Source organism: Euleptes europaea, chromosome 1, assembly GCF_029931775.1.
Source record: "Euleptes europaea isolate rEulEur1 chromosome 1, rEulEur1.hap1, whole genome shotgun sequence".
NCBI classification, from domain to species: Eukaryota; Metazoa; Chordata; class Lepidosauria; order Squamata; family Sphaerodactylidae; genus Euleptes; species Euleptes europaea.
Genome location: NC_079312.1, coordinates 125172066 through 125233013, shown reverse-complemented (window position 1 = coordinate 125233013; position 60948 = coordinate 125172066). Strand labels below are relative to the sequence as shown.

Sequence of the window (60948 nt, the reverse complement as noted above, 5' to 3'; positions counted from 1 at the left end):
TCCTTCTGTGGCCATGCATGCTGTTTTTTCTCAACAGACTGCTGCGAGAAGCCATCCAACAGGTGAAGCCCTGCATGCGACTGACAACCTTTTGCTCCACCCACAGGCTTACCCAGTGAATCAGCCTCCTTTCACAATGGCTATGGCCCTGTCAGATGCCTTCTCCTGTTGGAGATCAGCCAACGTGGAAAGCTACAGCAGGTGTGGGTGGAATGTGAGCTCCCAGCAGACCCAGAGGTGGATGACGTTGCTGGATGCCCCCGTACTCGTTTTCCCTTCCAAATAAAGAAGAAGAGTTGGTTTTTATATGCCGACTTTCTCTACAGTTTAAGGAAGAATCAAAATGGCTTGTAATCCCAGGAGATCTCCAACCACCGCCTGGAGGTTGGCTACCCTGCCTCATCCTCAGCAATGCAGGACACCTCCCAAAAGGCCTTGAGGTGCTGAAAGCTCCAGGAGGGTGAGGTCTCGCACTGAGGAAGCCCAAGCATCCAAAGACGGGGAGGGTCTGTGGCGCAGAATGAGAGGCATCCACCAATCAAGAGGGGCACCAAGTGTCAACCTGGGGGAATGGTTTCCCATGCCAGTGGGCTGCCCGTTCCCAGCCACCTGCCTCTCTCTCTGGGCCTCGGTGCCTTCTGAGCTAGGGGTACCCACCTCCCCATTGTTGGGGCCTGGGGTGCCGCCATGAGTGGCTCGGGTCCATTTTGCAGGGCGGTGCTGGTCGGTCCCTTTCCTGGCCACTGGTTTCCTGGCTGCCTAACCATCGCAGCCAGCGCCTTGACCTGTCCAGAGGGGTCGCCCTCGCTAGGGTGGGCGCCCCTCTAGCAGCGAAAGTCCCTGTTGGCATCCTGCTGATCCCCCTGCACCCTCATGGTTCTGGCCCTTCCTCTTCCCCCGCCCAGCCCGTTTGCCGTCTGACGTTTCAGGGACGACTAGGGTTTGGATGCTTGCAGCACGGGATGGGGTATCAGGACTGGCAAGTGGTGTGCAGTCGTGGGCCCATCCCCCCCAGTGGCTTCTGCTGCGTGCGGGGCTACTGGTTGGACCGCCACTGTCCCCTGGTGCATGGCTGGGGCAACCCACCCATCCCCAGCTCTCTCCCGCCCCTCTCCTGGGCTCAGCTGCACTCCTTCAGAGCTGGGTGGGGGCAGAGCCATCCTCCATCCTCCTTTGCTTAGTTCTACCCCTCTCCCACCCCTCCTTGGGCCTTCACTGCCCTCCCTCTGGCTGTGGTGGGGGTGGGGGTGTGCCCACCTTGTGAGGTGCATTGTCTAGTCCTACCTCCCCTCCCCGCCCCTCTCTGCTGCTGCCTCCCTGTGGGCCTCTGGTGGCTGCATGCCTCCATGGCAGCCCGGTCCGAAGCCTGCATCCACCTCACTATTATTTTGTTTTAAATGCCGAATTTGCAGAGCTGGTCGCGACTAGGGTTGCCAGCCTCCAGGTACTAAGTCAAAAAATAAGGGCACCTCCGTGCCTATACCGCAAGGTTTGGAAATTAGCACGGGAGAATAGGTACACAAAAGCACATAGACAGGATACAAGGTAGCAATAGTATAAGGAGTGACATTGATGAAAAAGACAAAGACAGGTGTACAACATGAAATCTAAACCACCAAGTTGCTAAATATATACAAAAATACAAGGTAAGTGTAGAACAGTTCTTTTGGTGCAAAGCAGGAGGCAAAAATCCTCTTCTGGATTTCAATAATAACCAGTCTCTTTAGGATATCCAATGGCAGGTATAAATCCAAAAAATGGGGGACGGCCGTTTCACATTCTTTTCTTCAGCCCCATAATATATCATCCATTTTGTAGTAAATAAATTACATAAACAAGTAGTCTGTTTTAATTCAATCTTCTACGGCAGCAATATAACCAGTTCCCAGTAGGATACAAGAGTCCCTCCCTTCCCCAAACCCCGGTGGCGAAGAGGGACCTGGCAACCCTAGGAGGCGGCTCCACTATGCTGTTGCTGCACTGTCCACGGCCGCAGAGCAAGGACCACCCCCCAGGATTGGGCTGCCCGTGTTTTCTGCACTATGAAATTTAATTTAATACCCAAATATGCTGATCATCCGACCTACTGTGACTTTATGAGAATGTTCCTGCCCAAATAATATATTTTCTTTTGTATCCTACAGAATTTGGTTTCTAACTTCAACGTTTATTGTTCTTGCTTGCTTCTCGGATAGCAAAAATAAAGATCCACATGCTATCGTAGCGTAGGGTGCAGCAGTTGGCAACTCTCGTTTGTTCTTCCTGGTTTCAGTAAGGGAAAGTCTAGAACTGCATTTCCCAGAATTCACAAGGGTTTTTTGGGGGGACCAGCTGACCTGGCGTGTGAATTGTTCTTTATTTCCTGTCTAGCATGAATGGAAATGGTTTGTGTATGGGAGCGTCTATCCTCGTCAGGTGATTTGATGCTTTTTGAGCAAAACTGACTCAGAAACACTGTGGGGAACCAAAGTATTCAAGAAAATCAGCTGCTGCAGAATGGTTCTCCTTTGCGAAGAAAGGTATGCACTGAATAAAGAACAATCTATAATCTGCGGTAACTCTTCTTATGAAAGGTACAGAGAATCTAGTCCTTCAGGCTCATCTGTTTCCCTTTGCCATTGTATTTTGTTACAGTGGCATGCATTCTCTTACTTTGTCAGAAAATAGTTGTTGTAGTAGTCAGTTTAAAACAGCGTCTGTTCATTGTGTTTTCTTGTTGCCTTGGCAGAATTTGTTTTAGAAAGGAAACAGAAGATCAACATTCCTCCGGTTCAGTCTGATCGCATTCCATGAAAACACAAAATGAATCCTGAATCGAAAAAGCAGTTGAACGTCGTCGTTTTAGGAGTGGCCTTTATGTTTATGTTCACTGCTTTCCAAACATGTGGAAACATTGCAGTAAGTACTACGTAATATAAGTGTATTCTTTTCTTCTTTCTCCTGCATGCATTCCTTTCCTTTCTTTTTGAGACTTCAATTTAATTTTCGTTTTTTAATTTTTTTTTTAATGGAGATAGAATGGGCTGTAAGCCCATGCAGCCCATTTTATTACTGAGAAAATCTACCACTTGAAGCAGAAGTGACATAAAACATTAGCACAGACAATGTTTAGAAAATGATCATTAAATTATTTGCTTGAAGTGCTAGATTCGAGTCCAGCAGCACCTTAGAGACTGACAAGATTTTGGGAGTATAAGCTTTCAAGAGTCAAAGCTCTCTTTGACAGCTGATGAAGGGAGCTTTGACTCTTGAAAGCTTATACCCCCAAAATCTTGTTGGTCTCTAAGATGCTACTGGATTCAAATCTTGCTGTTCTACTGCGGACCAGCACGGCTACCACCTGAAACTTTGCTTGAAGTGTCCATTTCAAAGAACTTAAATCACTTCCTTGTTTTACTTCCTGATTTATTTTGCAGAGTTTGAGAGTTGTTAGCTGCCAACTTTTACATCTTTCTCCCCCCCCCCCAGTTACAACAGGGCATCCATTTGTGAAATATTGTTACCAGCCCTCAACCATCCCCGTCCAGTACTTGGGGTTTCCTGGCTATTGGATAGGTGGGGTAGGGGGAGGGCTGCCCTCTAGCTTTTCTAGTGCTTCTAGGGAAAGATGAAGTCAGGGGCACCTCTCTTAAACCAGTGGTTCCCAAAGTGGGCAGTACCACTCCCTGGGGGGCTGTGGGATTACCTAGGGGAGCACTAAGAAGCAAGGGGGCAGTAGGGGCGGCATTAACGGTGGGCCCCTTCAACTGTGTTGTTGGATAGGGTAGGGGGTGCTGGGGTTGAGTTTGTGGAGCCGAGGGGGCGGTGGCCCGAAAAGTTTGGGAACCACTGTCCAAGACCATTGTTTCCTACAGGTGACCAGACAAAGTACAAAGTATAAAATACATAGCTGTATGGCACAAACAATATCATCTGAATAATTTATTGGAACACATTAACACCAAGGATATATATAACTGGCTGCACAGAAATCAAAAGTCCTCCTTTGTTTGGTGAACCTTCTTTGAGATAAATTGCTTACGTAGATGAATTCTTGACAAGTAATTATTACATTATTTGAATGTTGGTTATGTATGCATTGAGGCATTTTACTATGGACAATTGAGAAATATTTTGATGAAGATTTTTTTGAAATGGCACGAGAGCTGGCAGCCCGTCGAAAGATAACAAAGTTTATTGGTCATTACCAAGAATTCATCTTTGAGGAGCATTGCAGTATGGAGAAGAAAAAGATTACTGAACGAAAAACAAGGACTTTTAATTACTTGTCAAGAATTTATCTATGTAAGAAATGTATCTCAAAGAAAGTTCACAGAACAAAGGAAGACTTTTGAGAGAGAGAGAGAGAGAGATACACACACACACACACACAACAGCGTGATATGGTGGTTAAGAGCAGTGGACTCTAATCTGGAGAACTGGGTTTGATTCCCTACTCCTCCACATGAGTGGCAGACTCTAATCTGGTGAATGGGGTTGGTTTCTCCACTCCTTCACATGAAGCCTGCTGGGTGACCTTGGGCTAGTCATAGTTCTCTCAGAACTCCCTCAGCCCCTACATATGTCACAAGGTGTCTGTTGTGGGGAGGAGAAGGGAAGGTGATCGTAAGCTGGTTTGAGTCTCCTTAAAGGTAGAGAAAATCAGGGTGTAAAAACCAACTCTTCTTCTTAGTGTTAATGTGTTCCAATAAATTATTCAGATTATATTAATTGTTTGTGCCCTACAGCCACGTACTTTGTACTGTGTTCTTTGGATAATTAGTGGCTGAGCTACTGTATTTTTGTATACACCTCTTTTGGCACACAAATTGGCCCAAGTAAAATATTCAGGGAGCTCAGAGAACAATATGCAAAAGCAGTTGTGTGTATTCAAGCTTTGGTCATTCTTCTGTCTGTGTTGCAGAGTGAGATTATGATATCCTGTGTTTAAACCCTAGCAGTCCTCTGTTCTTTGAGAGGGGCATAACAATAGCACTGATGATCTAACTGCTTTGAAATTTAGTTAGCATGAACAATCTTGTTATTGAGCTGCATCTTGATTGCTGGTTGTGTTCTGCATCTGGAGTTTTTTATCTTTTAAAAATGATTTCTGAAAAATTTTCACATAATCCAATTTTTAATTTTTTCCCACACAGCAAACTGTTATCACAAACTTAAACAACACAGATTTTCATGGCAGTGGCTATACCAGGTACTTTACACTGATAATATTGGGGTTTTTTTCCCTTTTGTTGCTGTTGAGCTGCTCTGTATGGGTGAATGAAATCTGATGGGGACCCAGAATATGTCAAATGGGAAGAATGGACTGGACCCCACAAATTGTTCTGCTAATGGAGGCACTTTAATCCAGTGGAATTAGCCTTCCGCTGTTTTAAAACAACAACCCTCAAGTGCCTTGCACTAGCAAAAAGTTCCTTCCACTGGAGGAAACTATCTTCACTAGCAGAGCAGATGCATGGGATCCATTCTAGTTTTTTGTCTCACGGGGATTAGGCCTGTAAACTTCTGAAACACAAATATGTTATTACAGACTTAATATTGGTGAACTCCCATTGCCAGCCTCCATGTGGGGCCTGGAATTATTTCTGCTCTCCAGACTACAGAGATCTGTTCCCTTTCTTGGAGGAAATGCCAGGTTTGGAGGGTGGGCTGTACGGCATCACATCTCTAATATACTCCCTCCCCAACCTCTGCCCCCTTCAGGCACTGCACCCAAATCTCCCAGAATTTCCCATGCTGGAATTGGGAGCCTTACCACTGAAGTAAGTGGCTTGCAAAGCCACAAAAAAAATCCCACAGAAGTCAGTGAGACTGAGACAACCTATGACTGCTGGGAGAGTTGTAACTGTAGAATGTGTTTATACGCTGTTTTTCTGCATCCATAGGATGAACTAGCAATTATCATTAGCATTTTAAACCATTTATTTAATATGTACACTTAAAATTTAGAATTAATTCACTTTTTGTAAGATTTCAACCAGGCTTTCCCCTTCGCCCTTATTTTGAGCCCTGAAGAAGCTAGGATAAGCTGCACCAAAAGCTTAGGGTTAGGGTAAGCAGTTGCGTCTCAGAAATGCATGCTGGAGCAAGGGAATTTGGGTGCTGGGGCATCCCATTGTGTAGGCCTGGATAGGCCCGGAGGTGACGTGGTCGCATTGTGCGCAATTGTGCGTGTGTGTAAACCCTGCTCTGAGCTGGCCAATGGATTGGCAAGTAGTTCTGGTCACCACATTCAAAAAAGGATATTGCAGAGCTTGAGAAGGTGAAGAAAAGAGCAAGCAAAACGATCAGGGGGCTAAAGCAATTGCCCTATGAGGAGCAGTTAAAATGCTTCGGGCTGTTTAGCTTAGAAAGAAGGTGGTTAATGGGAGATATGATAGAGGTCTATAAAATTATGCATGGTATGGAGACAGTGGGCAGGGAGAAGCTTTTCTCCCTCCCTCATAATACCAGAACGCGGGGTCATCTGCTGAAGCTGGAGGGGGAAAGATTCAAAACAGACAAAAGGAAGTATTTCTTTACACAATGCATAGTTAAATTGTGGAACTCACTTCCCCAGGATGTGGTGATGGCTGCCAACTTGGAAGGCTTTAATAGGGGAGAGGACATATTCATGGAGGATAAGCCTATCCATGGCTTCTAAGCAAAATGAATCCTAGTCATGAATGCATACTATTCTCTCCAGTATCAGGGGAGCATGCCTATTATATTAGGTGCTGTGAAACACCAGCAGGACAATGCTGCTGCAGTTGTCTTTTTTGTGGGCTTCCTAGAGGCACCTAGTTGGTCACTGTGTGGACATAGTGCTGGACTTGATGGACCTTGGTCTGATCCAGCATGGCTTTTCTTATGTTCTTAAGCTAGCAGACCAGCCTATATGTATAAAGTAGGGTTGCCAGCTTCCATCAGAGGGCAGAGCTTCTCCTGCCCCCAGCTCCTGCTGTCCACTGCTGCTTAGCTGGGTGGCAGGAGGAAATGCCTGGGCAAAAATGGGGGAGACGTAATTGGTGTCCCCTATGTGATGACATTGCTTCTTGTGTGACCTGGAAGTTACATCAACACAATGGTTACTCCCTAGCATTCAGCCAGCAGTCAATGATTAAACCATAGAGTTTTGGGAAATCGCTAGTGCATCAGCTCCCTGCAATAACATCACTTCTAGGTCATGTCAAAAGTAGTATAAAGCAAAGCAGTGACAGCATAATAACTGAAAAGAGGATGGGGGGTGAGTCCTGGATGGGTGCTGCATCGGTGGGAAATTTCAGATTTTTCTCTTCCTCCCACTGACACAACAGCTATTTTCCTTGCTCTGTATTAGCCACTTACTCCCCCTGCCACCAGTTTTTTGTTGTTCTTTTTTTAACTTAATCGAATATCGTGAAAATGTTATAGCAATCTCTGTATCAAGGTCTCTGAATTCCAAGCTTCAATTTTTTAAAAAAAGTGAGTATCTAACCTCTTTGGAGACATGCATTTCTCCTTATATTTCTGCAATGAAAAGGGCTAGAGTGCTTTTTAAAAGAATGCAAATTAGGAATTCAGATGCAGAGATTGTTATAGTGACATTCAATTGCTGACTAGAAAAAGAAATGGAAAAAGGCTGGTGGGGTGGTTGGTCACTGCTGGGGAATGGGGCAGGGAAACTGCAGGGAAAACTGCCACATGGAGGCCCCATGGCTGTTAAGCTGTATTGGTGAATGCAGCAGTAATGGGGAAACTACACAAGTCTGTATCTGTGTGGCAAATACCTATATTCCACTGTAAACCACTGAATGCACATAGCACTTTAATCAGTACATTACATAAATGAAAGATAAATAAGGCAGGAATAACATAGCGCTCTTAAGTGGTTATGAATTTAAATATTCTGAAAAGATACTGTGTAAAATTAGCATCAAGAAACATCGTGGGGTTTATTTTACATACTTAATCATAACTATGGTCCCTTTCTGCAGCATGGCCATTATTTACGGAGTCTTCTCGGCATCAAATCTGATTTCGCCTTCAGTGGTTGCCATTGCAGGGCCACAGCGCTCTATGTTCTTTAGTGGCATCTTTTATAGGTAAGTGAAACCCTTTACAGATTTGCTTTCCCCCCCTTTCTGCCTCTTCCTCCTACATTTAGAAGACACAATATGCCCTTGAACAGAGTATTACTAGCAGAGGAACCTAGGATATACATTACTGCAGAGTCACTGGTATTGCTTTTCCAATGATCACGTTGCAGAATACAAGCTGTTTTCCCCCTAAAACACAGCATTCTTTGCCTACAGCTGGGCTTGGAATAAAAGCTTGAGGATTTCAGTCAAAGATCCTGGCTCTCCCACAAATCTCACTGGGTAACCTTGGGCTAATCCCTCTCTTTCATAGGGTTGCCAACTTCCAGGTACTAGCTGGAGATCTGCTATTACAATTGATCTCCAGCTGATAGAGATCAGTTTGTCTGGAGAAAATGGCTGCTTTGGCAATTGGACTCTATGGCATTAAAGTCCCTCCCCTCCCAAACCCCGCCTTCCCCAGGCTCCTGCCAGTGGCGAAGAGGGACCTGGGAACCCTACTCTTTCAGCCTCGTCTGTCTCACATGGTTGCTGTGAGGGTAAAATAGGGAAGAGAACCGTATACACTTCTCTAAGCTTCTTGGAGGAAAGGCGAGATACAAATGTACAGATACTCTGGAAAAGGAGAAGGGGACAGAGAGAGAGTGAGTAGTATTTAGAGCATTCACCTTGGCCTTAGAAAACTCAGGTTCAAATCCCTTTACAGTTGTGGGCCTTGGGGTAAGTTACTTGCTCCCAGCTTGAATTTACATTACAGGGTTGTTGTAAAGCCAAATACTACATTGGTCTTTTATGCATGGCTATTTCACTCACCCCTCCAACAACTTCGGGTCTTTGTGTTGATTATGTATGCCATTTCTGACCATCAGAGGTCATCTCACTCTTCCCCTTCCCCCCCACCCGCGTTTTCAAATTTTGGTCTCTGAAAACGTGGGGAAATGCAGGGGGAGAGCGAGGTGACCTCTGTTAGTCGGAAACAGCATACATAATCAACATAAAGGCTTGAAATCATTGGAGGGATGACAGTGAGTGAAACAGCCATGTATAAAAGACCTTTGAGCTTCTGGTCAGATGGATGGAATATGTATGAAAAAAATGTTAGCTTGAGACAGTGTGTAACACCATGTGTTTTAAAGATATGAAAACATTTGTTTCAAATAAACAACTTGCATTATTTTTGCAGTTGATTGGATATGAGAAATTGGTTTATACCCATGCTTCTCAAACATTAGCAACCCAATGACCTGTATTTTAATATTTAAATTAAAGCATTGATGTCCTCCAAGCATTGATGTCTCCTGGCTCTCGCTATGTAGAGTGTAAGCAGGAAGCCTTGCATACTCCATGGAGGCCTCCATCCTCAGAACAATTCTGTGAGAACCGTAGCAGTTACTTTTTAAAAGCAAGTTTAAGTACAATGTTTGTGCCTGGCCTATAGGGTCTGGTCTCAGAGGGTAGGTAGATCTGTCGGCTGCAACTAAAAACAGCTCTGACCCAAGTTCTGATCAATCTTGCTCTTTGATTGGAAGGGACTTTGCACTGGGGCCAGCAACAAAATTGGTTAATCATTTCTAGCCAGTGGCCATCAGAACAGGAGTGGGAAAGAATGTTCAGAGAACTTCACAGAAACATAAAAAGATGCACATCACATAAACCTGAACTTCAGTATTCATTCGAAAAGTGCCTTTTGCTATCATTATCTATGGATGCTGAAATACTTTGCTTTTGGATGCAAATCCTTTCGCATTGGAAATGCCTTTATGTTCAGTTTTGTGCCAAAAGTAACTATGATGATTACATTAGGGCTGTATTTATTTAATGCCAGTCATTGCAGGTTCCTGCAACCTGAGCTATTGTTTCCCAGCCACCAATCAGAGTGTTCTCCGTCTAGTGTTTGGAGGTGTTCTGGGAGCAAGGCGTGGCAACTGTGTGAGCTTCCTTCTTTCAAAAGAGGGAAAAGCTGATTCCATCATCTTTCCCTGAGAAGGCGAGTCCCTGCCTCCATTCCTAGAAAATGGACCGGGCTTCCTTTTAATGTTAGTCGGATGGGCATAACAAAGTCCTGCCCACCATCCTTACAAAGGGCACGTGGAGTACAGGTCCTTTGAACTTCATTCTGAGAAATGCTCAAAAGCTTAGCAGTACAGCTAATATGAAAAGATATAACAGGCATGATATTATCCGTAAACACTCTGCATTATTATATTTCAGCATATATATCGCTGTCTTTATTGAGCCTTCTACATGGAGCTTCTACACAGCCTCTGTTTTCCTTGGCGTAGCAGCTGCTAGTAAGTCTTGCCTTCATCTTGTATGCCGTACTCCCTGTTGTATCTTTCCAGGGGCTGTCACAAGTCATACCAGGCTCTTGCTGAAAGTCTGTAGTGTAGGCTGGGATCCAAAGAGCTACTTTAGGAGGGCCTAGGTGTGCCTCCTGGCTTTTTTGGTGAAGTCTTAGTTTTCATTTGAATAGTAGGCCCACCCCAGCTAGCCATATCACAAATTGCGTTTGAAATATCTTACAGGTTCATAAGAGGTTTGCCTTGTGGCATGGGTGGGTTCCTGTTTGAGAAAAAAAAGTTCAAAGTTCTTTTCAACATATGCAACTATCTGCACTCTTCTTTGGAGTCAGGCGTCAAGGTTTCAGGTTATTTTTTTTTAAATTAAAACTTTCTAGTTTAGGGGTGTTGAACTCATTTGTTACGAGAGCCGGATGTGACATAAATGTCACTTGGTCAGGCTGAGCCATGCCCCGCAGCAGGATTGCCAGCCCAAAGTGGGAAGGGGGTAGTGGCTGCCTTGGCTGGCTTGCAGGCTGGATAAGAGCTCTCAGGGGGCCTGATTTGGCCTGCGGGCTGTACGTTTGACACCCCTGTTCAAGCTGCTGCGGTTGAAGAGAAACATTTGATGGCTGGGCACGGCTGTATTCAAAGTGGAAAGGAATCTGAAGATCCCCAAACTTGCTCTTTGGACAAATAATTAACACACACACACAATCACATGAAAATGACGTGTGGAAAAACTTCCAGCAAGAGTTACATTTTGTTGTTATTCACCCTGGGTCCCAAGTTGTTCAGGAGAAAAGGGTGTATGTAATGGCCCAAAGGGCTTTGCTGTGATTTCCCCAAAACTTCACAGCAAAGCATGTTGGGTAAAGATTAAAGAATACCTGGAGAATCCCCAGGAGGTGCATGAATGCATCATGATTCTATGGGGAAGAAGGAAGAACCCCACTTCCAAATAGCACTGGACCATGGGCAAATAACCCATATGGAAATAGCCTGGGAGTAGGGTTGCCAACGTACCTGATATAGTGGGGGGGGGGTCTCCTGCCACCACCTGACCCCTGCTGCTGCTTGAATGAATGGCAGGAGGGAAAGGGGGGTGAGATCAATTGACATTGCTCTTTACTTCTGGGTTTCACCTGGAAGTAAAGTCACAATGCTCTAGGATTTCCGTGAACCTCTATGGTTTTACCATAGAGTTTTGGGAATTCCTAGAATGCTGTGATGTCACTTCTGAGCAAAACCTGGATATGATGTTGCGACCTTGATTTCTGCTTCCCCTCCATGTGCCCCACACCCCAAAGTTCTCTGGGGGTTGAAGGCAGAGGCATGGCAACCCTATCTGGGAGGTGAGCAACAAACCCAAGCTTGTTAACAAATGCACCGTTCAATTAGGAGTTGCAGCCAATCCCCGCTTTATGTCTACTATGTACTTTTCTAGCATATTGTCAAATATTACTTTGTCACATTCACACTTTACATATTTTTGTGAACATTTTAAAAATCTTATGTGCATACCTCAAAACATACTGTATGAAGCAGGCCTAAGCTTTGGATTAGAAGTACAACTCTGAGTTAACTAACTGTCCCTGCATACATTTGCATATACCATGTGGTGTGATTAATATCCTGAATGAGCAAGCCCTAGATTACTTTCTTCCCTTGCTGATCATCATTCTGATTAAATTTCAGTATTGTGGACAGCCCAGGGAAACTGTCTGACAATAAATTCCAATGAAAACACCATTGGCAGAAACAGTGGAATCTTCTGGGCATTACTGCAGTCTAGGTAAGGAATAAAATGGTTTCCTTTGGTTATTTCCACCTTGTTTTTCTCAGTCAATATAAGAGTGGAACTTGTCTGTGGTTTTTTTTTTAATTTGAAGTATTTATAACCTGTCTTTTTTTTTTTGCAGAGACATAAGCACAAACTATACATAAGGCATGCACAAACACACACTGTATAGTAGAAAGGCATGTTATATATAGATATTGATATGTAGATATATAGACAGTAGAAAGACAGGTTATAAATACTGGGACAGGTTATAAATATGTAGCATTCAGGTGTGTGTGTGTTAAGTGCCGTCAAGTCGCTTCCGACTCATGACGACCCTATGAATGAAAGTCCTCCAAAATGTCCTATCTTTGATAGCCTTGCTCAGATCTTGCAAATTGACTTCCAAAAATATAAGACATTTGGATATGCATCACTAAAACTGGTAATAAACACATTAAAATAGGAGATAACATCTAAAAAAGCAATGAGACTGTAGTCCATTTTAAGGGTTCTGTTTCTTTCAGAAAATCCATAGTTTACTGTGGGGAGGAGAGCGTTTAATATCTTATATATATTGATGGTAGTTATATTTCTTTTTAACAATTTAAAAGAGAAAAAGAACCCACATCCTTTCATTTCTGAAAATCTTCCATCTTTCAGAACTGCAGGCAACTCTTAGTCATCATAAAGGACCAGTTTGAGTAGAAGCCTTCTGTACGCTACTTAGCTATGCTGGGTTTACTTTGTCCCAGCTTTTAAATATAACATCCTGATTTGCCAGAAGCACAAATAAGCAGCTGTTGTTTCCAAACTGGTGTTCTGTGTACATTCAGCGCATCTCAACCGTTACAAGGCAGATTACTACATCTACAGTAATTGCAGCTTCTGGTCTGTCTTCATGGGTATCTCTTCATAAAGTGCATTACTGTAATCCCACCTGAAAGTTACAGAAGCACGGATCAGCGTAGCTAGGTCAGCAGAGTCCAGGAAGGAAGATTTTTTTTAAAAAAAAAACAACCTAAGTGTAGAGGATTTTTTAAAATCCTGGCAAAAGCTCCCACCTGCCACTCCAAAAAAAGATGGTAAAGGTAGTCCCCTGTGCAAGTACAGGGTCATTACTGACCTATGGGGTGATGTCACATCCCGATGTTTACTAGGCAGACTGTGTCTACGGGGTGGTTTGCCATTGCCTTCCCCAGTCATCCTCCCTTTACCCCCAACAAGCTGGGTACTTATTTTACCAACCTCGGAAGGATGGAAGGCTGAGTCAACCTTGAGCCGGCTACCTGAAAGCAACTTCCTCTGGGATTAAACTCTGGCCATGAGCAGAGCTTTTGACTGCAGTAGCTTACCACTCTGTGCCACGGGGCTCCTAAAACCCCCCAATGAGTCCAGGATAAATCCTAAACCTTTTCACCTGATCTGAATAGGATAGCTTAATTCCATTCAATGAGGCATGTCATTCCTCTCAAGAACATCTGTTTGTTGCTATTGTATGTCATTAAAAGTTTGTTGCTATTAGATGTCATTAAAATTTGACAGATTTTTATGACATGTGCATGTATTTTGCCAATGTCACTGCTATGGGTTGTGGGCTTCCATCTAGCCAGAGCATAGACGAGGCTTAACATTATGTTACAGGTTTTACAAGGGGTTTACAATGTGAAAAAAGCATGCATCTCTCAGCAGAATGAGTTAATTTTTATGATGTCTCTTTGAAATTATTTTATTACTATTATTAATAACTGAATTGCTATTTTTTTCACAGCTTGTTTTTTGGAAATATGTATATATACTTTGCCTGGCAAGGGAAGACCCATATAGCAGGTTGGTTTTGCTTATAAGATATTATTTTTTTGGTGGGGGGAGATGGTGGATTAAATAATCAGCAGATATTTCTGTGCTATTGACAGAAATAAAGCAAGTCCTTAATATGCATTGTTGTAATTGTAACATTGGCTGTTACCGCACTAGGTATTCCCAGCGATGTATCAAGAGTTTGGAAATGTTATAAAAAACATCGCTTTAAAAGGGTTTTTGTATATCGTGGCTAAAAAATGGTTGGAAGACGTCTTCCCAGCTAAAGGGGCCAAACAAAGTGCGAACAGTATTTTTTATAACCGTTTCAAACTCTTAATACATCGGTGGGAATACATAGAAAGTGCGAACAGTATCTTTTATAACATTTTCAAACTCTTAATACATCACTGGGAATACCTAGTGCGGTAACAGCCATTGTTGGAGATTTTCTTCTGTTTTTTCTTTCCTGTCAATTAAGTAGACATAAGAGAGCTTTAAAAAATGTTCATTTCTTTTTGTACAGTTCTTCTTTAATAATGTAGAAACATGAACAAGAACTTGAGATGGTCTTTGGGGCTAAACTCCAAAAGTCCAAAGATCTGTCTGTCTCAACCCCAATCCCTTATTTAGCAGTTTTTCTTACTGTTCTTGGTGCAGGAAGGGAGCTATTTGAAGAAACCTTGATCTTGAAGCAATTGCAAAACAAAATTGTCTTATTCTGAAGGGGTCATTCATAGACCATCAGAGACATCCTTCCTAGATGACTAGTCCTGTCCTCTGCAGGGCATTGTATGGTTATGTCACCATGCCCCCTCCCCCTGAAGAATTTCCATCAATTCCGTAACAAACAAACCTAATTTCATGAGGAATTGTGCCAAGACCTGCAGGTTTGCATATATTTGTATTTGCCTTATATCACACTATGGTTACAGTGTTTGGATTTTCACAAACTTCGGAATATTTTGTCAAAGAACGGAGTGGTAGCTGGTAAAGAAGGCAAGGGGTCATTCAAAAATGGACACAAGTTGGAGACACTGGGGAACAGCAGGGTCAGGAGCGGAGCAAAGAGAACAGACATGGCACCGTGGATGCCGGAGTCTTTGACAGATAGTACTTGCGTGCTGAAATGTGTGGCCACAATCCTGAAGATTAAAAACTTGGCACTTTATGAAAATGAAAGCTGTATTTTTCAGAAAACCAGCCCTAGTACTGGAGTCCCTCTTACCAATGCAGACAGTAGGAAGCACTTGCCTGTGTTGTAGGTAGGGTTGCTAGCTCTGAGTTGGGAAATACCTGGACGTTTTGGGGGTGGAGCCTGAGGAGGGCGGTGTGTGGAGAGGGGAGGGACTTCAATGCCATAGAGTCCAATTGCCGAAGCAGCCATTTTCTCTAGGGGAACTGATCTCTATCGACTGGAGATCAGTTGTAATAGCAGAAGATCTCCAGCCACCATCTGGAGGTTGGCAACCCTAGTTGAAGGCCTAACAGTTATTAATATGGAGTCATAATACTATAAGGAGGTATAATACTATGCCTTGGACAAACCTGCCAGAGTGGTCACACAGTGTTATCTGCTCCTCTTCCTCCTGTCTCTGTGTATCTTCTACAAAGCTGTTACTTTTTGTGAAGGGAAGCAAATGAAACATTATTTTCAACTGCATTCTTTTCTTATTGTACCTTCACTATACCTTTCTCCTTGTCTCGTTCTCCTTTGTCTAATCTTGGATGGTAAATGATGTCTCATTACTGTGTACAACTGTTCAATAAGATATTGCTGAAAATGACCCTAAAGCAATGTAATAAGTAGTATTTGTAATCTGCAACCCTAAGATGAAGTAGAATCATAGAATCATAGAGTTGGAAGGGACCACCAGGGCCATCAAGTCCAACCCCCTGCACAATGCAGGAAATTCACAACTACCTCCCCACTCCACACCCCTAGTGACCAGAAGATGGCCAAGATGCCCTCCCTCTCATCATCTGCCTAAGGTCACAGAATCAGCATGGCTGACAGATGGCCATCTAACCTCTTCTTAAAAACCTCCAGGGAAGGAGAGCTTACCACCTCCCGAGGAAGCCTGTTCCACTGAGGAACCGCTCTGTTTGAAAATTCTTCCTAATGTCTAGACGGAAACTCTTTTGATTTAATTTCAGCCTGTTGGTTCTGGTCCGACCTTCTTGAGCAACAGAAAACAACTCGGCACCCTCCTCTATATGACAGCCCTTCAAGTACTTGAACATGCTTATCATATCCCCTCTCAGTCTTCTCCTCTTCAGGATAAACATACCCAGCTCCTTCAACCTTTCCTCATAGGACTTGGTCGCCAGACCCCTCACCATCTTCGTTGCCCTTCTCTGGACACGTTCCCGCTTGTCTACATCTTTCTTAAATTGTGGTGCCCAAAACTGAACACAGTACTCTAGTTGAGGTCTAACCAGAGCAGAGTAAAGCGATACCATCACTTCGTGTGATCTGGACAGTATACTTCTGTTGATGCAGCCCAAGACTGCATTTGCCTTTTTAGTTACAGCATCACACTGCTGACTCATGTTAAGTGTTTGGTCTACTAAGACCCCAAGATCCTTTTCACACACACTACTGCTCAAACAAGTCTCCCCCATCCTATAATTATGCATTTGATTTTTCCTACCTAACTGTAGAACTGTACTAGTAGAAAAGAGCAAGAGTCCAGTAGCACCTTAAAACAGGGATGGGGAACCTCAGGCCCGGGGGCCGTATGCGCCCGCCGAGGACATTTTCCGTGGCCCTCGGGAGCTCCGGGGCCGTGTGTGTGTGTGTGGGGGGGGGAGGCGTGGAGGCTGGGGCCTGGTTGCGTGGGGCCGGTGTGTGCAGGTGTGTGTGTGGGGGGAAGGCTTTTCTTTCTTTTTTTCTGTCACTCTCCTTTCTCTCCCTCTTTTTCTGTCTCTTTGTCTCCCTCCGTCCTTTTCTTTCTACCCCTCCCTCCATTTCCTTCTTCCTTTCTCTCTCTTTCCCCCTCCCTCCCTTTTCCTCTTTCTCTGTTTTCTTTCCTCCCTCCCTCCCTTCCCTGCAGATTGGCTGTGGGCTGCGCCCCCCTGGCGCCTCATTTGCTCAGGCTCACTGCTGGCTGCCCTCCTGCCTGGGGGGGAGGAGGAAGGGGGGAGCAGAGGTGCCCTCCAGGCCGTTTCTGCGTGGCCTCCCCTGGGATTGCCAACCTCCAGGTGGTGGCTGGAGACCTGACAACCCCCGCCTCCCCCCCCCCCGCCGGGAGATCTACACCTGGTTATGGCCCCCGAATGATGTTATAAATGTGCAAATGGCCCTTGGCAGGGAAAAGGTTCCCCACCCCTGCCTTAAAGATTAACAAAAATATTTTCTGGCAGGGTATGAGCTTTCGTGAGCCACAGCTCACTTCTTCAGATACCTTATGTATGTACATGCCAATGTAGAACTGTACATTTGTCTTTGTTGAAGTGCATTTTATTAGTTCTAGCCCATTTCTCCAGCCTGTCAAGATCATCCTGTATCTTGGCTCTGTCTTCTACCGTATTTGCTACCCCTCCCAATTTAGTATCATCTGCAAATTTAATAAGCATCCCCTCTATTCCTTCATCCAAATCATTTATAAAGATGTTGAACAACACAGGGCCCAGCACAGATCCCTGAGGAACTCCACTAGTCACTTCTCTCCAAGTGGACGAGGAACCATTAACTAGCACTCTTTGGGTACGATCTGTCAACCAGTTGCAGATCCATCTAACAATAATAGGATCTAACCTACATTTTCCCAATTTGTCAACTAGAATACTATGTGGAACCTTATCAAAAGCCTTACTGAAATCTAGATAAACTATGTCTACAGCATTCCCCTGATCCAGCAAGGTAGTAACTTTCTCAAAAAAGGAGATAAGATTAGTCTGACATGACTTATTTTGAGAAACCCATGCTGGTTCTTAGTGATCAGATCCATCCTTTCTAAATGCTCAAGGACAGACTGTTTGATGATTTGTTCGAACACCTTTCCTGGTAGAGAAGTCAAGCTGATGGGTCGGTAGTTACCTGGATCCTCCTTTTTCCCCTTCTTGAAGATGGGGACAACATTTGCCCGCCTCCAATCTTCTGGCACCTCACCTGTTTACCAAGACTTTTCAAAAATAATGGACAGAGGTTCTGAAATTACATCTGCAAGTTCTTTGAGTACCCTTGGGTGCAATTCATCTGGCCCAGAGGATTTGGTTTCATTTAAAGAAACCAGGTGTTTGTGCACTACCCCAATGCCAATTCTAGGCTGCAAATCCCTTCCCTCATCACATGTTCTGTTTATGCCATGTTGAGCTTCACTTCCCTCACTAGAAAAAACTGAGGAAAAGTAGGAATTGAGGAGTTCTGCCCTCTCTTCATCTCCTGTTACAATTTCACTTTCCGGTCCACGCAATGGGCTTATCTTGTCCTTGTTCTTACTCTTACTCTGTACATAGGAAAAGAACCCTTTTTTGTTGCATTTAGCATCTCTCGCTAGCCTAAGTTCATACTGAGCTTTAGCTTTCCTAATACTCTCCCTACAAGCACTAGTTATTTGCTTATATTCCTCTTTGGTTATAAGGCCCTCCTTTCACTTCCTAAATGAGTCTTTTTTATTTCTCTTTAAAAAGCTGTTTATGGAGCCACCCTGGCCTCTTTAGGCTCCTCCCATTTTTCTTTCTCATAGGAATGGTTTGGGATTGCGCCTTCAGTATTTTATTTTTAAGAAATGCCCACCCTTCTTGAACTCCCTTCTCCTTAAGTATTTCTGACCATGGGATTCTACCTAGCATAAGTTTAAGTTTGTTAAAATTTGCTCTTTTGAAGTCCAACCTACATGTCTGACTATGTACAGGTTTTCCTCTCCCCAAGATTGTAAATTCCAAAAGTACGTGGTCACTACTACCCAGGGTGCCTACTACTTTAACCTCATTGACCAGTTCTTCCCTGTTGGTGAGAATCAAGTCTAAGATAGCAGACCCCCTTATTTCCCTGTCCACCTCCTGGAATAGAAAGTTGTCAGCAAGACAAGTCAGGAATTTATTGGATCTTGCATTTTTAGCAGCGTTGGACTTCCAACAGATATCCGGGTAATTAAAATCTCCCATGACCACCATGTCCCGTCTCTTTGAAAACTTTGTGATCTGGTCTAGGAGCGTCCCATCCAAGTCCTCTGCCTGGTTTGGCGGTCGATAGCAGACCCCCACAAGAATATCACTATTATTTCTTATTCCTTTTATGTTTACCCATAGAGTCTCGACTGCACTACCATGCTCAGATTCATGTACTTCTTCACAAGTGTACCCATCTTTGACATACAGTGCTACTCCTCCCCCTTCCTTATCAATCTATCTCTTTTAAACAAGTTGTACCCCTCAATCTTAATATTCCAATCATGAGTGACATCCCACCAAGTTTCAGAAATGCCTATTAGGTCAAAATCCCCTTCCTGTATTAGGGCTTCGAGTTCTTCCTGTTTGTTTCCCATACTCTGCGCATTAGTGTACAGACATCGGAATCCGTGTTTTATGTGCCCCGTGGTTTTGGTTTCTGTTCTTACCTGTGAGTTTATGTTTCCTTGCATACATGCCACTCCCTGCAAATCTTTATTGTTCTCGTCTACAGGTATTATCAGCATACAAAGCTTTAAATTGTTGTCTCGCTCCCCCATAGGATTTAATTTAAAGCCCTCCTGATCAGGTTTTTCAAGGCTCTCACCAAACACATTTTTTCCTACCCTCGTGAGGTGTAAACCATCCCCCGACAGAAAAGCTTATTCTCGAAAGCATAAGCCATGGTCTAGAAATCCAAACCTTTCTTGACGACACCACCTATGCAGCCAGTCAGTAATTTGGAGTATTAGTCTTTCCCTTCCTAAGCCACGACCTTCAATAGGCAGAACTGACGAAAACACAACCTGCGCCCCCAAGTCCTTCGCCTTCTCACCCAGAGCCATGTAGTCTCTTTTAATATGTTCTGGGCTGTGCCGGGCAATATCATTTGTTCCCACATGAACAAGTAAGAAAGGATAATAATCTGTGGGCTTGATGAGTCTTCCTACCCTTTCCGTCACATCCTGGATGCGTGCACCCGGTAAACAGCAGACCTCTCGGGACAACAAGTCAGGTTGGCATACTTTAGACTCTACCCTTCTCAGGAGGGAATCCCCAATTACGAGAACACGCCTCTTCCTAAATTGTGGGGCGGAAGATCGAGTCCTCTCATGCACAGGAGCCTGAGGAATTTCTTTCACGCTTTGGGGGGATAGCCCTTGTTCCAGTGGTCCAGAATCAGTATCTATTGGGAGATCCTGGAGCCGATTGTTGACCAAGAGAGGATCAGGATGTGTCCTGATTTTCCTACTCCTGTGGGCCCCATTCTTCCATGCATCCTCCTCCTGTGTTGTTTGTACCTCCATTTGTTCAGATTCCTTACTCTCCTGCTCCTGTTGCTCGCTAAAGAGAGCTTCATGAGTTCTGTCCATGAACTCTTCACCTTGCTTTAAAAAATGGAGTGTGGACAAGCGTGTCTCAAGACCCTGTATCATCTCCTCCAGCAGGGCTACCAACTTACACTTGCTGCAAGTGTAATTAATGTTACCCTCAGGTAAAAAGACAAACATGCCACAGACCTTTCATGTTACTGCCTTGGCTCCCTCACTAGCCACAATGCTGTGATCCATTTCTGAAGTTTCTTTCCTAAGCTACTCTGATAGTTCCCCTGGCAAACCTTCTTTCAAGGCTCCCTCCTTGAAGAAGTATGAATCTGAATCAGTACTGGGTATGTGTTGGTCCAAGAATGAGTCTGGAGCTGCAGTGAGCTTCTGGTGGACGTGACAGCGTGGTATAGTGGTTAAGAGCGGTGGTTTGGAGCAGTGGACTCTAATCTGGAGAATTGGGTTTGATTCCTAACTCCTCCACATGGGCAGCAGACGCTATTCTGGTGAACTGGGTTGGTTTCCCCACTCCTACACATGAAGCCAGATGGGTGACCTTAGGCTGGTCACAGCTCTCTTAGAGCTCTCTCAGCCCCACCTACTTCACAGGGAGTCTGTTGTGGGGAAGGGGAGTGGATAGTAAGCCGGTTTGAGTCTCCCTGAAGTGGTAGAGAAAGTTGGCATATAAAAACCAACTCTTCTTCTTTGACACAGCCTTTTTCGTTTTGTTTGTTTACATGTCGTTTGAACAACTTAAAGAGGTTTCCTTCTTTGGAGGCGATTACTGCTCAAAAGTCAATCTAGCTAGCTTGTTCAGAAGAAACCGAATAGTAACTGGTGAATAATTCAAAGGATGCGCTTCGTGTGAAAACAGATCAGGCTGTTGCTTAAACTAGTTCAATGAGGAGTGGGCTGGTTTTAAGAGGTGGGGTGTACACAATTCATTCTGGAGTCTGAATGCAGCCATTGTTTCCACTGTTTTCTGGCTCAGTCAGGAAAAAGTCCTGTAAGCCGTAGGAGTCTGCCTTCATTGAGCTCATCTCGCTAATCAGCTGTAGATTAGTCTGATTCTGTTTACGTTGTAAAGGAGTCCTTGGCCATAGTGTATGTTTATCAGGGAATTGTATTGAGGTTGTATTCATTTGGTTGCAGGCAGTCCAAGGTGCATGACGGCCACAACGAAAACAAGAGCAAGCTGCTACCGCAGTACATATTTTGTAATTTGGCGCAGAATACCACCATTAGGGATGGGAGAGCGCTGTTTCTTTCGAAACAAACCTTTCTTTCAGCACAGTCTCGTATGGAGTAATTAGCAATTTCGAAAAATAACATTCTTGCCCTTAAACTAACACCTGCTTTTTGCTAGCTAAAGCGCATTTATATTCAGGCTTTATTGCAGCTGCAATAATAGGTTGAAGAATCAGATTAATACATTTTTAAAACCTTTTGATCGATTAAAAACGGCTCTCATTATTAGGTCAGCAGGTTTTCAAAAACATAAGTTTAAACTTTCATACAAGTGCTTACAAAAACTCCAAGTGGTAGGCACCACTTTAGAAGAGACAGTGCCCTTTCTGTCTTTCACAGGAGCAAATACCTTCTCCGAGACAGTACCTGCTGCAATACGTGTATGCATTACCTGACCTTAGCGAATGTTTTTTTTCCTCCCTCGGAAATATTTATCTATATAAATGTATGCAGATGTAATCTATGAGTCAATTACAACTCATAGAATTGACTAAAGTTTCCCTAGATGAGTTACAGCTGTAATGATCATATTATAAATGTGTAACATAGACAGTGTTACAGGGAGTCTACCACAAGTACATAATACTGCAATACAATAAAGGTAATATTGCAAGAGAGAATCTTAAGAAGTGAATGATATATTGGTCTCAAATAGATATTTATTAGACAGGGAAAGGTTGCCTTTTACATAACCCACAATAACAACACAGCCCTACCAGCTGGGTCACAAGCCCCAATAGATTTTTTTTTGGGGGGGGGCTGTTTTTTTAAAAGGACCAGCTTCTGGCACGCATGCATCGAAAATAAGGGTGTTGTGCCTCTTGCTTCTCTTCGCACTTTCTGAGAAGCGTAGCGGGACAGAGAGGCCAGATTGCACAGTGGCAGATAGGATTCCTCCATGGCTCTGACCTTTGACTTGTCCTTCACTAGGGTATATCTCTTGGTGTTCAGCTTGGTTCCTCTTAGAGGACTCTGACCCTCAGTGCACTTATTTGGTTGCTCGGTTTTTGGAGGCTGCAGAGAAAAGTCGAAGGGAGGTGTTTTTAGAGATGGGTCTTATTTAAGTTTTATGCTTTTATTGTTCAAGACCTCGGTCTAAGAACAGGGGGAAACAAAGAAAGGCGTTCCGTTTGCATTTCCCATCCCCAGCTTTCTTGTTCTGTGGCCTGTGGTCTTAGCTCTTTCTCCCTGTCCTCTCATGTGACTGCGATGTCACATGGTTGTGGCTCAGTGGGTCCCATGCTGCCACTAGGGGGTTAACCATGGGTCCAAACATGTCTGGAAAGTTTGAAGATCATTGCCTTATAGTATACCTGGTTGTTGTTTGCAATTATTACAATTACGCATATTCTGTTAAAGACAAATTGGTTGCATGACACGTTGTCAGAAGGTGATGGATGAGAGGTAGGGGGGCAGGACATGCTGTGACAGTTACAGTGATGGAAGGGGACACTGGCGTCTTTGTGACTGGGAGGATGTGGGAAAGGTGCTCTCCTCCGGATTAGAGAGCCAGCGTGGTGTAGTGATTAAGAGCGGTGGTTTGGAGCAGTGGACTCTAATCCGGAGAACTGGGTTTGATTCCCCACTCCTCCGCATGAGTGGTGGACACTAATCTGGTAAACCAGGTTGGTTTCCCCACTCCTCCACATGAAGCCAGCTGGGTGACCTTGGGCTAGTCACAGCTCTCTCAGTCCCACCTACCTCACAGAGTGTCTGTTGTGGGGAGGGGAAGGGAAGGTGATTGTAAGCTAGTTTGATTCTCCCTTAAGTGGTAGAGAAAGTCGGCATATAAAAACCAACAACAACTCTTCCTCCTTCTTCTGAAAAACACGCTAGCCTTTGATGTGTTAACACCTCTTGATTTGAGGGTCCAGGTTCTTGTGGGCTTGAGCCCAGAAACTGGTGTCCAGATGGGTTAAGGATCCTGGAGCACATGGGTGGGGGCTGAAAAGGGGAGCTGCTCCTTTCTCTTTGTTCCATCATTTTGGACTGCATTATGGGAGCTGCCTCTCCTGTGTACACAAATTATTTTGTAAAAGCATATAGTAGACATTTAGGCACTACATCAATAATAACAAAACCCTTGATAAGCTCTGCATCTCTTTTCGCACCTTCTTTCTGTTCTTCATGCCGATCTCTGTACAACTCTTCCATTTTTCCCCCCAAAAGCAAACTATGCACCTTATGTCAATGTTGTACTGTTATAATTTCCTTGGTGGAGAGTTTATTAATCAATATGTGCTGTCAGCTGCCTCGAAGATGACCTATTATGCTTCAGTGCAAGAGCTTTCTGGCTGTTTTGACTAGTATTAATGGTTGTTGTTTGTTTAGGAGTAACTAATTATTGTTCCCCCCCCCTTTCTTCCAGAGAATGACCGCAGGACAGTCTTCATTGCTCTAACAGTGATTAGCCTTGTAGGCACTGTTCTGTTCTTTCTCATCAGGAATCCACAGGAATCAAATACAGAGGAAGGGGAAATATCAGGCAGTGCTGATAACCTTGTAGAACTGACGTAAGTGCTCTATGGATCCATATAGTCCATGCTTCTGCTAGATCCACATGCTCTACCATCTCGTTCAAGTGGCAAGACAAATTATACTTAGTTGCCCCCAGAGGAATGCATGAGTAATTTTACTTTTCCATTAATGAGCAGTTGTATCTGAACAAGCTGTTCTTTTGACCCAGTACTCAGGGTAAAGTGTGTGACTGAAATAATCTTTCTGGAACTGTAGGGTTTACCATAGGAACAGCAGTAGCAATGCAACTACCATAGGACAATGTAACTTGGATTGGGTGAAAGTGCCTTTCTGTTAGCAGCACCTGGGTCAGGGGTCTCTTGACTAAATTATACATAGTTATAGCCCATTGATGTAAGTTAGCAAGGGCTATACCACTGTGCTTGGGCTATACCACTTCAGAGTGGTGAGAGACAGCACGGCATAGTGGTAAAATACTAGAACTAAGGCTAGAAGTGAAGAGAGATAGGTACAACCTCTCATTTGTTCATAACGCTAGCTGGGTGACTTTGGAACAGTTACACATACGCGCTCAGCCTAACCGACCTTTCAGAGTTGTTTTGGAGATAAACTGGAAGTGAGGAGAACTTGATATGCCACTCTGAGTTCCTTGGAGAAAGGGCAGGATTAAAATGTAATAGAGTGCTGGTGGAGCACAGAGAAAATTAGCATACTACACTAGTCTTCAACCATTTAGAATCATAGAGTTGGAAGGGACACCAGGGTCATCTAATCCAACCCCCTGCACAATGCAGGAAATTCACAACTACCTCCCCCCCACGCCCCCAGTGACCCCTACTCCATGCCCAAAAGATGGCCAAGATGCCCTCCCTCTGATCATCTGCTTAAGTTCATAGAATCAGTATTGCTGACAGATGGCCATCTAACCTCTTCTTAAAAACCTCCAGGGAGCTTTTGATTTAATTTCAACTCACTGGTTCTGGTACAACCTTCTGGGGCAACAGAAAACAACTTGGCACCATCCTCTATATGACAGCCCTTCAAGTACTTGAAGATGGTTATCATATCCCCTTTCAGTCTTCTCCTCTTCAGGCTAAACATACCCAGCTCCTTCAACCTTTCCTCATAGGACTTGGTCTCCAGACCCCTCACCATCTTTGTTGCCCTCCTCTGGACACGTTCCAGCTTGTCTACATCTGTCAGATAGGCTCTCCGCCGGCCCCGGATAGAAACAAGATGGTTTCCCCCACGGACAAAATGGAGTCCTTTTGCACTCCGTCCCTCCCCTTTTGCACCTGGTCTCTTACCCAAGATCTGCAGTTCAATGGAGACCCGCCCCGGTAATGGCTGATCTGATACCGGGTCCCGCAGAACAATACTGGGAGCCCGGGAAGATCAGCCACTTAACGCACACATTTAACTCTGAATACTTTTGCTCAAGTCTTTACCGGTAGTTAGCTTCGGTATTGTGTCATTGTTTCCAATAATCCAATCAACCCCATTGTATCCACCCTATATATGTTTCAATATTCCCCCAAACCTGTATGCTAGCCTTAAGTCTTTGACCTGCTGAAATCGCTGATCTTCTGAAATAAACTTTTAACTCGCTGTATCGTCTGGAGGAAAGTTATTGCCAGGAACGCATCGACTTGCTGAGGCCTGACAACATCTTTCTTAAATTGCGGAGAAAGACTGTTTTTTGCACATTGTCATGAGAGCCCCCACTTACAGTTTCTAATGATACAGCCTGACACAGGTTTAACAACACACTGAGAACTAGCCCAAGTTCTCTAGCATCTGCCGTTAGTGTTGGTCTTATAGCCCCATCCCTCCTTCTGTAACCATCACTTCCCATCTTTGCAGGAACACAGATGAACTGATAAAGTTCTTCTGAGCATGTGCACAATGCCTTGCCATCAGCCCTGAATCACTGCAGCATGTATCTGCACACTTTAGAATCAAGGAGCAGGGCTTCCTTCAAGGCAGAGGCAGGTTTCCATGATGACCTGTGGTTTGGCTTGTCTTTTTAGAAATCGAGTCATGCCCACAACCTCCCTTGGCCGCATTCTTAGAACAAAATTCCGGAAGTTTTTTGTAACTTTTAAAGTATGGAGATGATCTCAGGCCACCCAGCCTTACCCACTCACTTTTACAACAAGATAAGTCTTGGGTCACTGGCAAGCGAGAAGGGCAATGGAAAGGTGATTGAAAGATGTAAGAGGAAAGGACCTGTAACATTTAAATGAAAGAGAAATGAATTTAGATTGAGATCTGGGAATGTGATTGACGTAACGCTGCTCGTCGCTTCTCCTCTCGGAGCAGTCTGTCAGCTTTTCAGGCACCAGTAATTGCTTTAGGGAGAACCAGCCTTATTAAGAACCGCACAGGAAAAGATTCTGACCTTTGGTAAGCATTTAGAGGCCTGGCTTATGAATTCCACACTGGAATTTGTATATGGCAGCCAAGTGCCTTCCGTAGTTCTAAGAGCCCAGTAGATTTCTAACACTCACCATTACTTTCCTCTAATTCAAGGACAATAAAATGATTATTTTCTTGGAGAACATTTACTTTAAGGGCTGTCTTTGAATACTTGAATTTTCCAAAAGAAGCTGTTTGCAAGTCCTGCAAAAATGACAAAATCTTAGGATAAAGTTCCAGGAAATAGTTTTAGTGGCTCTTAGAGGTAAAAATTCTGTAGGCCATTTATGCAGGGTCGATTTAAATGCTCGCTCAAAGCTCCTTTTTTAAACCCAACCTTTAAAATGACTATGCATGGTCCCAATGCAAGAGGAGGAAGTCAAACAAATTCCACACACACACCCCACTCGCCTGCTCCTTCTGTCCTTCGTTTGCATAGCTAAGCCTCCACTGGCTTTGCAGTGACTTCTGGAATGATGGTTCAGTGACCTTCCAACCTTGTTTATGATGTTGCCACTGAGAATTTCATACCCCCTGGAGTCTTATTAAGGTGCAGTTTGTTGTTTGAATGCAGTTAATCCAAAACCTGTGCTAAGATTCCAAGTGACCTAAGGTTTCTTAATTCATATTCTTTTTTTTTTCTTTTTTTAACAAATCAGTGTTTAAGATGGTGGGCAGAGCTAATCTAAGGGGGGGGGAACCTCACTGAAACTTCTAAGAAAGTTAATTTTGATTCAATTTACCTGGTTTCGTTTCTGTGTGAGATATTGTTTCCCATAATGTGTTTGTAATATTTCTAATGGCAAATGTTAGCAAAAAATGTAAAACAGATGAACGTTTTACAGAGGAAATGAGTGTGCATGTTTTACAGCTCAGTGGTATTTACATCTTAGCATTGTTGGTATTTATTTTTCCATTGAAAACATGTGTTTTATTTTTAACCAGGCCTGACCAAAGTAAAATGACAAGAGCCACAGATGCATTTAGTAAGTAAAATCCCATAGAAGAATTGCAAGCATTACGGTCTCAGGCATTTCATCATGTCTAGTTATAGTTAGAGGACAATTTGAAACTCACTTGTGGGCCTGACTAAAAATGACTAGGGAGCTGCACTGTTTCCCCCCTCCCAACTATTTTCCTGTTCGTATCCCCTTTTCTTACCTACCAGTGCTTTCTGTTTCCTAGTATCACAATAGACTATTATTATCTGAGAGCTCCCCTGGGAGGAGAAAGTGCTTTTAGTTCTCTTCATGAAAGATTTTGGGAAGTTCCATGCAGCTTGGCGGTTTCTTTCAGGAGAGCAGTGGCCATGATAATCTCAAAAGGGGTGGAAGATGGAAATGCTTGCTAACATTAATGGCAGCCAGCATGGAGTAGTGGTTAGAGTGTCAGACTAGAATCTAGAAGACCCAGGTTCAAATCCCCACTCTGCCATGGCAGCTTGTTGGGTGACCTTGGGCTAGGGTTGCCAGCTCCGGGTTGGGAAATACCTGGAGGTTTTGGGGGTGGAGCCTGAGGAGGGCATGGTTTGGAGAGGGGAGGGACTTCAATACCAGAGACCAATTGCCAAGGCAGCCATTTTCTCCAGGGGAACTGATCTTTGTTGCCTTGAGATCAGTTTTAGCAGTAGGAGACCTCCCGCCACCGCCTGGAGGTTGGCAACCTTACCTTGGGCCAGTCATATATTCTCAGCTTAACCTACCTCACAGGACTGTTGTAAGGATAAAATGGAGAAAGAGAATGATCTCAGCCACTTTGAATCCCCAGTGAGGAGAAAGGAGGGATTTGAATGAAATAGTGGTGGGAAATGTCGTCATTTCTTCTCACACCCTGCAATTCTTGTTCCTATATACAGCTGTGTGAGTGGTAATAGAGACCATAAGCAAGCTCCCCTTTTTTTCTTTAGCATTCAGCATAATTTTTTTGATTTTGTTTTTCTGTGCTTTGTTTGCAGAAAGTTCTATCAAGCTGTGTTTCACAAAAGAGATCCTGTTACTTAGTATCACAACGGCCTACACAGGTATGATCAAAGGCGCAAACACTGCTGTCTGGGATTTGCCTGGGAACTGGGAGAGGTACCCTTTCTGGGGCCAAGAGCAGCTTTCTCACCTGTCCTGCCATCCTATGTCCATTGCTTTTCGCTGGATCTTCTTCTCATCTCATATGAACACATGAAGCTGCCTTATGATACAAGTGATAAAGTTTATTGTCTGAAGCCGAAGGCCATCTCAATCCACCATACAAAACAATAAAATAACATAAAATCTCATGAAATAACATTAAAATACCTTTAAAACAGTCTGACCCACAAGATGAAGCTGCCTTATACTGAATCCATCAGTGTCCATCTGAGTCAGTCTTGTCTACTCAGATCAGCATCGGCTCTCCAGGGTCTCAGGCAGAGGTCTTTCGCATCACCTACTTGCCTAGTCCCTTTAACTGGAGATGCCGGGGATTGAACCTGGGACCTTCTGCATGCCAAGCAGAGGCTCTACCACTGAGCCACAGCCCCTCCCACAATCTCCCCAAGGATTTTGCCAGTTCCTATTTCTACTCCTTTTTCAGAACCCGCTTTTCACAACTGCAAACCCAGGGAACGGTTTGTGTGGTGCTGGAGAGCCCACGCACAGAGCTGAGGCTTCCTTTTTCTTCTTGACTGCTGAGAAAACTTCCATCTGATTTGTATTCTGAACAGCTGCTTGTCTTGGCTGTCAGAACTGCTCTGGGCCAAGCTACGCAGAAAGCCTTGGCTGCTCAAGACATTTTATGGATTGTGGCCCTTGACCTCTTTAAACGATTCCTTTCCAGCATCCCTAGGTGCCTTTTCCAGCATCTGTAGGCAGTCCTCTTGCTATGCTGACATGAGAGCAGTTATTGGTACCTGCTTGAGAGATGAGTGGCACAATTGCCATCTGGCGGTCACAACTGAGAATACCTCTCATTCCTTAGACGCAGTTGTATATTTGAGGTTTCCCCTTCAGACACAAAAGGCTAGGTGTACAAGAATGGAGATCTGCAAAGCTTTTACTTGTCTGCATAAAAAAACCAGTAATTGCCTTTTGAGGGGGGAATCATTGTTAGTTGAGCACAAGAGATGTGAAAAAGCCCGTGGCCTCTTGGACAGACTTACTCATTATCCTCCCACCACTGTAATAATGTTTTTTGTTTGTTTGTTTTTTAATGACGGGAGACATGGGCATGTTATTTGGAAGCTAGCACCCTATAATTCATGTGTGAACTGCGGGGACTGCTACTAAGTGCTTGTTTGGGGTTTTTTGACACTAATGAAGCTCTCGTTTGCGAGACTGAAATTCTCCTCACGTAATCTGATTGCCGTAGCAGCCCTAATAGCCCAGGCTAGCCTGATCTTGTCGGTACTTGGGTGGGAGACCACCAAGGAAGACTGGGGCTGCTCTGAAGAGGAAGGCAATGGCAAGCCACCTCTACTTATCTCTTAACTACTTATCGCCACTGTGGTGTAGTGGTTAAGAGCGGTGGTTGGAGCGGTGGACTCTGATCTGGAGAACCGGGTTTGATCTCCCACTCCTCCACATGAGTGGCAGAGGCTAATCTGGTGAACTGGATTTGTTTTCCCACTCCTCCACATGAAGCCAGCTGGGTGTCCTTGGGCTAGTCACAGCCCTCTTAGAGCTCTCTCAGCCCCACCTACCTCACAGAGTGTCTGTTGTGGGGAGGAGAAGGTGATTGTAAGCTGGTTTGATTCTTCCTTAAGTGGTAGAGAAAGTCGGCATATAAAAACCAACTCTTCTTCTTGCCATGAAAACCCCATGAGGTGGAGCTTCAGGGGGTTGCCATGAATAGGTTGCGACTTGTTGCCTCACTTTGCCTTAATCTGATTGTCACGGCACTGTCAGCTAGTCTTTGTATGAATAGTGCTTAAGGGTAAAGCAATTGTGCATAACCCCCAACCGAAATAATGTTTCTTTCAAGGTCTGGAATTAACGTTCTTCTCTGGAGTGTATGGGACCTGTATAGGCGCTGTAAATAAATTTGGTGTTGAAGAAAAAAGCCTGATTGGGCTCTCAGGTATTTTTATCGGCATTGGAGAAATATTAGGTGAGTTCACCCTGAATTTGGTGTAGTGGAAAATAATTTTTTGCCCGCAATGAACCTTGCAAAGAATAAGATGGGCCTGTTTAACATGGGGATGTAATGCAGCTGCGCTAGAGGTTTAAGTAGCAACTGCACTCGATAGTTAAGCCTCAAGTCAGAGGTGGGCTACAAACTGGTAAGTTTTTATTTATTTAGTTTAAACATTTGTATCCTGTTCCTCAACCGGAAAACCAGTTCCCAAGGTGGCTTACAATAAGGCTAAAACATCAAAAACACAGTAAAATATTTAAAATATTAATATGAGAATCCATCAAATCAAAAGGCAGAAACACAGAGAAAATTAAAAAGCACCAAGCAGCCAAAACATTAACCAAGATTAAAATAAACAAATAGCATTAGATAAAACAATTAAGATATTGCCAGGAAATAATTATTTACTACAGTGCTAGACAAGAATGCTATTATATATGTAGAATTAAAAGTGTTACATAGGTTGTAAATATAAATATAATGTCTTCAATCGTCTGCATATGATTGATGATCATTTGTCATCACTAAAATATAAAATAAAATAATACTAAAACATGAAAGTAAAAAAGTATATAATAAGATATATAATATAATGTCTTCAATCAGTCTGCATATGATTAATGAACATTTGTCATCACTAAAATATAAAATAAAATACTAAAACAGATGAAAATAAGTAAAAAAGAAGATATATAATAGTATCTTCTTATGATCCTTCTTGAACCTGTGTAGACCAAGATTTCCTGATTTTTAAAACCAGCCAGCCAAATGTTGCCACCTTAAAAGTTACCTCCTGATTCTTATCTGATAATATACTATACACGTAAAACATTTTGTTCTTCCCTGGAGAGCCCTTCATTATTGGAACAATCAAAGCATATTATTATTTGGGATCAAAGGGAGCTGAACCAGCTGGGGGAGGGTGCTCCAAGGCTGAGGTGCCACAACTGAAAAGAACCTGCTCCATTCACCTCCCCTCTGAAGAGGAGGGAGCCAAAGCATGGTCTTTGATTAAGATATACAGATGTTGGAGAGCTAATAACCAAGCAATATTTTGTGTTCATTAGAATATGCTAGCTGCACGGGACGTAGATGCCAGGTCAAATAGCTGTTCCATATAAAAAAACCGTCTGTCTTCTTTGCTGTGGGAGCAAAGTTCTCCTGCAGACAGCAAAGTTCATGACACACTTAGGAGTGCTTTTCATAAGCAGCAGATGAAATGGTGATCTTTGGTCTTTGTTGTACCACTTCAGGTACACATGAAGTGCACCTCCACTCAGAAACATTCCTTTCACATTAAAAAGAACTAAATGCCATCGTGCAAGGCTCTAGTTAAGCCTCCCCGCCGCCACCACCCCCTGAAATGCTAAGTTTCTGTTTGGAAGGATTCATTTTTGTATGGAGGAATATTCAGTCACGAGTCTCTACCGGCACACTGAAGTGGTTGGAAGAGTTAGGCCAGTGATCTCAAATTTGTGATCTCCCCCATGTTCCCTTCTTCTTCCCCAAAGCAAAGAGCTAATTGTGGCTTTCCTCCACCTCATTGGAGTGGGAGGTGCTTCAGAAGAGAAGGCAGCACCTTAATGCTTGCAGGAGGCACCTGTTCAGAAGCAGTTCTCTCCAGCATAGCAGGACACTCCTCTGGGAATTTCCAAATATACTGTGGCTGGTCTTGGTCCACATGGCAGCCATTTTGTGGTGATGCCCATCACTTGTTTTCAAAATTCCAAAGTACCCACAGCTCAATGATTTTGGGTGTCCCTGAATTAGGCTGTGGTCTCTAGCTGGGGAAATAGGCATTGTTGGACTGTGGGAGAGACTGTCTGCATTGCAGGCTTCAGTCTGTGTCATAACTAACCCTTTGGTGTGGATTCGTCTTTTCTGAATTTCCGTATTGTCTCATTTTTGGTTCATTTGGCTACATAGCCATAAGAACATAAGAAGGAACCCTGCTGGATCACACCAGACGTCCATCTAGTCCAGCATCCTGTCTCACACAGTGGCCAACCAGTTCCTCTGGAGGTCCAACAACAGGGTGTGGAGGCCAAGGCCTTCCCCTGACGTTGCCTCCTGGCACTGGGATTCAGAAGTTTGCTGCCTCAGAATTTGGAAATTTCCCTTTAGTCCCCAAGGCTAGTAGCCATTGATGGACTTATCTTCCCACCACAGAGACAGTGCATAAACGCTAGGAGCACCAGGTCCAAATCCCCCCAATTTATTGAAGCTAGGGTTGCCAGCCTCCAGGTACTAGCCAGCCAATAGAGATAATTTCTCCTGGAGAAAATGACCACTTTGGCAATTGGACTCTATGGCATTGAAGTCCCTCCTCTCCCCAAATCCCACCCTCCTCAGGCTCCGCCCCAAAAACCTCCCGCCTGTGGCAAAGAGGGATCTGGAAACCCTACTTGAAGCTAACAATTACTTTCTGTCAGCCTAACCTACTTCACAAAGACATTGTGAAGATAAAATGGAGGAGCATGCTGCCCTGAGCTCCTTAGAGGAAAGGCGGGATAAAAGTGTGATTGATAGGTAGGAAGGACTGATCCTTCCTTAATGGTAGCAATCCTAAAAAGGCAGTGCTCAGACAGATTAGATTTGATTCATGAGATCTATAGGCTGCCCTTTCCTGGCCAAAGCCAGGCTCAGAACCCTACTCTGCTTGCTCTCTCCCCCTTAGTGTCACACATACAAGTTTTTCTCTTTACATTTGCAGTCAAAATCTTGTTAGATTCTGTGAATGCTGATTTTACTTGAGATTATTTTAACTTTCTTTTCCTCTTTGGCTTTGCCCACAGGTGGAGGAATCTTTGGCCTCCTGAGCAAGAGCAACCGTTTTGGCCGGAACCCAGTGGTGATGTTAGGCCTCATTGTCCATTTTGTGGCCTTCTATTTGATTTTCTATAACATACCGAATGATGCCCCTATTGCCTCCATTTATGGAACAGACAGCATAGCGTACATGGAACCAAGGTATTCCCTCCTTGTACTGGGCTGACAACTGAGCACCATAATCAGGGAGTCAGTCTAAACCTCATTGAATGCAGGTGGCCTTCCTTTTCAACCTGAGACCACTTTCTGTGAATCTCTAGAGACCATTTGTTCAAGTAAATTGCATATCTTTCAACTAGGGTTGTCAACCTCCAGGTACTAGGTGGAGATCTCCTGCTGTTACAACTGATCTCCAGCCAATAGAGACCAGTACACCTGGAGAAAATGGCTGCTTTGGCAATTGGACTCTATGGCATTGAAGTCCCTCCCCAAACCTCACCCTCCTCATGCTCCGCCCCCAAAACCTCCCACCTGTGGCGAAGAGGGACCTGGCAACCCTAGGGATACCTACACATTGAAATTTTTCTCAATTAATGTTAAGTCACTAGTGACAAACAATTCATGGTACAATTTGTACATAATACTATTTTTTTCAGCATAGTTTTATATGCATTGCTTAAGTACAGTGTGGTTGATGTGAGGCTCTTTTCCTTTTCAGCAAAGAAGTGGCTATTTTTTGCAGCTTCTTACTGGGTCTAGGTGATAGCTGTTTCAACACTCAGCTCCTCAGTATTTTGGGGTACCTGTATGCAGAAAATAGTGCTCCAGCTTTTGCAATCTTCAAATTTATTCAGGTAATCTCTCTTACCAAATAGCACAGCCAGACTGTATATTATAGGTTTAGTTACTAATCTACTGGAATAATGCAGTAATTATTGCACATCGATAAAAGGCAGCTTTATGTGGCAGCATTGGAAGGAACCCTGATGACTTCCTAGTTTGTATAAGTTTAGGAGGCAGCAAGAGGCCAAAGCACTTACTCTAATGGGATGCTTGGGTACCCAAACGAGACAAACATTATTGAAAAGATTGTACAGAAAAAATGAAAATAGGGATTTTTAAAAAGGCTTGAATGGAATGCATACATTGCTGGACCTGCCCTTTAGGAGAGTCTACAAGAGGGGGATCCATAAACAGGGTCGATTCCAGGTTTTGGGGAGCCTTGGGCAGAGAGTACCCTCCCCTAATACTCCCTTCACCGTTTTCACGTCCCTTCCTTCCCTTCCATTTCTGTTTCCTCTCCCATTCTCCCAGCCTTCCCAGCATGGTGTAGTGGTTAAGAGCGGTGGTTTGGTGCGGTGGCCTCTGATCTGGAGAACCGGGTTTGATTCCCCACTCCTCCACATGAGCGGTGGAGGCTAATCTGGTGAACTGGATTTGTTTCCCCACTCCTCCACATGAAGCCAGCCGGCTGACCTTGGGCTAGTCACACTCTCTCAACCCCACCTACCTCACAGGGTGTCTGTTGTGGGAAGGGAAGGTGATTGTAAGCCGGTTTAATTCTTCCTTAAGTGGTAGAGAAAGTCGGCATATAAAAACCAACTCCAACTCCTTCTTCCATTTATTGTTTTTTTTTCCTTTTCATTCCCATTCCGCCACTGCTTTCTCCCTCCTAGCACTGCTTTCTCTTCCCCCCTCCTCCTTCTCCCAATTGCTTTCTCCATCCCTCCTCCAACACTCGCATTGGCATTGCTGTCTCTCCCTCTCCTCTTCTGTCCCCCCACCAAATGCTTGGTTGTATGGGGTTGCTAGGCAACCCCATAATGCCAACTATGATCCCTTAGGATGCACACCTCACTTCTCCATTGGAGGGCTTCACTCCCATTTAAACAAAACTGGTTGGATTTTCTGCGCTAGGCCCCATTGTGCTGATTTTTTGATCTGCACTCTGAGGCCAAGTTTGGAATTAGATATATGGTTAATAGCACTGTATATTAAAGAGATGAAATTTCCCATTAAGGGGTCGTGCATACTGGGAAATGAAACAGTAGTATTGGATTTGGTGCGGACAAGCAGTGAAGCTGCAATAGGCAGAGTCTTATTGAAAGTGACCTTGCATCAATTAGAGTCCTCTTAGATTCGGGGACCATTTGCTGTCAAGGTTGATTTCAGGAAAACAGGTTTTACATACTAAAGAGGTTCCTTAGAAAAGAAATTTATGCCCTGGACTGTTAATAAAAGCAAATGCCTCTAGAATTGGAATGTCACTAACCATATATTCATCTCCTGCCTGCTTTCCTTTTCAGTCTGTCTGTGCAGCCGTAGCTTTTTTCTACAGCAACTATCTGCTTCTTCAGTGGCAGCTCCTGATTATGGCTGTGGTTGGGTTCTTTGGGACAATTACCTTTTTCACCGCGGAATGGGAAGCCCCAGCCTTTGTTGCCAAGAACATAGATTACAGCAGCATTTAAGGAAAGTCCTCTCATCATCCCAGGATAAAATTCACATGCAAACACATCCCTTTCTTGAAATGAGTTGATCGCAATTGGTGTTATAGAAGTGTGTTGGAAGAAAATCTTTTCCCACCCTAGAACAATGGAGAACAACTATTACATGGCATAGGAAAAAATAAGCACCAAAGTTTTGTTTGGCATCATCTAGTGCTGATGTGAAGGTTCATTTACTACAGTGTGGAGGAAGAGTGATCTGGAAATCATGGCACCAGGACATCTTTGTATCATTGCCACTTGCTGAGTGCTCATACCTCAGGTTTAGGACCATCCATTGTGGAAATCCTGCCCTTCTAAAAATAATTACCTTGCTGTTTTGGTTTTGATGATCTATGTCCCACTGCCGAGTGAGAATTTTTCCTTATGTGCACTGCAACACAGGTATGGAAGACTAATTCATTTCCTGGATTTGTGTAGAAATTGTAGACAGGCTCTAAAGCTTTATGTTTCTTCATTTGCCAGTCCCATTTTCTCCGGAGACATTTACTTTACAAGGTGAACTATCATCCATTTTGAAAAGAGAATGTATTTATGGGACAAGTAGCATAAGGGGAATTAAATACATCTGCACAAGCTATTTGGCTAATTTTATATAGTTAATCAGAGCCAAAAAATTATTAAGGTCCCAATCCTCGGAGGCTATTTATTTTTACTCAGGATCAAGTTTATGATGATGTTTGCTGCTATAAGACTGTGTAAGAAATGGTTTCCAAAGACCCCTAATGACATTATCATAACGCATCTACAAATATGTAAATACCTTGGTGGCTTAACTGAGTTCAGTGTGACTTGTCACATGCATAAAATTACTTCGATGCATGAATTAGGTCTAAGATTAAGGAAAGTGTCATGCTTTGTTTTAACCCCATTCACTTCTGTTCATCGATTAGTAACATAGTCTTCTCTTACTAATATATATTTTTAATATATTCATAGAATAAGACAGTGGCTTGGAACTAGACTAGCATTTCTGCAGGTGCAAGGATTTCTGTCCACAGAGCATAATGCCCTCCCCCCTGCAGTAACCTGAAACACACACACCCCCAAAGCCATTTCAGGCTGCCACAAGAGGGGGGTGGCAAGAAAGTTGCATTCTGCCAGTGGAAATCCTTGAGCCATGGAAACACTCGCCTGGGATCCAAGACTAGAACTGTAATTTCACCTTTGTCGTGGCCCAGGGAGGAACGCTGTGAGAGCAGTGGAAACAGAGTTTGGGGGCCACTTTAAATGTTTTGGATCTCCTGCACAGAAAGCATGCATATACATGTTTTCTCAGAAATAAATCCCCTCTGGGTGTTAAATGAGGCTTACGCCTAAGTAATTGTGGGTAGGGTTGCTGCCTTAATGTGTAAATACAGGAAAGTGCATGAAAATTATGTGTAACAACCACCCATGGTTTGTTACATGCATGTGCACACACACTGTGTTTATAGAAAGTGTGGTTCAAGGGTTATCCAAAACAAATTAATGGCCATTGGCTTAAATTAATTTTTTTCCAGATTAGTATAGAATTAACAATGTGAGGACTGCCTCCACAATTTTGTTCCAGGGAAATAATTTTCCAAGAGCATTGTTGGAAGGGTGCAAAGAGCTCTTGTTCTGGGGAGAGGCGTGAAAGTGATGCTTCTGGACGCAGCCCAGCATGGAATTTCTCGTGTGCAAGCCTCATTAAAACGAGTAAGCTACTTTAGTGGGCTTGTGCTCAATGGAATGCGTTCACTTTCTTAAACTACTACAAAGCAACTCCCTTGGATTTAGTGGACCTACATGAAAAAGGTGGTTTAAGGCTTGCAGGATTATCTGTGGAGCCTTTTCAATATATATTCAAAGTCTGCCTTTTGCACGCTGATGCTCTTGTTGGGCTTGTTTTCTGTAAATGCAATTCCAGAATCAGACTTGTGTGTCTATTTTGTAAGAAAACAAGAACGTATTTTTAAACTGCATCTCTTTTTTGCAAATAAATTTCACAGTTGTTATGAGCAATAGAAAGTGACTGCACTGCTGCAATCCAGTGTGCATTTACTTTGGAGTAAGTCCAATTAAAAGCACTGGGGTTTACTTCTGAATGAATATGGTTAGCTTGTGCAATAAGACTCTAGTTCAGTGATGGCGAACCTTTTAGAGACCGAGTGCCCAAACTGCAACCCAAAACCCACTTATTCATCGTAAAGTGCCAACACGGCAATTTAACCTGAATACTGAGGTTTTAGTTTAGAAAAAACAACTCATACGTTAACATTTTATGCTCACAAGCATAAGATGATCCAAACAAAGTAAGGAAAGCAACCCCAAGTGCTTTCATTGACTTAAAATTATTTGGCAGAGAATTCCACACATTAAGGATTTCATTTTCAGAACTAACTGTGCTATCCTTTGTCATCCATAAAATTAAATCATGGCAATGACTGACAAACACCATTTTCCCCATCTGCATTCTCAAAACTCTGCAGGGGGGCTTATTGTTGAGTTGTGCATCTGAGTGGCAAGTCCAAGGCAAAACCTCCCATTCACAAATAGACAATACCCCCCCCCCATGCAGTTTTGAGAATCTGGATGGGGGAAATGTGCATCTCAGTGGCAAGTCCAAGGCTAAACCTCCCATTCACAGATAGACAACAACCCCCCCCCCCCATGCAGTTTTGAGAATCTGGATGGGGAAAATGTGCATCTCAGTGGCAAGTCCAAGCAAAAGAGCTGCCCGCCGCCAGCCTCCCGCCAGCCTCCCGCCGCCCCGCTCCGCCTCAGCAGCAGCGCCGCCGCCCCACCCAGGTGCCGCTCTGGACCTGCCGCCGCCACCGGCCGCTTATGCTCGGCCCCGAGGGCTGCCCTGCCGGCCGCACCGCTACGCCCACCAAGTCGCCCCCGCAACAAAGTTGGCTGCGGTGCGGCGGAAACGTGCGCCGAGGCCGCGAGGAGGGGCGGAGGAGGGAGACGGGCAGCCAAGGGGGCGGAGGAGGGGGAGGGGGCGACTCGGCGGGCGTAGCGGTGCGGCCGGCAGGGCAGCCCTCGGGGCCGAGCATGAGCGGGCGGCGGTGGGTCTGGAGTGGTGCCTGGGTGGGGCTGCTGCTAAGGCGGGGCGGGGCGGCGGGAGGCAGATGGCGTCAAGGCCGTGAGGAGGGGGCGGGGGACGGGGGGGGCGGCTCCACGCGTGCCCATAGAAAGGGCTCAGCGTGCCGCTTGTGGCACGAGTGCCATAGGTTCGCCAACACGGCTCTAGTCCTAAGCCTCCTTGCCAGGAAGTAACTTCTATTCCACAAGAGCCAAAACCAGAACATAACTTCTGTTCAACTAAAGAGGGCATGCTTCCTACTGAACATGCATGAGGCTGCATTGTCTTAAACTTAAAATTGCTTCAAAGTCAGACAGTTAATTGTAAAAGGTCTAATACAGGGATGGGGAACCTTTTTCCTGCCAAGGGCCATTTGCACATTTATAACATCATTTGGGGGCCATACCAGGTGTAGATCTCCTGGTGGTGGGGGGGGAGAGGCTAGGGTTGCCAGGTCTCCGGCCACCACTTGGAGGTTGGCAACCCCAGGGGAGGCCACACAGAGAAGGCCTGGAGGGTGCCCCCGCTCTTCCCCTCCCAGGTGGGAGGGCAGCCAGCAGTGGGCCCTAGCAAACGAGGTGCCAGGGGGGCGCAGCCCGCGGTCAATCGGCAAGGGAGGAAGGAAGGAAAACAGAGAAAGAGGAAAAAGGAAAGAGGGAGAAAGAAAAGGACGGAGGGAGACAGACAAAGAAAGGCACAGAAAGAGAGGAAGAGAGAAAAGCCTTCCCCCCCACACACACACACACACACCTGCCGGCCCCACGCGACCTGGCTCCAGGCTCCATGCCCTCCCACCCCCAGAGTTCACAAAAGGCCCCCCGAAGCCTGATCGGCTCCTGCGCGCATGCTCTGCTGCCGGGAGCTGCGGGCCTCTCCCCCCCTCTTGCTGCTCAACAGCTGACAGGCAGCAAGAGGGGCTTACAGTGTGCCCCAGCGTTCCTGCATGCTGCAGCTATAGGCGGCAGTCTTGGGGGAAGCTTCCCTCCTCTTGCCGACTAACAGCCATCAGTCGGCGAGAGGAGGTCCAAAGGGTGACGCAGCGCTCCTGCAAGCCGTGGCCCCAGGAACACCCTCAGGGAGGGCCGCCCTGTGCCGCGCCTCTGCAGCGGGGCCCCAGAGCTCCCGAGGGCCACAAAAAATGTCCTCGGGGGCCGCATACGGCCCCCGGGCTTGAGGTTCCCCATCCCTAGTCTAATAGTATAATATATATGGGTAGGGGTGCCAACCTCCAGGTACTAGCTGGGGATCTCCTGCTATTACAACTGATCTCCAGCCGATAGAGATCAGCTCACTTGGAGAAAATGGCTGCTTTGGCAATTGGATTCTATGGCATTGAAGTCCCTCCCCTCCCCAAACCTTGTCCTCCTAAGGCTCCGCCCCAAAAATCTCCAGTTATTTCCCAGCTTGGAGCTGGCAACCCTCCATCCTCCCACTCCATGGAGCAAAATTTGAAGTCTTCCTCCAAGTAGCTCTTCTATTGGAGGAAGCCTAGGTGAAGGATGACTGGATCTACCACGAGATTTCTAACTCACTTGAAAAAAAATACATAGAGGTATAGTGGAACCTAGCTATCACTGTCGCTAAACATAACCAAACAGCAGAATCTCATCAATGGAAATGCTGTTCTGGTGTCCATTTTGGAAGCTAGGATTGCTAGATTTGAGCACCCGTAGAAGAACATAAATATGCCCCCCCCCAAAAAAAATGCTGGACCTCAGCACTGCACGACCATCACAAAACAAATCTTTGAGATCAGCTATAAAAGGACTGCACAGATTTGCTTCTGCGTAGTGCTGATTGTTAAAGCTCCTTTTGGGGAAATAGCATTACAGAAACAGTCCATGTTGCTCAGCCTGTGAAAGGTGTCCAGGTTAGCTCTGTATTTATGCCTGAAAATTTTTGTACCTTGATACAGTTAGAGCAGCTTTTGATCAGTCCTGGAAAAATATGGAGGTACAAACATCCTTCATTCACCTCAGCATTTGGCCAAGAGGAGTTCCACGTTAAGTAAGATACGCCTTTGGTGATGTTGAAATTGGTATTCCTCAAAGACCCTTGTCATTGCATAATCTTTATTGATATGTTTGATTTTCTTGAATTTTTACACTACGAGCATACCTTGGAGATATTGTGGGTTTGGTTCCAGGCCACCGCAATAAAGCAAATATCGCAATAAAGTGAATCACACAATTTTTTTTGTTTCCCAGTGCGAATTAAAAGTTATGTTTACACTATACCGTAGTCCATTAAGTGTGAAATAGCATTATGTCTAAAAAAAAGTACTGTAATAATAATGAAAAAGTTTGAAATATTGTGAGAATTACCAAAATGTGACCCAGAGACATGAAGTGAACACGTAGTGTTGGGGAAATGGCACTGGTAGAGTTGCTCAAAAATGCAATATGACCAGTGCAATAAAGCGAAGCGCAATAAAATGAGCTGTGCCTGTACTGGGTTTACATAAGAAGGGGAATACTTCTACATGACAGAGGCAGGTTTACACGATAGAAATCAAATATTGTATGTTCACAAACCAAATACATACCACTTTTAACTCATCTCGAATGTAGTGATGAACACTGTATGGTATTCATGTAATAGTATATGGTAGCTAAAAATGGATTCTCTAAAACAATAATTTACTTTGATTGCCAGATGCTGGAGGCAGACATCACCTAATAACTGTCTCCATCTAGCTGGCTACTTGTGGTAGATGGAATACTGGACAGGATCAAGCCAAAGGTCCATCTAGCAAAGCAGTTCTTAATAGACATCAGGGTGTTGGTTCATCTCAAATGGGAAGGCCCGAGGCTGGTTCTTAAAGCACTTGCCTCTTGCTACTGATAGAGAGCAAGGCTTTTAAACCATTTTCAGTGTTCTTCTTGGAGATGGGAGGTAAGCAGAACTACTAATGGGACTATTCCTGTCTACTCATCCATGGTTTGACACAAGCAACGAGCAAAACTATCCCTATTAAGGCAGCCATCTCTACATGAAATATTAATGGCCACCTCCACATTTAGGTATATAGGAGCTAATTTCATCTTCTTTTCCTAGAGGGTGGCATTTGGTTTGTGTGAAACAAGCATCTCCACTTCAAGAAAATCTGTTTGAGTGCCCCAATCTGACCCAGAAATAGGAGCAATGTTTGGTTACAGGGTGAAAGGAAGCCATGGGGTGGAGAACCCAGTGAAGCCAAGACTGGCTCCATCAGTTGCATGTGTCTGAGCAGACATAGCTGCCCACAAAAAACACCTGGGCCATTTTTCAAAAGAAAAAGGAAGAAGTGCCTCTTCTGCTCCTAGCATGGTTGGCATTCATTTTGCAATACATTTGTCTTGCTGTCCAAACTCGCTCCATTCATGAAATACACTTGGAAAGCAGCCTGTGTGGTTTTGTTAATATAATTTGTAAGACCACTGATCACTTTGGAACCTGTTTTTTATTGGCAATTTAAAATGTGCTTGGTGATACGACACTGATTATGAGAGTGTTGAATATAGTCTCTTTGATCCACTGTTTTGTGTGATACCAGCCATATAAGTAAAAATGAAATCTCAATAAATATATTTTGCAAACATACTAAACATACTTGGAGGCTTTGGGGGCAGGCACTTGAGGCAGATTATTAGCAAAAAAAATTTTTGTGTGTGTGTGAGATCTCTCTGAAGAACAATTGTGTCCCTGTTAAGCTATTTCAGGGAATGGTGGATGTCTCTAGTCTGGTGATGAAAGTTACTTACTTTATGCTTCTTGCAAGGTCATTTCACAAAAATCGCTTTGCTGGGAGACCTGTTGGCTATGTGCCACAATGGCTTCAAAAATGAATGAATAAGCTCATTCAAATTAGTAATGATGAATTATGGAATTGGCTTTAAATGATACAAATGTGTAACAAAGTTCATCTCCGGGGCCTCTGTGCAGTCCCACATGGGTACTGCGCATGCATAGAGGACCACTTGATGAACAACAGTTACAGGTAAGTGCAACACTGTTTTCCCAACTCTGCCTAATGCTGCCATATTTTCCCTGACAGAGGCTTTGCAGCTATAGTGGCTTCATGACAGGCAGAAACAGGAGTAGTTGACACGCTGCTGCAGGAAAAGGGGGGACTTTCCTATCACACCCTTGCTCCTCCACCAAAATTGACACCAAAATTGCACGGAACCTGTCCACTAAAGGACCCCCCTCAAATTTCAAGTGAATTGGAGCAAGGGGTCCAATTTTACAGTTCCCTGAACAAAGTGCCCCCAGCCATCCTACTTGTCTTCATTGTTTCCTATGGAGCAAAATGTGGGCAATGGAAGGAAGGGGCTGCACCTCATGGGGAAAGAAAAGCTGAGCAGAATGTGGGTGAAGTGAACATTTCATTTGGCTTCAATGCACATTAGTTGGAGAAGAAAATGACAGGCATTATGTGACGGATGCACACAATCTACTTTGCAAACTCCAGGAGGGAGCTGGACTGTCGTCTGACAATATCACCAGACATTTTTGCAGATTAAAAAAAGAAAATGTACAACATTAACTGATATTGTGCAGTGTGCATGCCTGAGCTTCTAAACATGGACTGCACAATAAATGAAGTGGATAGTGTTGATAACAAAGAAGAGAAGCATGGAGACTCATACAAAGAGAAGAAAAATGGTAGGGTAGTTTGGGCAAGAATTGCAATGTTGGGAAAGTAACTGCTTGATAGTCATAATTTTGAAAACTGCAGCTAACTATTCACAACCGGTATAAACTATGTGAGAGAAAGGATGATTATATACTGAAGCAGGGACCATTTCATGAAAGAAGAATGAAATAAGCTAGGCGACAGATCATTGCAAAAAAAGGAAAAATCATACAATCAGAAAAAGATGAGTGCAAAGTAGTAAAAAGAAGGAAGATGGGAGCATTTCACAATTAAAGAAAAAATAGATAATGGCAGACAGAACACTATAGATCAATTGTCTCAGATAAGGAAGTCACCATAAAAGAAGATGAATGGTAGGCATTTAAATAAGGAGAAATGAAAAATGTGTGTGTGAGTGCAAACTGTAATCCTGTGAGAAGGGAAAAAAACTGTTGACACTGTGCAAGTGTCACAGAAACAAAATAGCTAGCAATTTGGGAAGCTAATAGTATATACTGCAGGAAACGCAGAATTGTTCATAAAAATTGGAAGAACTGCATGTGCAGTCACAAAAAGTCCTTTGAGGAAAAACATGTTGACAGCGGCGCATACGTTTCACACAACGAACAGCTAGCAATTTACAAGGTTAATAGAATAAACTCAGTGAGAGATGGAATCACATAAATCAGAAACGCAGAAAACAACAAGCAGCTCGATAGAAAAGGGGCTCACTTCCACACAGGAAAAGGACACTGCCCAGTTCTGACTGGGCTACCAAGTATCAGTAACAATTTGTAGCAGAGTGACATATAGGAATGTAATGGGGGGAAATCTGAAGAAAGCAAAAAATAGTGAGAGGTTCTAAAATAAAGGTTTGAAAATATATCAGACTGTATGCTATCCAAGCTCAGCAGCATTTATGTAACAGAAATTTCCCCTGCTGCACTCTGCCATGTCTTCCCCCAATTCTACCTCTAGGGGTCAGTAGAATCCAGGAACAATACAGATGGGGGTCTGTATTGGGAGGGTAGTAGTCTCACACTTCTTGGGAATAAGTCCCATTGAATGTAGTGGGATTTACCGAAGAGTAAATTCGCATAGGATTGGGTTGCATGCTATACATAGAACATACATAGAAAAGGTGGGGAAATGCCAAAAGCAATAAACCATTAAACAATCAAAAGATAAAAGCAGAATGCATTAACGGATCTTTTTCATAGTCCTCCATATATTCTAGTATTTGGCTGTAAGCCAAGTCTCATTCTGTCTGCAGTATGAGATAAAACTGAAGTCGTTTTAATGGCACACACAGAGGCAGTATAGTTAAGAGCAGGGGGAGTCACCAATGTTTGTTGTGTAGGATGAATAAGAGAAGTTGCACATTCCTGCAGATTTAAATGGAAGTTTTTCATGCTCTATTTAAAGCTGTGTGATGTCCACTCGACCACTAGAGGGAGCAAAATATATGCGGAACTGGGGGGGGGGAACCCTGAAGAAACAGGAAGTTAGAACGCATGGAACGTGAGAATATGGAAAAGCCCAATGTCTCTCCTTTACTGCCTCGCCAGCACTTTCTATGCCCCTGAATGATCCACTCCTTATAATGTATGTGTGATTTCAGCCTATGGGAATGTGTGCAACGAATATACCTTTGACCTGCATTCCTCCCAGGGCTATGGACAGAACCAGAGTCCTGCTTGCTACTGCTACTGCAGGGGAGAAGGTGAATAATGGGCATTTGTGAAAGCGAATGATTCTGGGAAATTTGGTTAGTAACATTTTGTTGTGTGCAAATTAAAAGGGCTTGGATACAAAAGTTATGCCTTCCAGAAAGTTCTGGATGTAGGATGAAGGGTAGCTCTGCTCAGTTGCTCCTGCTAACTTGCTATGTTGAATACTTTTAATATTCAGATTTCTTGACATGTTGAATCTCGTTATTCAAAATTGATGACTTTCTCCTTTAAAAATAAGATGATTTTCTTGGAAAGGGCATTTGGTCTTCAGCATTATTGCATGGAAGGGGGGGACTAAATAGAAAGGAGATTGGTGCTTTAATAGGAAATTGCTCATGCTGTCATATTAAAAGGAAATTGCCATTTATGAAAGTTATGTGCTGAAATGGTTTCAGAGGGTAGCTGTGTTGGTAGTAGAACAGCTAGAGTCAAGTCCAGTAACACATTAGAGACCAACCAGATTTTCAGATAGGGTTGCCAGGTCCCTCTTTGCCAATGGCAGGAGGTTTTTGGGGCGGGGTTTGGGGAGAGGAGGGACTTCAATGCCATAGAGCCTAATTGCCAAAGCGGCCATTTTCTCCAGGTGAACTGATCTCTGTTGGCTGGAGATCAGTTGTAATAGCAGGAGATCTCCAGCTAGTGCCTGAAGGTTGGCAACCCTATTTCAAGAGTCAAAGCTCCCTTCATCAGATATGAGTAGGAATGGAAATCTCTGAGTCTTTATAGTGAGAGGAGTGTTGTAAAGAATGCTTGAAAAAGATGCGAAAGCAGAATGCATATTATAATCAGCTTGATTAGAGCAGAGGGGAAACGCTTGGGGGCATTTTCTGAATGCAACTTTGCTGTAATGTTCACTTAGGCCACCACATAGGGCTGCCAGGTCCCTCTTTGCCATTGGCGGGAGATTTTGGGGGTGGAGCCTGAGGAGGGTGGGGTTTGGGGAAGGGAGGGACTTCAATGCCATAGAGTCCAATGGCCAAAGCGGCCATTTTCTCCTGGTGAACTGATCTCTATCGGCTGGAGATCAGTTGTAATAGCAGGACATCTTCTGCTATTACCTGGAGGCTGGCAACCCTACCACCACACCTTGTGCAATGGTTTCTATTGTCTGGCAGAGCAGATTTGTCTTGCAGTAATAATTACCTTGTGTGCAAAGCAAAGGTATTTATTACGGTCCATGACCAGCAAATACAGTAAAAATATAAAAAATGGGAACAATTAAAAATAATCATGGTGGGGTTGTACGCATGCGCTAAATCAAGACGGACGTGGCACTCTAGCTCTCCTCTGAACTAAAGAATTTATAGCTCAAAAGGAATGTAAATAAGGGAGTCCTAGTATATTCAACGAGATAAGAGGCGAGAAAAACTAAGAGAAGCAGAGGTGATAAGAGTTTTGAAATCTCAACACCGGTAAGACCGCTTTCATCTTCGGTCTTCTGTGCAGTCCCACATTGGGACTGCGAATGCGCAGGCCAGCCATTGGAACAATTTCTCATAGCTTCTTCACTGTAGATAGTGGGCGCCGCCTCCTCCAGGCATGCACGAGCTTTCCCGCCAAAGCCGCGCGGCGTTGGAGGGCAACGCCCCCTTTCCCTCAGTTCTTTTTCTGCCGCCTTCGGAAAAGGTTCTTCTCGGCTTCGTTCTCCGTGAGTCTGCAAAAAAAAAGAAAAAGAAAAGAAAAGAGAGTGAATTTTGTTTGCCGCTGTAGTGGTTATGGCGCAGCCTATTCGTACAGCGCTCTTTAAAGTGTGCGCAATGTGGCAGTAAGATGTCCAAAACAGACGATCATAACCTCTGCGTGATCTGTTTGGGGGAGGGCCACAAGGTTGGCTCCTGTAAAATTTGCCTACAGTTTACCCCTACTGCTCGCTCGAACAGGGCTGCGCGACTACAATCAGCGCTTTACCAAAAAGCCTTGTCTTGTTCCGATCTGCCGACCTCGTCAAAATCAGTCGTGCGGGAACAAGTCCTCCGTTCCTAACCTATCGGTTCCAGGCACTCGGAACCGGCATCGGTTTCGAAGGGAAAGCGCTCTGTGTCTCCAGGAATTAAGGAGAAAAAGGCTGCATCGGAACCGACGTATAAGAAAGCTAAAGAAAAGTTGAAGCACCTTGAGACCCCTAGTGGCAAGAAATCAAAAAAGCCCTCGGTTCCAAAGCCCTCGGATCCGAAGGGATCGGATCCGAAGGGAGGCGAGAGATTGTCTACTCCACCCCCTCCGCGTACTCCGTCTCCGATCATCGGATTCGAGTCAGAATCGGAGCTTGACCTCCCGGATCTCTCTTTAGTGGACTATATTGAACCGCCAACGGCCCCGGAAACCTCTCTACCGGCTCAGTTGAATCTGGCAATGCCTGGGTAGTCAGTTACGATGCAACAGTACCTACCACCGCAGCAATGGTGGGGACCACATTGGCCACCTCAGCCTGCACAGATGCAGTGGCCGGCTTACCCGGGTTATCCTTGGTACCCTCCTCCTCAGCAGCCACTAGCAGGTCCAGCCCTGCCTCCCCAGCAGGTTCACCAGCCCCAGTCTCGTCCTCTTAGGGAGCCTCAGTTTTCCACTCAAGAAACTGATACTGAATCTGAACATGGCTCGCAATCATACTACTCTGAGCTGGGCTCAGAGGCGGCTTTAGAGGTTTTCCCTGATGATGCTGTGGCTACTTCAGCATCTTCTTCACCTTCGGATGACTACAAATCTTTTTCTGAGCAGATGTCAAGGATGGCTAAATCTTTGGACATTTCTATCCAACCAACTAACCCAAAACCGAAAGAGAAAATCCTATCGGCTCTGTATTCCGATTCACCATCTGCTATTGCCTTCCCCATCCTGTCTGACTTTATGGACATGGCAAAAAAGTTATGGGAAAAACCTTCATCCATCCCTTGTACAGCAAGAAAGGTGGAGAATCTTTATAGAGTCCAACCTACCGATTGTGAATTTCTTTTCTCGCATCCGGCTCCTTCTTCGCTAATTGCTTCTGAAGTTCACTCTAAGCAGCGTCAGGGGGGTCACTCTGCACCTGTGGATAAAGACAGTTGTAAAATTGAGTCTCTGAGTAGGAAAGCTTACTCCGCTGATGCCTTAGGCCTTTGCATAGCAAATTATCAAGCTGTTATGGCTGCATATCAGCTTTTCTTGTGGAAGAGGATGGCTGACTTTGTGGAGTTGTTGCCGGAGGAGGAAAGATCCCTTGCCAGGGTAGTTATGTCAGAGGGCTCTGCCTTGGCTAAACATCAGATGAATGCTGGTCGTCATGCTGCTGACTGTTCGGCTAGGGGAATGGCGGCTGCTATTTCCCTTCGTCATTTCTCCTGGCTGAGATCTACGAATTTGGCTTTAGACACCAAGCAAAAGATTGAGGACTTACCGTTTGATGGTCAAATGCTTTTTGCTGCGTCCACTGACGAGACACTGGAGCTCCTGAGAAAACAAAAGCAAACAGCTAGGTACATGGGTGTCACGGCCCCCCCTTCAGTACCTTATTATAGGAATCGTTTTCCTTACAAGGATAGATACCAGCAGCCCCGATTTCAGGAGCAAGGCCCTTCTACTTCTTATGGGCAGCAGGAGCAGCACCGCCCTTATCAACCTTTTCAGTCTTCCAATAGACGAAGGCCTTATAAAAACCGGTCCACGCAACATCGCTCTCAATCTCCTCAGAAACAGGGCACTAAGCTGGCCTTTTGACTGAGGGACACGGGCCAAGGGGGGAATGTTGTATTTGGTGATTGTTTGGTTCCTTATTTGCAGGCTTGGCAAGAGATCACTACTGATACATGCGTTCTCTCGATTATCAAGTACGGCTATCGGTTAGAGTTCCTGTATGTCCCTCCTACTGGTCCTCCTCCATTCAGTTTCTCCCCTCCAATACCCAGTTTGTCATGCTCCCTATCTGAGCTAGTTGCTAAAGGGGCAGTAGAGGAGTGTTCTCCAAGTTCACTAATCCCTGGTTTCTACTCAAGGTTATTTGCTATTCCCAAGAAAGATGGGGGTCTTAGACCCATCTTGGATCTTCGCCAGTTAAACAAGTTTCTGTATGTTCAAAAGTTTCGAATGGTTACACTTCAGAATGTGTTGAATTTATTAAAACCTGGTTGGTGGTACGTGGTGCTTGATCTTAAGGATGCTTATTTTCATCTATTGTTGCGTACAGGCAGGGACCAGGCAGAGGTGCTTGGCTTCTGACTCCACTCCCAGCAATGGAGAGTACTGGGGGGAGCAGAACCTGTCGCGGTTTACTCTTCCCGGTAGTGTGGGTGGACTGAGTGTGTAACCAAGGCAGCACTCTAAACAAGGACAGGTCTACTCACCAGAACGAGCTCCTTTGAATCAAGGACTAGGCTCGGTCCTCCCAGGTTCTGCAGGGATACCAGAAGGGCAGGAGCTGGTAGCTGGCACCTACACGAGATAATACTGAGCACAGAGATCTCAGCACGAGCAGCAGCGCTTGCAGTAATTAGCAAGTTGTTCCCACACTGACTGACTGGCCAGCCTAAGATTTATGGCTGTTCCTCCTCACTCCCTTCCCGGACCAGCTGTTCTGCATCACTCGCTGGTGTTGACTCCTGCAAACACCTACGACCAATTGCCTGCAATCTCGCGCTGCGACGCCTCTCCTGCAAACTAAGCCGAACCTTTGATCTTTGACGGCTAACTGGGCTGGGCGAGTCTGGAGGTGATAACCTTCTCTGTTCCTCTGCTCCTTCCCAATATGTACCACCTTCTTCTGCAACTGCCGTCTTTGCTGGTTCAGACCTATGGTCCAGTCGCCCTGGTAAGACTTCCACAGGTGCATCACCCTGCTCTGCCACTCCTTCCTCCTCTTTTCCGAGGAGAGTTCAGGCTGACTCATGACATCTATCTATTTCCCAGGAGCATCGGAAATTCCTTCGCTTTGAGGCGGGGGGCATCCTTTATCAGTACCGGGTTCTCCCTTTCGGGTTGGCTACAGCCCCTAGGGTCTTTACTAAATGTTTGGCTGTAGTAGCATCCTACCTACGGACCCAGGGGTGCACAGTGTTCCCGTATCTTGATGACTGGTTATTGACGGCTCCCTCTCAAGAGGAATTGTTGAGGCATAGAGACCTCACCCTGGCATTGCTGCAGGAGTTGGTTTTTTTTAATTAATTTTCAAAAGTCAGTATTAATTCCCTCGCCTTCAGTACAGTTTGTGGGGATGTCTTTAAATGCCACTCTTGGTAAAGCCTTCTTGCCTACTGACCGCATGGCTCACATTAAGCAGCTGTCAGCTGCAGCCCAAGCTATGCGTTTCCGGTCGGCTAAGTTCATTCAGGTCCTATTGGGTCAGATGTCCTCCACTACTGCAGTGGTTCCATTTGCTAGGCTCAATATGAGACCTTTACAAAATTGGTTTGTTAGAGCATTTAACTCATTAAGGGAACACCACTCAAAAAAGTTATCCATACCTAGATCAGTTCTGAGATCACTTTCTTTGTGGACGTCTGATTTTAACCTGTCTAGGGGGGTTTCTTTTGGCGTTTTTTCCCACTCAGTTGTAGTGACTACAGATGCCTCTAATATGGGTTGGGGGGCACATTGTGAAGGTTATTCTGCACAAGGTCTATGGTCTGTGTCTGAATGTTCATTTCATATTAATTTGTTAGAGCTACGAGCAATTCGTTATGCTCTCATTTCATTGGCAGATGTGCTACGCAGCGAGAGCGTTCTCATACAAACAGACAATACAACTGCGATGCACTACTTAAACAAGCAGGGAGGGACCGTGTCAGTGTCTCTCTGCAGGGAGTCTGCCAGGATTTGGAAGTGGGCAATCTGCAACAAGGTGTCGTTACACGCCATTCACATATCCGGGGTGAAGAACACTCTTGCAGACTCGTTGAGCAGGGTGTTTCTGCCAAGACACGAATGGTCGCTCAAATGGGAGTATCTACTTCCAGTTTTTCACACTTGGGGTTTTCCTGTGATAGACTTATTCGCTATGTCGATCAATACAAAGGCCCCCTCTTTTTGCTCCAGAGCAGGTGACAACCCCAACTCTGTAGGAGATGCCTTCCTAATCCCGTGGGACGAGGGCCTACACTATGCTTTCCCGCCACTACCACTGATGACACAGGTCCTCGACAAGATCCTCCTGTTTCAGACCCACTGTATTTTGGTTGCCCCTTTTTGGCCGAGACAGGTGTGGTTTTCCCTCCTATTGAGAATGGCTGGCAACAGGATTATTCGTTTCCCTGTAGCCCCGGATCTATTGAGGGTGGGCGACGTGTTCCATCAAGAGCCGCACAAGTTGCGGCTTGCGGCATGGCTGTTGAACCCTCCAGGTTAGGTTTCTCTGATAAAGTCCTGAGGGTGATGCTTAACAGTAGAAAACAATCAACCAGAGCATCTTATGCTTCTAAATGGGAGCGTTTTTCTAGGTGGTCGTTATCGAAAGGTTTTGTTCCTCAATATTGCCCTTTACCTAAAGTGTTGGAATACCTGTTATCCCTCCATGAAGAAGGTCTTAGTGTGTCCTCCATCAAGGTCCATTTAGCTGCTTTGTCGGCGTTTCATGTTTGGGTGGATGGAGTTTCTATTTTTTCTCATCACACCTCTAAAATGTTCATGAAAGGTTTGATTCGGTTATATCCTATGGTTCATAAACCTATTTCACAGTGGTCATTGTCACTGGTCTTATCCCAGTTAATGTTGCCACCTTTTGAGCCCTTACACAGGGCCTCCATGGCTCACCTGTCCTACAAGGTATGTTTTCTGGTAGTGGTAACGTCAGCTCGACGGGTCGGTGAGTTGGCTGCATTATGCTCTAGGGCTGTTGATTCGGTTCGGCCCGAACAGAAAAACAGCCAAATTTCTCTCAATTCGGCGGTTTTTCGGTTCGGATGAACCGAACTAAAAAATGGGGGGGAACCGGGGAGCCGAATTGGCCGAGTTCGGGGTGTTCCCGAATAAATTCGGCTGATTCGGGCCCTTTCCCCCACCCCACGTGCCTTCAGGGAGCTTCCCTGGAGACGCGCGGGGTGCCCTTTAAACAGATCTGCGTCTCCCGGCTGGGAGGCGCAGATCTGTTTAAAGGGCACTCTGCGCCTCTCCGGGGAAGCCCCCTGAAGGGGGGCGGGGTGCCCTTTAAACAGATCTGCGTCTCCCGGCTGGGAGGCGCAGATCTGTTTAAAGGGCACCCCGCGCCTCTCCAGGGAAGCCCCCTGAAGGGGGGCGGGGTGCCCTTTAAACAGATCTACTCCTCCTGGCTGGGAAGTGCAGATCTGTTTAAAGGGCACTCTGCGCCTCTCCGGGGAAGTCCCCTGAAGGGGGGGCGGGGTGCCCTTTAAACAGATCTGCGTCTCCCGGCTGGGAGGCGCAGATCTGTTTAAAGGGCACCCCGCGCCTCTCCAGGGAAGCCCCCTGAAGGGGGGCGGGGTGCCCTTTAAACAGATCTACTCCTCCTGGCTGGGAAGTGCAGATCTGTTTAAAGGGCACCCCGCGCCTCTCCAGGGAAGCCCCCTGAAGGGGGCGGGGTGCCCTTTAAACAGATCTGCTCCTCCCGGCTGGGAGGCGCAGATCTGTTGAAAGGGCACCCTGCGCCTCTCCAGGGAAGCCCCCTGAAGGGGGGCGGGGTGCCCTTTAAATAGATCTGTGCCTCCCAGCCGGGAGGCACAGATCTGTTTGAAGACCCATCGCGCGCCTCCAGGGAGCTTCCCTGGAGGTGCGTGGCGGGCCCTTTAAATACATCTGCGCCTCCCAGCTGGGAGGCACAGATCTGTTTAAAGGGCCCCCGCGGGCCTTCAGGGAATTCCCCTGAAGGCGCGCGGGGGGATGAATTTTCCCCCTAACTCCGGATCCCCCTGAATTTCGGGGGATCCGAAGCGGGGGAGTTCGGACTTCGGCCCGGCCCGAATAAAAACGGGCCGAATTCAGCCAAATCCAAACTATACCGAATTTTTTTTCAACAGCCCTATTGTGCTCTGTGCCACCATTTTTGCAATTTTTTCCCAATAAAGTGGTGCTTAAGCCTAGTCTAAATTTTTTACCTAAGGTTGTGTCCAAGTTTCATTTGACTCAATCGGTGTCTTTACCTGTTTTCTTTCCCAATCCCCAGTCTGCAGCGGAAAAATCACTTCACTCACTAGACTTGAAAAGGGCATTGCTTTATTATTTGCAAAGAACTGCTGCTTTTCGGAAATGTACTTCTCTGTTTGTTTGTTTCGCTGGACCTAGGATGGGTCTAGCGCTGTCCTCTCAGTCTATTTCTAGGTGGATTGTCCACACGATCCGCTTTTGTTATAATCAAGCTGGGGTGCGATGTCCGGAGTCACTGCGAGCCCATTCTACAAGAGCTCATTCCACATCTGCTGCGTTGCGACGAGGTGTTCCCCTGGTGGACATCTGCAAAGCAGCAACTTGGTCATCTCCTGATACCTTCATACATCATTATGCGGTGGATGATGCATCCAGACGAGATACAGAAGTTGGGAGAGCTGTCTTACAGTCATTGTTTGACTAAGAGCTCTGTACCCACCACCGGGGTGAGTAGCTAATTAATCTCCCAATGTGGGACTGCACAGAAGACCGAAGACGAAAACAGAGTTGCACTTACCTGTAACTTCTGTTCGTCGAGTTGTTTTCTGTGCAGGCACACATCCCTCCCTCCTGCCCCGCTACAAGCTCTTTATTGTCTTTGTGTTTGTTTCCAGAAGTTCATAGCAGCTGGCAGACTAAAGAACTGAGGGAAAGAGGGCGTCGCCCTCCAACGCCGTGCGGCTTTGGCGGGAAAGCTCGTGCATGCATGGAGGAGGCGGCGCCCCCTATCTACAGTGAAGAAGCTATGAGAAATCGTTCCGATGGCTGGCCTGCGCATGTGCAGTCCCAATGTGTGCCTGCACAGAAGACAACTCGACGAACAGAAGTTACAGGTAAGTGCCACTCTGTTTTATTTATAGCCTTCCTGGGGGAAGCCTTGAGGCCGCAAAAAGCCTACTCATACTCCCCTAATTAGCTTCTAAAGATGGCTAAGAATATTAAGGAATTGTCAGAACAGATAGCTGCTCTTCACAATACAGTGACAGCATTTCAAAATAAAATGAGCGAAGAAATGAAGTCCACTACAGAAGATATAGTGAAAGTGGGCAAAGAATTAATAGGAATTAAGCAAATAGCTACTTCTGCAAAAGAACTCGCAACAGAAAACGAGCAGAAAATAGTCCAATTAAACCGGCAAATTACAGAACTCTCCGACTGCAACAGAAGAGCTAATTTAATTATGGCAGGGATTTCTGAAGAGGTTTCTGCCAAAAATTTAGAAGAAACTCTTAACGAATGGCTGGCTGAGAATGGAGTCAAACTGCAACCAGACAAAATAGAACGAGCTCACCGCTTTCAAAAAAGAGGGAAGGGTGGAGCCCCCCGTGATGTTATAATCAAATTTACAAGAGAAAAGCTTCAACAACAAGTATATAAAGAACTGGAAAAAAAGAAGGACCTGAGCTTCAGAGGAAGAAGAGTGTGGGTGAGACAAGACATTTGTCAAGAAACTCTTAAGAAAAAGAATTTAATGCCGCCCTAGGACAGACACACAAAGGGAAACTACCTAAAAGGGAAGTATACAAAAGTTAATTGAGCTAATGTGTAATATGTAAGAGAATTCAGGAGAGGGAGGAGATGCATGCACCCCAAGAAGTGGAGAGAGGGGATGTCTTTTTATCCCCAGTTAGCTTCTCTACCACAGGGTGGGATGGGAAAGGGAAGGGGTGGGTTAGCAAACTATTTAAAATATCCTCAGCCACGGAGCCTTAAGTCTCAAAGTAATAAGGAATATGGATAGGTTAATAAGATTACTTACACTGAATGTCAATGGGTTAACTTCGGATCTTAAGAGATACAGGATATCTAAACTCGCAAGAGACCAAAAGATTGATGTGTTATGTCTCCAGGAAACACATAAGAAAAAAAAATGATAAGCTGCTTTTAAAAGATACGGCCTGGGTGTCATTAGCAGAAGATAGAAGCAATTCTAAGATAAAAGGAGGAGCAGTCTTGATTCACAAGAAATATAAAGTGGAAGAAGTGGAAAAAATGGTAGATAGAGACGGCAGATACTTATTAGTTAAATTTAAATTGGAACGTAAACAGTATACAATAGCAAATATTTACGCCCCGAACAAAGGACAAAGGAAGTTTTTATGTAGAATTTTTTTAAAAATCAAGCAATTTTCAGAAGGGGAAATCATTATAGCAGGAGATCTCAACATCAATATTACAAAAGATAAAACAATAAATTTGGGAGAATGGGGTCTGAAAGAAGCGCATGAATTTATGGGCTTACAACCCAAACCCACTCATATATCTAGTAGACATAAAACAGCATCAAGCATAGATTACATAATCTTAGGAAAGAACAGCAATATGAACATAAAAGGAATTACAACTCACCCAATTTTGATATCTGACCATGCCCCAATAAGTATTGAAATAGCGATAAACCAAAAACATAAAAAAGTCATTGAAGGTACAATAATTAAATAATGGTTAAGGAAGAGGATAGACAATATATGAAAGAGCAGACAAAGCTGTATTTTGAGGAAAACAGAGGGTTGGTCACTACTAATATCTTATGGGATGCTGCAAAAGCGGTGATAAGGGGATATTGCATAAAAAAAGAAAGAGTTATAAAAAGAGAGTGGTACTCAAAAAGACAACTTAAAATTCAGGAATCGGAAAGATTAGAGTAAACAAACAAACAGATATAACCCTAATATACAGAGACAAATTACGAAACTTAAAAAACAGATAGAGGCTTTAGATTTGGCAACAATATGGAAAAGGGATGTTATGGTGAGGAATGAATTTCAAAGAAATAGCATAAACTCAGCAAAAAGACTGGCTAATTATTTGAAAATTAAAAGGAAAAACAAAGGGTCAAAAGTATAAAAATTAATAACCAATCATCACAAAACCCTAAAGTAATTAAAGAGGCATTTGAGTCCTTTTATAAAAATTTATATAAGAAAAGGGACACAGTAGGTTTTGAAGAAGACATTAACTCAATATTGAAGGAGGCTGAGAAAGTTAAATTGGAAGAGGATATCACATTGCAAGAGATAAAAGATGTAATTAAAGAATTTAAAAAAGGCAAATCACCAGGTCTTGATGGGTTTACAAGTGAATTCTACAAGGAAATGGCAGAAATACTAGCTCCAGAACTTCAGCAGGTGTTTAATGAAGTCTTGAAGGGCAAGAAAGCTCCAGACTCATGGAGACAAGCAGAAATAATAGTGATTTTAAAACCACAGAAAGACCCAGAAGAGGTAGGATCATACAGACCTATAAACCAGATTCGCTCCCACTGATCCACAGCCCCTCCCAAGGAGATGCTCTCCCCCTGATTCACAGCCACTTTGTTTTCGGTTGCAAAAGAAGAGTTAATCCTGTAGGCCATTATAATCATCCCTTCAACAACTTCTTCCTCTTCTGGCAAAAAAACTGCCAAAAGTACTTTTAGATATCCTTTTAAATCTCCTCCTTCTATTTTTTCCTTCAAACCACGAATGCGAATGGAATTTTCCTTAATCTTGAGTTCAATCATTGCCATTTGGTCATCTCGTTTTTCATCTCTCTCCTGGGATGCTTCCAGTGACATTTCCAAGGTGTCCACCCTCTTTTTAATATCCTTATTCTCTTGTGCATTCTTTAAAAGCTTGTTCTCCACCTTATCCTGTCGCACAGTCAAGGACGTGATTGAGTCTTGCAAGGCTGCTATTGCTGCTGTATTTTGTGAGATAGTCATTGAGTTTTGAGAAATGGCAGCAGTGTTTTGACTCAATTCTTGTTTCATTTCTGTAACCTCCTGATATGTTTTAGTTAAGAGTTCATGCAAAGAATTGAGTGTCACTTCTGGCTTTGGTTTAGGAGTCATCTTTGCAGCAACAGGTATTCCTGAAGAGGGAGAAGTGGCTGGTGCTATCGTTATGTTAGAGTCAGAAGCTCTGCGTTGCTGAGAAATTTGCTGTACCTGGAGCTGTTTTGAGTCTTTGAGGAATTCCCTAGAATGCTTCTCTCTTTTTCTCTCATTGATCCTAGGAGGCTGAGTAACAACAAATTTGTAATCCACAGAGAGGGGGGGTAACGTTTCTTGCTTAGTCCATCAATTTGGGAATATTAGTAGAAGGTAAAAAACAGTTCAGTTTAAAGTCTGACCTTAGAGAGAAGACTCTCACATCAGCTTCATTACTGTTATTATTTCATGCCAGTAGTTTTTCCGTCTTAGATTTTAAACTGATGTTTCAGCCACTGACAGAAAATTTTTTAAACTGCGTCACAGATGGTAGAAGGCTGGCGAAAAGCCAAGTTTCGATTTAGAGTCACGTAATGAAATTATAGTCAGCTCAAGTGCTTTCTTCTATAAAAATAAGACTGTCAAACACCTCAGTTTTACCTTTAGTGAAAATATAAACGAATGTGAATCAGACTTGCTGTTTTTAATCGGAGTCTCTCCACTGCGTCTCCCGGCTTCCGTTTTAGAAATGGCGCCCGCTTCGTGGCTGAGCCCGTCAGAGCGACCACCGCCAATTTCTCAGTGGCTATCGCTAAAATGACGAGCCGCCTGCCTGCACCCGATTCAGCATCTCCTCTTACACTGAGGAGTGCCGCTTGCCAGATGGTAGGGGCCAATTTCTTGCCCCTCGGCAGCTTTGCGCCGGAGTGCGAGGCGTCGCACGTCCCGCGATGGATCCGCTCCGACTCAGAAGCACCAAACCTAATGTCCAAGATATCCAAATGGCCCTTGGCAAAAAAAAGGTTCCCCACCCCTGCTCTAGTTCTTGAAGGGTTGTGCTGGAATAAAATCTTGTTGTTTTTTAGGATGCCACAATACTTCTATTTATTTTCCTGTAACAGACTAACATGTAGAGTTGCTAACCTCTGGGTGGTAGCCGGAGATCTTCTGCTATTACAGCTGATCTCCAGGTGATCAGTTCACCAGGAGAAAATGGCCACTTGGTTCAGTGGATTCTATGGCATTAAACCCAATTGAAGTTCCTCCCCTCCCCAAACCCCACTCTCCTCTGGCTCCGCCCCCAAAATCTCTAGGTGTCACCAATATGCAGATGACACCCAGCTTTATTTCTCCTTAACTGTTGGAGTCAGGTGCCTGGAGAAAGTACAGGCTGAGTATCCCTTATCTGGTCTGCTTGGGACCAGAAGTGGTCCATATTTTGGATATTTCTATATTTTGCAATATTTTGGAATTTTTGCATACACATAATGAGATATCTTGGGGATGGGACCCAAGTCTAAACACAAAATTCATGTATATTGTATACACATTATACACATAGCCTGAATGTAATTTTAAACAATATTTTAAATAATTTTGTGTACACTGAATCATCAATAGCACTGCTGAAGGCTTGTGAGAAATGGCTGCATGCCGGCTCGAAAGGTCCGGTTTTCAGATCACTCCGGATATCGAATGTCCGGATAAGGGATACAGTAGACCTGGAAATTTACTAAAACATTGAAAAAGTTAGAAAAGTTCAGAGGAAGGTCACCTGAAGAAGGGAGGGGGTCGGAGTTAAATCCGTGCTCTGGCCTGGAAGCAGAGAATACACAAGATGGAACAGAGAAAGTATGTTAATTGGACTACTGAGGCACAGAGAAGTCCAAGATAAGAAACTAATTGGAAGCTTCAAAGGGAAAATGTTGAGTAATGTTGCTTAAAGTGCCAACTTATATGCAAATGATGGTATCCAAAACTGACCAATAATATTGTGTAGAATAAACTATCAGCCAATCAGTAAAGAGAAGGATGCGGTAACCAATATGCAAATAGAGGGTTCCAAACAGAACTTTTATTAACCAGTAATATTGCTTCATTTGTGTTGTGTAAACCAGTTAGAAGCGAGTAAAATGGTGTATAAACCAATAGCCAAAAAGTATATGTTGTATAGCCAATAAAGAATAGAACTGTAAAATGAATAGATAATGAATCCTTCATTATGAATAATGAATAATAATTAATGCACTGCAAGAAGTAATAAAATAACACCCGTTTTCTTTGTTCAGGGCCCAGCCTTTTTTGATGCTTGTGAAAGCGAGCTGGGTCTGGCAGCTGCTAAATAAACACTGTTTTTCCTGAAACCTGGTCTCAGGGTCTCTTTGCTCCAGCATTGGTCTTGAACCCTCCTATAACACTGTAATGGGATGGATGAGGGACAATAAATGGAAGCTGCCGGTTAAGATCTGCTTCTCAAGCCCTGCTTTCTGCACCCCCACCTTCAGAGAAGAGGTGGGTGGTGAAAAGAGACAGGACATTTTCTGTGATAGCACCTTGCCTTTGCCCTGACCTGGATGGCCCAGGCTAGCCTGATCTCGTCAGATCTCAGAGGCTAAGCAGGGTCAGCCCTGGTTACTATTTGGATGGGAGACCACCAAGGAATACCAGGGTTGTTGTGCAGAGGAAGGCACTGGCAAACCACCTCTGTTAGTCTCTTGCCATGAAAACCCCAAAAAGGGGTCGCCATAAGTTGGCTGCGACTTGATAGCACTTTACAGACACACACCTCGCCTTTGGCATGCCCTCCCCCTTGAGGCCCATCTGGTGCCTACTTTCTTTTTGTCAGTGCCAGGGCAACACACACATTTTTTTACACAGGCTTTTAATTAGCAGTTTTTAATGGTCTGCTCTATTTTATGGATACTTTTATGCTGCTCGTGTACAGTGGCTTTTTGGGTGGGTTTAATGTTAAGCTGCCTCGAGCAGGACTCTGAAGAAGTGGCATAGTCCTATGCATTTCCACGCATAGTCCTAACTTCAGGTTTCTCTCCCCATGCCCATTCTGGCTTCTCCCTCCCACATGTCTGTTCCTCCCATCCAACCCCCTCCCTCAAAGCGAAGCACAAAAGAGGGAGTGAAACCTTCATGAAATGTGCAGGAAGGCACCAACCGAAGAGAGGCTGCAAAGGCAGCTCCTGGCAGGGAGCTATTGAAGAAAGGAAGGGAGGAATACCCAGCTTCGCAAAAGCACGCACAGACAGGGAGCAAGCAGTCCCTTTAAGTGCTGACCCGCCCCCTCCAAGTAAACTGCAACAAGGCTGCATTTTCAGAGACAGGGACTCAGAAGCCCCCTGATTCACTGGGGATGCCTAATCACAAGGTACTCCTGAAATTTCTTTGGTGGGGGGTGGGGGGAAAGCCCTCATGCATATGATGTTTGAGCAGCAAACCAAACACAAACGTCCCCTGCATAAATGACCTAGGGCCATTTTTGCATGGTAATTAGCAGCGCATTCCAGGCTGAATTGCCCCACATATTTTTTTGCCTTTGTTTTAATGCTTCGCATTAGTAAAGAGCCCATTTAATGCGACCTTTGGTGTTTGCCTAGGGTTGCCAACCTCCAGGTACTAGCTGGCGATCTCCTGCTATTACAACTGATCTCCAGCCTATAGCGATCAGTTCACCTGGAGAAAAATGGCTGCTTTGGCAATTGGACTCTATGGCATTGAAGTCCCTCCTCCCCCCAAACCCTGCCCTCCTCAGGCTCCGCCCCAAAAACCTCCCGCTGGTTGCAAAGAGGGACCTGGTAACCTTATGTTTGCCGCGAAGAATCCCACTCAAGGAACTATGCAAAACGACAGAGGCGTATTAGCTATGCACATGCTAATGACTATGCAAACAGGAACA

At 44.6% G+C, this 60948-nt stretch overlaps 1 protein-coding gene across 1 annotated transcript; it reads left to right on the top strand.

Annotated features, from left to right (window-relative positions):
• Window positions 1–2754: 2754 nt before the first annotated feature.
• On the top strand, window positions 2755–35876 carry MFSD11 (major facilitator superfamily domain containing 11). The gene is made up of 13 exons (XM_056859384.1): window positions 2755–2898; window positions 5136–5191; window positions 7956–8063; window positions 10269–10348; window positions 12035–12131; window positions 13891–13949; window positions 23976–24120; window positions 27449–27489; window positions 28458–28523; window positions 30455–30580; window positions 33403–33577; window positions 34095–34230; window positions 35683–35876. The coding sequence occupies exons 1-13, from the start codon at window positions 2803–2805 to the stop codon at window positions 35845–35847; spliced, it is 1350 nt and encodes a 449-aa protein (XP_056715362.1). The 5' UTR covers window positions 2755–2802; the 3' UTR covers window positions 35848–35876.
• Window positions 35877–60948: the final 25072 nt, after the last annotated feature.

Coding starts and splice junctions, on each gene's coding strand:
- MFSD11 (XM_056859384.1), top strand. CDS start 2,803: ATGAATCCTGAATCGAAAAAGCAGTTGAACGTCGTCGTTTTAGGAGTG. Junction 10,349..12,034: donor CCTTGGCGTAGCAGCTGCTA/GTAAGTCTTGCC, acceptor ATTAAATTTCAG/TATTGTGGACAGCCCAGGGA. Junction 12,132..13,890: donor TGGGCATTACTGCAGTCTAG/GTAAGGAATAAA, acceptor TTTTTTTCACAG/CTTGTTTTTTGGAAATATGT.